This window comes from Chondrus crispus, genomic scaffold, assembly GCF_000350225.1.
Source record: "Chondrus crispus Stackhouse genomic scaffold, scaffold_1, whole genome shotgun sequence".
In the NCBI taxonomy this organism is placed as follows: Eukaryota; Rhodophyta; class Florideophyceae; order Gigartinales; family Gigartinaceae; genus Chondrus; species Chondrus crispus.
The window spans coordinates 499,774-569,723 of record NW_005178809.1 but is presented as its reverse complement, the minus strand read 5'-3'; the positions used below and the strand labels follow the sequence as shown (position 1 = coordinate 569,723).

Sequence of the window (69,950 nt, the reverse complement as noted above, 5' to 3'; positions counted from 1 at the left end):
GCTTTTACGTACAATGATAATTCGCCTGCGGGCGGATATATAATCTTAAATTTCGCTCCCATAGCGTCTGTAGTGCAATACGCACCTGAAAAGGGGGGTGAAAAGAAAGAAAAATATTGGGATATGAAAAGTAGTCCGGGTTGGGGGGGACACACGTGTGAATAATTGCACAGTTTTAATTTTTAATTATTTTATTTTATTTAGTTAATTAGTTGGCATTAATTTTGCGTGACACTAGATTAGATCTAGGATCTAGCACCGCGAGCTACTGTAATGGCTCCGGCGGGGCGATATATACCTTAGCCCTCTGACCACCAAGTCAGTAAAGGTAACCCGAGTTGCCGGAGTTAGATATCGCCTTCGTCGAAGACCGCTTCCGTTCACGCGACGCGCTTCACTTCTATGCTGCGAACGACATCCTCTATTGCTCGGGGTCCCATTTTTTTTCCTTATTATTTTACCTTTTCTATCTCTACGTCTATTTTTCCCTTAATTGTGTTGGTTCCATTGGAGTCGGTTGCGACCGATCCGGTGTAGGTGTTTTAGCCATCGGGCGACACGTTGTGTAGCGCTGCTACTGTTTCAAGTTCCGTAGGAAGGCTGTTGTAAGGACGCCTCCGTCGAAGGTCTTACTGTATAAGACAGAGTTGGTACCACCTACCGCGATCGCGATCGCGCTGGTGAGGGTGTTTTTAGCCATCGGGCAACACGTCGGTAGTAGCGTTGCTACACGGTTACGATCCCGTCGGGTAGTGCTGAACAAGTCCCCGTCGAAGACCTTGAATTACACACAAGGTGCTGAAGACGCTCGTCGAGCATTGGCCTTACAACCCAGCGAACCGCGGTTACATTCTCGTAGACAAGCCCAACCCGCACTCGTCGAGCGCTCAAGTCTTCACAAGTCTCTACCACCATTACACTCCCGGGCCGGGTATCTTTCCTTAACCCCCCGTCGGAGTCGAGCTACCGTGGGACGCAAGCCCACACAAGGGGAAAGGGAGTCTCAAACGCTCCGTAGCGCGTGCCATCGGCAGTGGTTGTTGCTGTTGTTGCTTTTCTTCTTTTTGTTTGACCGTCGGACTGTGTCCGCGGCCTGCCAGGCACATTGCACTACAAAAGTGGTCTCCCGACCTAGAATTGTCCACAGGAAACCCGACCTGGAATTGTGTCGACGACAGTCTCGGTCTGGAGTTGCACTACAAAAGTGGTCTCCCGACCAAGAATTTGTTCTGTCTAGGACAAGGAAGTGGTCTGGGTAACGGAGTCTCTTTTTATTTTTTGTTTGTAACTTTTTTTGTTTAGGTTCGCTCGTACGAGCAATGTTGACAAGCGCACCCGGGGACGCCGGTCCCGGGGCCAGTAGGAGCGGATCGGCAAGGGCGTCGAGGATCCCGCGAGGTCCTCGCACCCGAAGCCAGGCCAATACGGCCACGGATCCCGAAGGTCAAGAATCCCCGACGGGGATTGAAGCCGACAAGGATAACCTATTCTACAGGTTCAAGAAGATGGGCGAGGAAATTCGCCAAGAGATGACGAAAAATCTCGAGGCTGAATTAGCCCTCGTCCGGAAGCAACTGGAGTTGCAAGCATCCGAGTTCCACATCGTTTTAGGAGAGCTATCGGCTCGAGTGGATCTCGTCGAGAGGGAGCGAGGTGATGCAACCGACGGTCTGGAGCCGGAGGTCCTAGCTTCGTTGAAAATTTCAGTTAAGGACGCAAGGCACGACGCGAATCAAGCTTTGGAGTCCTTAGGTAAATTTAGAAGCAGTATCGACGACAGGTTTGGCCGCGCCGCTCATCGTCTCAAGGACCTTGAACAGGTCGCCGGGCAAGAGCCGCTCCCAACGGGTCGAGAAGGCGACCGTCGATCGAAGAAGGACAAGGCCGCTGTACAGCGCAGTTCCAAGTCGAAGACTTCGAAGAAGAATCTGCGACGCCGGAGCAAGAGTCACGGTAGTGACGAGCCGGAGGACCAAGACTCAATGACCGAGTCGAATGGCCTTTCCGAAGATAGTGACGACGGTTCGTCGAACCATGCCAGCAATTCCGAACATCGTTCAGAGGAAGGAAAAGGAATTTCGCAGGGCAAGAAAATTACCTCCAGACGGGGCGGGATCACTTCGTACGCCTCGCGGAGAGACAAGGACGCTGAGCCAGAGGACGTCGCAACGCGACGCGGGCCGCGATGGGAGGAGTTAGAGGAGCTGAATCCGACCAACTACCTCTTCAAGAAATTACTTTCGTACCGAACGTACCGCTTGCGGAACCCGCAGACGTATTTTTCAAGGTCCCGGAGGACCGCCGTGCGAAAAATCAGGAGAGATATTCCGCTTAAGGTGAAGAAGGACAACACGTTCACAGGTGAGGACGGGGTCCTTGTGTTGGATTTTTTGGGAAAATTAGTTCAAGAGTTTGATACTCAAGAAATGAACGAGGGGCAAGCGATCCGCTTGTTGCCCGAATTTCTAAGCGGCATCGCCTTGAGACAGTACACTTCGGTGTCTCAGACGGCCGGGTCCCATCACGGAAAGGTGTCCGTTTGGCCAGAGGCCGTACAGTGGCTGTTGAGGAGTTTTGCAACCGACGAGGCGATCCGTCAAGCCGTGCTCGCATTGCGAGAAGTTCAGCAAAAACCGTCTGAAGACGAGATGGAATTTTACATTCGCCTAACAGACGCGAGTAATCGCTGTGGGAATGTTTATTCTATGGAGGAGCAGATGACCATGTTCATCGAGGGGCTAGATGCCAGTATTAAGCCCATGGTCTCGCAGTATCGACAAGATAACCGAGATGTCTCATTTTTGAGATTGGTAAATTACGCAAAGGTGCATGGCTCGGCGAGCCGCGCCAAGGACAAGAAGACCAAGAAGGTCACGATTCAGACGCCGTCGACGTTCAGGGCGGGGAAGAAGCCGAGGGCTTCTTATCCCGGTCGTAAAGGTCACGCCGCCGTCCACTTAGCCGAGTCAATCTCCGCGCCAGATGAATGCGGTGTGCAGGGAAGCAGCGAAAATCATTATGAAGGAGCATTGGTAGCCGAAGGCAATTTTATTGAGCCATCGGAGTGCTACGGACACGACGACTACGAGGCAAGCGGGTCGTCAACTTTACCGACTCCCACATACACGACGGAGTCGTTTTCAGAGCCCACGGATCCCGTGATGATGTTCCGGGGGCGCGGCCACACGCCGGCGCCGCGCATTCCGAGGGAATACAAGGGTACAACGTTTCGAAGACCAGGCTGGATGGGAAGGCCGCAACATCAAGGAAGACCGCCGGCCTGCGGAGGACCTAGGCCGCAATATCCTGTCAAGACGCACGGACTGGTGTGCTATCATTGTTACGAAAAGGGGCACGCCGCGCCAACGTGCATTCTTTCCCTCCGGGAAATGCACCGAGTTTTGGAAAATTATGAGGCGTTGTCTCCGATGGAGAGGTTAGGGATACCATCGACGAGTTACCTGAAGGTCAAGAATTGGTTCGACTCGCAGACGGCGAGCACGCCGAGTGCTTCAACGCCGAGGTCGAACCAACCCTTCAGAGGGCCCGCCGCGAGGCCCGCGCCGTCGGATGTGAGAAGGAACCCGCAGCGGCAGGAAAACTAGAGAGGGGAATCTCGCATGAGTCGCGAGAGGCACAGGGTCGACGTACTGTGCCCGGGGCTCGGCCCCGTTCCCCGTCTCTAAGGGAAAAATCAGGCCCCGATGAGGAGGTTGTTGGATTGGTGGATAAGCCAAAGGGCCAGCCCAAATCAAGAAAATTTTGAGCCGAGCCCGAGATCATCCGCTGGAAGAAGTTCGAAGACCCTGGTACAGGGTTAAGCGAAGGGAGTGTCCCGAGAAGCTTTTGGTTCTTGCGCGAAAAAACTACAAAGTTTACGCGGACATTGGACCAAAAGTCGGATTGATGAGCCGGGTGTTGTCTGTATTAGACACCGGCGCGGGACCGAACCTTGTGCGAAAATCGGAACTCCCGGCTGGAATGGAATCTCTAGTGTCTTACGGACCGACCCAAGACATTGGCGACGCGAACAACAGGCCACTCCAGACTCTCGGAACCATCAAGATGCCCGGGAGACCTGGACGATTTGTGGCTGCTGCCGAATTTATTGTGTGCGAAAAGCTTGCAGTACCGCCGATTCTAGGAGCGGACTATTGCGATAGGTTCGTGGAGGCTATCTACCCACGGAAGAGGACAGTTGAGTTGGCGGATTTCTCGCACGTTCCGATCGTAAGGCGGTTCTCGGCGAGAAGATCGAAGAAGCATCTGGTCCCCGGAGAGGGCGAAACTGATGCAAAAGGGGAGCGAGTTTCCCCCAGGGTGAAGGTGGCAAGAGCCACGACCATTAAGCCAGAGACGCAACACGTAGTCGAATGCACCTCGAAGAGGACGGGCTTGGTCGTAGTTCAACCCTACGCACCCCTATACGACAAGCACGAATTGCAATCCGTGATGAACTACACCGTTGGTGCTTACCATGGTAAGCACCTTACCATGGTAAGCACCAACGGTGTAGTTCATGTTGAGCCTGACAAACCTTTTTAGATTGCTTGTAGCGAATTTTAGAAATTACTATGTCAGGGTTCAAAAAAGGCCAAGTGGTAGCGGAACTACTACCGCACCCGAGGGCCGTATTCAAGAGCAATTCCACCATTGGTGAGGTACTTGGAATTCAAGAAAGGGACGAGGAAAAATTTACTAATTCCACCCCGCCGCCTACGGGCGAGAGAAGGTGCGAACCGTCGGAACAAGATCGCGAGGACCAGCAAGGAGAACGGGAGGAAGGGCTCTCCGCGACGGCAACTACGAAGCCGGAGCGGCAGATTGAGTCCCCCGCCGGACGTGGAGGAGCTCGACCTGAGCCACGTGCCGGACCGGCTGCGCGAAAGATTCCGTCGGATGTTAAAAAAATATTCCCGCATGTGGGATGGGACCCTTGGTGAGATCAACACCACGGTCCACCGGATTGAACTGGTCCCGGATACAAGGCCAATTGCGCAAGCCCCGTATCTGGCCGGGCCTAAAGCCCGCGAAGTAGAAGATGCAGAAGTACAGAAGATGTTAGAAGCAGGAGTAATCGAGCCGGCGCAGTCAGAATGGGCGTCGCCCGTTTTATTAGTGCCGAAGCCGGACGGATCGATGCGCTTTTGCGTAGACTATCGCAGGTTAAACGCGGTAACGGTAAAGGACACGTACCCTTTACCGCGCATGGATGAGTGACTGGACTCGCTTGGTGACACCAAGGTTTTCTCAGCGTTGGACGCGATCTCGGGATATTGGCAGATGCCTATCCCTGAGTGCGACCGCGACAAGACAGCTTTTTCGTGTCACTCAGGTCTGTATCGCTTCTCAAGAATGCCCTTCGGGCTAACCAGCGCGCCAGCGACGTTCCAGAGAGCAATGGATATCCTGCTCTCTCCCTTCCATTGGAAATGCTGTTTGGTGTATCTGGATGACATAATAATTTTTAGCAAGTCGTGGGAGGAGCACATCGTGCACGTGGATGAAATACTTTCTGTATTGGAGAAGGTATGTGTGAAGCTCAAGTTTCGCAAGTGCGAATTTTTCGTCGAAAATATCAAGTACCTGGGCCATGTCGTTCGGCCAGGCACATTGGAAGTTGATGTCGCGCGAACCGCCGCGTTGGAACAAGTGCGGTACCCTCAAATACAGACCCAGCTCACCCAGCTCAGAAGCTTCTTGGGACTCTGCAATGTCTACCGCAGGTTTGTCCCACATTACGCGAAAATCGCGCATCCGCTCAATCAACTATTGAAGAAGGGACAACCGGTCCAGTTGGAAGCATTCGACGAACCGTGCGAAAAAGCTTTTCATAAGCTCAAGAACGCCATCTTGGCACCGCCGGTTTTGGCGCTGCTGAAGAAGGACCTATCCTACTCGGTAGATACCAATTCAAGCGACTATCAAATCGGCGCTGCATTATTTCAGACACATCCGGATGCGCAACGTAAACCCATCGGGTTCTTTTCAAGAACGTTAGCCGCAGCCGAGAGAAACTATTCTGTATCAGAAAAAGAATGTCTAGCGGTAATTTGGGCTGTACAGACTTTAAGACCATATGTATATAGCGAGCATTTCATTGTGCATACCGACCATGCCCCATTGAGGTGGTTGATGAACGTAACCGACCCCAGCGGGAGATTAATCCGATGGAGGCTCCGCCTCTCGGAATTTGATTTCGAAATCAAGTACAAGAAGGGCAAGGCGAATAGTCAAGCTGATGCCCTGTCAAGATTACGGACCGCAGGAGAAACCGTCGACGAAATCGACGACGAAATCCCATCCTTTATGGCCGAACCGGCCGAGGGTACAGTGGAGGACGAGGACAGTTTTGACGCGTTAGACGACATCCTCGCTCTTGAGGGGGGGCCGCCCCTGATCGCCTCGATTAATTCCAAGCTGTCACTCCGGAGGAGCTCATTCGCGAGCAAGCCGTCGACCCCTTCTGCAACCGCATCAAGGAAGAAATGGACGCCGGAAAGGTGAAACGTTCAGCATGGAGACCGAGAAACTCGAAGGAACTCTATGCCGTACCTCGGCGGAGTTTGTACAAGTGGTGATACCACAATCGTTAAGGGACCGCGTCCTAGGGTTAAGCCATTACGCAAAATTTGCAGGACACCCGGGAGGCAGGAAACTTTACAAGACATTGAGAAGATATTTTTACTGGCCTACGATGGCCCTAGACTGCTATGCAGTCGCGAAGAATTGCGCCGCATGTGCGCGGGAAAGGGTGAAGTTAAGAAGAAACACGAAGGAAATGAAGCTGTTCACGCCCAAAGCTCCGCTGGAGTTTGTCGCCATCGACATCCTCGGCGGGCTAATTACAACTAAACGAGGAAATCGGTATATTCTCGTGATCAGCGATCGATAGTCGAAACTGGTACGAACCGTACCGTTGAAGAAGATATCAGCTGCGCACATCGCACAAGCCTTCGTTCACCATTGGGTATTCGTGTACGAACCGCCGGTCAAGCTGCTGTCCGACAATGGAACACAGTTCACGGCCCGGTTCTTTCAGAATGTCTGCCGAATTGTCGGCATTCGCAATGTGTTCACGACTACGTACCACCCGCAAACCAACGGCCAAGTTGAGAGATTTAACGGCATGATGACTTCCGCGTTGCGAAAATACGTTGGAGAGCATCCCAAGGACTGGGACCTATTTAGCAACGCTGCGACGTTTGCATACAACACGCAAGTTTATCGAACTACGAACATCGCACCCTTCGAGCTGGTGTTAGCTCGGGCGCCGAGAAGCATTGCGTTACAAGCACAGCCAAGTTTGGAAGGATTTAGCTCGAATCGAGCGTACTACCTCAAATGGCAGTCGTGGTTGGAAAGCCCGATGAAAGGCGCTGGTAAGAGCTTGCGGAAAGAACAAGCGCGCTACAAGCGAAATTTCGACGCAAGGCTCCGCAAGCCGAAGTATGACATCCCTTCAGGATCATACGTATTCCTTCGAAAGGAGCAAGGCACGGCCACCGAGCCGAAACATAAGTTGGCACAAGTGGCTACGGGTCCGTATCAAGTGAAGTACTCAACTGAGAATACGGTCGTCATTGACATCGGCGACCAAGAAGAGCGCGTGTCGCGAGATAGAGTCGAATTAGCCCCTAGTCCCATGGACTACACGCCGATAATCGGGCTACGACAAGCGCTACAGTTCCTCAATCGAGAAGGAGAACGAGAAGAACCCGCCGCGCAAGCGAAAGATAGGACGGATGACGGATCTGTGATAAATCAGGAAGCTGCGGGCATCCCGCCCGATCTACAAGAGATGGGAGGTTTGGGAGAGCCGGATGAGGATGAGTCGCGGGCTCTTCGGAAGGGGGACGGACAGTTGGACACGCAGGAAGAAGGAGCCGAGAGTCAGGAGTATGTGATCGACAAGATCGTGCACCACGGCTACGACGAGGAGAAATTAATTCTCAAAGTGAGATGGTATGGGTATACCACTGAGGACGCAACGTGGGAGCCCATTGAGCAGTTACCCTGCAGCACAACAGTCAATTACTTCCGACGGAAGCGGCTGTCCTTACCTGCGCAAATCGCGCGCGCGCTGCCTGGATAATGACTGTCAAGAAGAGGCCGGACGAGAGGTCTGTGAGTAGAGTATGAGAGGAGGAAAGAAGCAGGCGACCCGCATAAACCCGTACGTTAACGGACGGACGTGAGGGACGGTTTCTAGAAATAGGAAAGTGATATAGTCAGTCTGGATGATGGAGTACAGTATGCATCCGCATTACTGCAAAGGGGACATGAGCTAACGTTCGGACGTACGAGTCGAATGCACGAAGTGTAATTTAATCGGAAGAATGGGAAGTGTCCACGAGGAGATACCAATCTGGAAAAATGGGTCAAAAGGAGCCGTAGCCGTCCCTTGCAATTATAAGCAAGATTTGGAAAATTACTGGGTAAGCGAAGGGCACGCGAGGGGTGCCAACAACAACGATACAAGTGCCCAAGGCCGCCCCACGGTTGTCTTTCTACATTCAGTGTAGAATGTGACAGCCGCACCCCCCGACGGCTTTGGCAAACGTTTTCTTCCGAGGTGCTGATGAGGCTCAAGAAACAGTGAGACGGACGCTCGCCGAGCAGGAGGATCAACCTCCCTAGTTTATAACACCGCCTGGGAAAGGATCGAGGGCACGCGAAACAACGCGAAATTATACTGAGGACGCCCTCTGCCTTCCCGACGTGCCGCGCTAACGAGGGTGATGACATAATGTCATGCTGACCAGGACGAGCGCGACACCGAAGCAGGACAAGGACGAAAGCGGAGAAATGAGGGGCCCGAGATAGTCGATCAGCCCTCCGCGACGGACACGTTACTTATGGGCTCATGACGGTATCCTCCCCCACTAATTGTTTCTCTTTTATCTCTCTCTTGTTGTTTTTCTTTTTGTTTTGTCTCCTTTGCTTATTTTTTTGTTTTGTGTTGCAGAGATCCTCGTTGAGTGTGCGCGGAATACACGAGCATGAGAAGAGAAAGTAAAGGCGAAGCCGCCCAAATCGCAAGGCCGGCAGCAGGGCGAGCCCTCGGTGGCTTTGAGGAACGCGACGACAAGTGGAGGAGAAGAGCGACCCACGCACCTACGCGCGTGTGGCACCCCGAGTTAGGCGATCCCGAAGCAACCCTTTTGACGGAGGGACCAGCTGGTTGTCGCGATGACGGGCCCGGTGTGATGAACAAGCGCGAGAGAAGATCGACAAGGTCGATCATTGACGAGCAACGACAAAAAAATTATATACACATTCATGTATGTCAATTCTCGTGATAGCCTGACTGTACTGTAGCCCATGTTCGAAAGACAGGCAAATAGGAGAGGCGGATGAGGATGACGCACGCCGAAGGTCGAGAGGGCCTGCGACGCAAACCCAAGAGAAAAGGGAATGCGGATGGAAGACAGGGGACTCGTCACGATCGAGAGTCGACTGAGTGTCAAGGTTTTGACGCAGATCATCACACTGAACCGCTGAGAAAGGAGGGAGAAATCGTGCACGATTGAGGAAACTGGCATACGAAAGCCATTGAGGAAGTCGCCGCACGAACCCCTTTGCGAAAGAGACAGTTGTCCCTAACGTGGACGGAAGGGCAGACGAGTTGGAAAAGAGGAGGAACTGAAAAACGTACAGTTCAGAAAAAAAAGGAAAGGCGGACACGACGAGCTGTCAACCCAATTGACGGCGTCAAGTGACGACAACGTGCATTTGTTGGGGTATTGACGTTCCCAATTTAATTCCTCGAGCCAGGAAGAGAAGAGCTAGGGGAACTCGCAAGCTAAGCGACGTCGATTACACCGGGGCAACCTGGGACCCCGGCATTGATCGTCGATCGTCCGCGGACGATCGACGGCGCGACTGACTACAGTATGCGATCCGTAGGTCACTTGTGTCAAGCGTCTCACATTCGGCGAACGAAGGGGGAGTTAGAGGCAAATGAGGGGATACGCTGAGCCCCGAGTGAGGGTAGGATGCAAGAAAAAGAGAAGGAAAATTGGCATAGACCAGAGGTGGATATCAGGGACGTGGGAACGCGTTGCGGGAAGTTGCAATTTTTGCTACGCGGAACGCAGGCTGACGACTTCGCGCACACACGCACAGTACGGTTCGGCAGGAAGTGAGGGAGGTTGTACGAAGGGAGCACGAATGAAGAGGAGGTATCTCAGGATTCAAAGAGGAGCATAGATGGGAACAGAAGACGACCAGGGGGTCGGAAGTACGCTGGAAGTGACGACACGACATGCCGGCGGCAGAGGTAGTCCCACGAGGACGTTGTGTGCAGCCAACACAACGAGGGACGAGTCATTCTATTGACTTAGAAACGAAAACCACCGGCAGACAAGTGCACGGAGACACACGTGTGAAGCGGCCGTGAGAATATTTTAAAAAGAAAAACTTAAGGAAAGCAGCAGCCGTCGCTGGGAAATGCACACGTATCACGTTTGTTGTCAACAGACCCCAGGCGCCGATCTTGCGACCACGGAAATGACAGGAGGAGGAAGCTTGAGAACCTACCCCCCCTTCACTTTCCCAAATGCCCCAAATTACGACTGAGGATGGTTGTTCGTGAACACCCCGAACGCTGACGGACACCCCCACAGGAGACTCCGGTTTGCTATGCCAAGGACGTCGCCCGCGTAGAGATCGAACTAAGACCGAGGAGATGACAAGCAGGAGAGGAAGACAGATTGAGGTCTTGATACCCTTTCCCCCCCTGCTCGAGGCCAGCAAACTCTGCTAACCGGTAAGCGCAAAATGAATACAGTTGACGCCATAACCTCGTTCCCCCCCTCCCTTCTCCATCATCATTATTATTTTTTTTGTGTAGACGCAGAGGACGGGACCCCACAATGGGATGTTGACAAGCCGCCCCAGAAGATAACAGTAAGCGGATCAGGACCCCGCGGCGCGCACACCATCGCCGAAGGTGACGCGCGAGCAAACGCCGTCCAGTTCGACAAAGAAAGAAATGGGGTACCAGGAGAGAAAGGTTTTTTGGGGGCACGTGGAGAATGGATGTGGCTGTTCGACAGCTACGAGAGACCACACAAAGGGGGTTCGGAAGGTGAATCTCAAAAAGCGACGACGAGGACGTCGTGAGCATTACGTTAAAAAAAGGGCACGAGAAGACAAGCCTGCCAAACGGAGACGTACAATAACTCTGTGCGTGCAAAGCTGACGAGCAGGAAAAGGAGAGATGGATCTCGAGGGGGACTTCGCCAAGGCGATCAAGGCAGGCGGTACCACCATGGATGAGGATATGTCGATGTTCAAACATCGAGGAACACACACCGGGAAAAGGCAACTGTCTTTGTGATTCGATCCCACGCTACCAGAACACATCACCCGGATGGTCCGCATATTGGGATCGCGTTTAGAGACTACAGGGGAGTCAGTACTCCCCCAGTGAGGGAAGAAAGCGAGAAACGGACCTACTGAACTCGCGAGAAAAAAAAGAGAGGAGGAAAAGGAAAATGAGGAGAAGGATGACGTACGTGTTGGACAAAGAGAAGAAAAATGCAACAAGAGGAGGAAGTTGATAGGATAAGGAAATGCAATTAATTTTCGGTGGAACGAAGGGAAATGTCGACGATGAGACGACACTCTCAGAGGACAATGATCCGAACATCTGATCCGAACATGGATCGGCAGGACGCTACCATCGGCAATGGGTCAATGGGACAATTCACCCAAGCAATTTTTCCTTCGGAAGTGAGGCGACAAGCTGCGCCAGTAAGCGCAGGTCAACGAGGGATGCTCCTCGAAGAGCCCCTCGTTTATTCCGTGAGCACTGAGCAATGTGCGATAGACGCTGGCGGCGCCGTCGTTCTTTTTGATAACATCTGGAGAGGACGGGGACGTCGAACCTCCCCTGGTCGATTGGACTGCGTCGACGATTGGTGACAAGGGGCGGCAACGGGAACAGCCGCAGGAGAAGGGGGACGAGCTGGGACGTGCACAGACGAAGACGGTGCAGGAGGAGCCAAGGGGGTAAGGGACAAAGAATTTCCCTTCCTTTCTGGGGCTGCGCGCACGGACAGACTGTCAGTCCGGCTAACTGACGAGGGGACCTCTCTCGTCTCTGATAGAGGTTGATAGCTGGCCACTGGAGGTGAATGGGACCGCGAAGGGGATTTGACCTCCTCACACTCAGGGCCTCTCGTCGCCCTCATCGAAGCATTCACGGGAAGAGTGGGGTCGGCCGGGTCGACAGGAAGTGAAGTCGGTGAGACCGGTAACACTGGGCGGGAACGCAAAGGCTCTCTGGGACAGAGATAGCGCTCGCGGGGATCCGCAAGGAAGATGGGCAATTCAACCGGAACGGGCGTCTGACTCCCATACTGCCGACTCAGACGCGCCTCGTCGCAAGAACATTGCGATCCCGTCCAGGGGTTAAACCAAGCGTAGTCCCCCGCACCACGATGAGCACGACCAGGAGAGAAGGAGGGGCGTTGCCGGACGAAGGAACGAGAGGAATTTTGACGCGGTATCAAGTCCCAATCGACCTCCTCTATTTTATCGAGGAGAGAATGCAGTTCGGTGTCTGCATCAGCACCGCCCAGGGGAAACGTATAATCGAGGCGTGGCATGAGGCTGATGAGCTGGGGAGGCAAGTACTATAACCTCCAGCAGTCGTAGGTCTCCCACAGGAGGGTCACTGCCACTTTGGTACACCACTCTGTGAGGAAGACTAGCCAAAGGCCATGTCGAGGATCACGTAAATACCTTCCGAAATACGTGTACACAGGGCCGAGCTCAGCCCAGAAGCCTTGCCAGAAATTGGCTCCACCACGACGGAATACGTTGATAACGATTCGCGTAATGGCACCTCGCCATTTCGCGGGCCTCCAACATCTGGTAGGCAACAAAATAACGCGTGTCAGACCGAATACGGCGTTCGAAGCGCACTGTGTGCTGGAAGAAGGGGATGGTACCCCGCTTGATAAGTCGGAAATTAGCCGGAATTATGGCGTTGGTCCACATCATAGCGTCGCCTGAGACGGTCCGTTGGTTGAACCAAAGGCGGTCAGCTTCACGAGGAGGGTTATCGGAGGTCCAGGCCAGCATGTTATCGAGGTAAGACCGCTCGCCCTCGATGCGAAACTGCCATGTGTCACAACCGAATTCCTCAGAGATGAGATCCTACGTCAATGGCAGCTCAAGCCTGTCGCACACAGCGGTCATGAAGCGGGTCGATAACACCGCACGACCACGGGGCAGAGTGTGACACAGGATGGAGGGAGGAATGGCGATGGGAGCCAACCAATCGTAAGACCGAATAGATTGAAGGTGGATTTGTCCTGGAAGCATACCGGCGCCGTCGGCGAACGAGTAAGCAATGTCATCAAAGGCGCATACACCGATCACTGAGAACCATTTAGAGGAAGCAAAAAGCTCAGGATTAAGGCGCATGGCCTTATCGTGGAGCTCCGACGCAGCCGGGTATCGACGCCAGGACGAAGTGTTAGGACAGGAATCGATGTGGGCAACAGGGCCGGCATGTTGGGAATCAGGGGGTAATCGAGGGATGGAATGAAGACTTAGAGGGTCGTGGGAAGTGGAAGAAAAGCCCACGCCGTAGCGCTTGCGTTTGGTACCACCACTCGAGTGGCTCGGGGATGAAGGAAACATGAGCCATGTCTTGCTCTTGCACTTACACCGATTACCGGATACGGCGGTGTAGGGTTATGAGAGAAACGGCGAGGAGAATATATGATGGCGGAGCGGCGTACAAGAGCGCTCGGAAGGGGGATATGTAGTGCAATACGCACCTGAAAGGGGGGTGAAAAGAAAGAAAAATATTGGGATATGAAAAGTAGTCCGGGTTGGGGGACACACGTGTGAATTATTGCACAGTTTTAATTTTTAAATATTTTATTTTATTTAGTTAATTAGTTGTCATTAATTTTGCTGACACTAGATTAGATCTAGGATCTAGCGCCGCGAGCTACTGTAGTGGCTCCGGCGGGGCGATATATACCTTAGCCCTCTGACCACCAAGTCAGTAAAGGTAACCCGAGTTGCCGGATTTAGATCTCGCCTTCGTCGAAGACCGCTTCCGTTCACGCGACGCGCTTCACTTCTACGCCGCCAACGACATCCTCTATTGCTCGGGGTCCTATTCCTTTTCCTTATCCTTTTACCATTTCTATCTCTACATCTATTTTTCCCTTAATTGTGTTGGTTCCATTGGAGTCGGTTGCGACCGATCCAGTGTAGGTGTTTTAGCCATCGGGCAACACGTTGTGTAGCGCTGCTACTGTTTCAAGTTCCGTAGGAAGGCTGTTGTAACGACGCCTCCGTCGAAGGTCTTACTGTATAAGACAGAGTTGGTACCACCTACCGCGATCGCGATCGCGCTGGTGAGGGTGTTTTTAGCCATCGGGCAACACGTCGGTAGTAGCGTTGCTACACGGTTACGATCCCGTCGGGTAGTGCTGAACAAGTCCCCGTCGAAGACCTTGAATTACACACAAGGTGCTGAAGACGCTCGTCGAGCACTGGCCTTACAACCCAGCGAACCGCGGTTACATTCTCGTAGACAAGCCCAATCCGCACTCGTCGAGCGCTCAAGTCTTCACAAGTCTCTACCACCATTATACTCCCGGGCAAGGTATCTTTCCTTAACCCCCCCGTCGGAGTCGAGCTACCGTGGGCCGCAAGCCCACACAAGGGAAAAGGGGGTCTCGAACGCTCCGTAGCGCGTGCTGTAGTAGTATGACAATTCCGTTTCGGAAGCTCTACAGTAGCTAGAGTGGCCTAGTTTACAGGTACCATACGTTGCGTAGTGAACACGTGCAAACTGCAGTGACAGCACACGTGTACTAGTTTACAGGTCCGTGTACACGTGGTGCCAGGGGCACAGTGACACACGTGTACACGGGAGGTGTCTCTTACAGTAATTATGATAGCTACTGTACAGTAGTCGTACAGTAGCTTGAGACCCGAGGGAGGCAGACGTACTAGAGAGGAACTGCCTCCCTCCCGGAGAATAAACCAGCTACCCCATCTCCTCTGAGCTAGCCCCCAACTTCCTAATTAGGACTCACCTCCCGTCTTCAGGGGTAGCATCTCCCTTCGTCCGTTTCGGTCTCGCACAAGCCACCCTCCTAGTGAGGTTTCTGGCGTTGTAATTTACCGCTACCGTGGACACCCCCTCCGTGACGGATTAACACCGAACCGGAAGGATCCATATTATTACACGTGCCGTCGGCAGTGGTTGTTGCTGTTGTTGTTTTTCTTCTTTTCGTTTGACCGTCGGACTGTGTTCGCGGCCTGCCAAGCACATTGCACTACAGCGTCCCGTCTGGGCAGTGTATTGGACTACAAGATGCTGCCTGGTATGGCAGTACTGAGTAGTGCAATTGGGCCTACATCTGTGCCCACGGGCGAGAAATGGTATGGTCCCACGCTTCCCCTGGGCGGAATCTGGGTATCCATGTACAGTGCTCATAGGGTGGCATATCGCACGGAATATGGGCTTCGTCACTGCCGGTGCAGTGAGCTGCATTGCAGCCTACTGCACCTGCAGTGAGGTTGCCATTTATTTTGAGCTACTCGAAGGGGGCATTGTACATATCCTACTTCAGCTAAATGTACTTACTATAAACTACCTTCTTTCAGACTATCATCATCGCAAAGTCATTAGAACGAAGTGAGAGGACTTAGGAACACGGACGCCGCTTTGGTTAGTACTGGTTGTTGCAGATATCGCGCTCAGCGCTGTAGACAGACTCAGTGAGTAACTTATTTTCAGATGGCGTTCCAAAGGAGAGCACGACCATGATCCGTACGTTGAAAAGCTCAGTGATATGCGTGAGGAGATAGCGGTTGGGTTAGTACTTGTTGCTACAGAAGCACGCTCGTTGGGAGTCACTGTGAATGGCTTACCTGCACTCGACTACGTAACCGATGCGCGCGGTCTGATCATTGAAAATGCATGGAAACGAAAAGCAAACGGGTTAGTAATCTGGTAGTCTGAGAAGGGGAGCGAGGAACGCCCGTACTTACCTGGTGGAGGATCTGAGTGGGGACAGGCACAGACGGCGGAGGCCTTATGAGATGGGGCTGGACATGTGAAACTAGACATTTGGAACTCATTTGAGAGCGCAATCATGTCCTAATCTGATCCGAAGTGTTCGTATCCCTGGCTGCGCTAAACCCCGCCCACAAAGCCTCATATGTGAATTGACGTCATTTTTCCACGGCGCAATTTTGCCAGCATTCAGATCTTATTCGAAAGAGATCTCAAATTTGGGATCCCTTTCGTGCGTCAAATTCATCTGAAACGGTCGGGATGAAACGTGTACACATCCGTGTAACGTTATTTCCAGACGAATAGAAACAGACACCATGTCTTCGCCTTTATGGAACCTTTTGCTTCCTCTTATCGTTCTAGGTGCGTATTCTCCACCGGCTGTGTATGTTCTGGTCGACGAAAGCCTCAGAACAGACACATTCTTTTAAAGCAGCTGCTTTTTCAAGTAGCAAGAAAAGGGACTCAAATGAAGCGGAAGCGATGGATATTAACCTTGTTCAACGCAGGGATGCTCTTTCTTCTAGAAACGACGACCCAATTTTCCAGATGCCAACTCCTCGTTCGAGTGGGCAAAGGGATGAAGCCCTCATTTCAGAAACACATGAGGCTGTAACAAAGGGTCACTTGCACGAGCCTTATGCTTCCGGGCTACAGGATGGGGTTGAGAATTGTGCGAGAGTAATGTCTCCTGGCTCGCCAGGAGATAGAGCTCTGGTCAATTTCGAAGAGACAGGTGAAGAAATCATTAGTGCTGTGCAAGACGTCGAAGACACAGAGGCGGGGCACGGGCCCGAAAGTGCAGTGAAAGATACACGGCTGCTTCAGCTGAAATGGAGTGCGGTTACATCTCTACTAGCTATGACCGGAACGAAGCGGTTCTCGGAAGAAACCTACGACATGTTTTCTGTTTTCTTGAACTGGTTGTCTGAGGATGCCACTCTCCCCAGCACATCCACCATTAAGAAAAGCATTCGTCCTTCTGCTCGCACACATGCATTTGTTAAGACCGAGATTCGAACTTTTCCAGTAGACTTTCGCAAGAGTGGTGCTAAGTCGGGCATTGGAACGTTCCAGTTAGACGAGAGAGCTCCTGTGATGATAGTGAAACCAAGCGACTGGGCTAAGATGGATCTGGCTACTCATTCTGTGCAGAAGCTTCTCGGAATTCGAAGAGAGAACCAAGAAGATGCAATTGTCCAATCGGATGGCGGCCCCTTCCTATGTTTCCGAACTATAGAAGATGCACCGATTGTGAAGTGTAGGAGCGATATTCTCGAACGTTTTAGAATCCGCAACACATCGGGAGGTTCATCGGCGATCGCGGAAGGACTTTTGCTTGAAGTCAAAGCAAAGGATTCCCCATCGATACGTAGAAGTGTTCGCCAAAGTGGCCTTGCGGGTGAAACAGATGAAGACGAAGGCGTCATTTCGTTTTGTGGAAGAGTCCATTCTATGTTTGTTGAAACATTACTAGATAAAGACTTGGACTCTGAAGCAGACAGCGTTGAAGATGGGCCTGAAGAGATCTCAAGAGGTTTGGAGATGAAGAAGAAGAAACGAAGTAAGAATATGCTTCGTAATGTGTAGAGCGTCCCTTTTCGGGTGGGAGACCTCGTAGTTCGGGTTGAACCCGTTTCCGTGCATACAAGAGATAATGATTCATCGCAGATTGCATACGTGGTGTTCAGAGCATGGAACAGAACAAGCTTAGGAATGAACTGTGATTTCCGTATTAGTATAGTCTTCCTCCGTTCTGGGGAAAGAGCTGATAACTGGTCGGACGGAAAAGAATTCATTCGGGGGCTAGTACATGAAGAGGTTGCAGAAGCCGATCACTTGTTTGTTGGGATCGAGGAAGAACGGAATGGGAATCGAGCACCTCCGGAAGGTCGTCTGTCAGCTGGCCGGAAGTACTTCGTTTACAGGTTCTTCCTGTACTCAGACGGCTTCACTCCCAATGTTGGGAAGAATGGAAGTATGGAGGGTTGCTATATGATGCCTCTGGGTATATTCCCAGATGAAAGAACATCGATTGGGGCTATAAGAAGGTTAGGTTTGACTCCACCTGGTGTATCTACGAATGAAGTGCTGTCTTCATTTATTGGAGACATTTTGAAAGGCAGTGTGGAAGGTTTTGTAACTAAGGATTCAGATGGGAAAGAAATCGTTGTGTTCCTGGCTTGTGTTGGGTTCATTGCAGACTACCCTGCGATATCGGAGACAATTGACGTTCTCGGACGCACGTCGAATGTACCATGTCACTTATGCTACTTCGCAAGATACGACAAGTCCGGCAGAGGCCGTTCTGCCTACGGGTACACGACAGATGTTCTTAGTGATCATCTAGCTTTCTGTCGCAATGAAGAGAGACCTCAAGTTTTCCGTAACACGAGAATATCCAAGGAGGAACTAAGAGGTTTAGGTATGGAGAGTCCGGAAGATTTTGAAGCTAGCCTCAATGCTTTACATCAACTGAGCATATCTCTCAAAGAAGTACGCGATCTAGTTCCTCGTTCTTCGGAAGGCATACCTGTAGTTCCTGCTATATTTGATGCTTATCGGTCCTGCATCATTGCTCCGGATCATTTATTTCTTGGCTTGGCTCAGGATGTTATCAATTGTACATTGAGGCACGTACCGGTACAAGTGGGAAGAGATGCAGAGGAGTTTGCGAAGGAAAACCTGGCTTCAGGAGGCCTAGTTTACCAGAACCGTCTCATGAATATCGAGAGAATGGAAGTATACAGCATGAGCATCTCGGCGATGTACTCTTTCCTCCTTATCGCACCTCAAGCATTCAAGAGTGCCTGGAAGTTGTACTGTACTACTAATGGGACAGGACAGCCTGAAGACGAACTTGTGAGTCAATGTCTCGATTTGTCACAGGACTTCCAGGCACTTGTCTCTCGAACTCAGTTTCATCCGGCTGCATGCATCGACGGACCGAATGCTGTGCATGAGTACAATCGATCAGGCGGAATGCAACGCCTTCAATCGCTCAAGAAACGTTCAATTGGGTATGAGAAACTAGCAGCCCTTTGTCAGAGCTCCCAGAAGGCGAAGCAAGCGTTGGACAAGCCTAATGTACATCGGCTATTGGAGTTCTACACATTCACGTTACCGGCGTTTGGAAGTGCACAGTTTATACAAGAACTTGTGCTGGAAAAGGCTCATCAAGACATGAAGCGCGGAATAATGAAGTCCAACTACAAGAACTCACAGCTCCAAGCAATGAAGCATGCGATTGCAAACGATTGGGCTAATCGCTTGGGTATTGAGTTGCAAGACGTCGACAAGAGTAGCTCCGACTGGACGAATGAAACTTGCAGATCAGTGCTCCGCCTACTTGGTCGTCCGGAATGGTGCTCCCCAATACATGAAGGCCTAAGAAATCAGCTTCAAGCAGTATTCCCAGAACCCGTTTTACACGTTTTAAGGACTAGAAAGAAAGCGATGTCCTCTTTAATATCTTCAAGTAAGTCTTTGGAGCCGTCGAAGTGTATCGAGAAAGCCTTAAAAACGAACGAGTGTCACAAGGATGCTAGGGACTTTCTGCAAACATACGTAGATCTTGATACGAACATCACCTCGAATGTTGAAGGAAATGAGTGCCTGATTACGGAGTGCAGGGAGGCACGGTGGGTCGTAACATATGGAAAGACTGACATACTAAAGAGAACTATCGTAAGAGTGGTTTCTGGTGATGTTATACAAAGCATTACCTGCAATTCCGAAGAAGAGCTATTGAGATTGGATGATTTCACTGTAGACACTGCCCCTGTAGTGGGATCAAGTGATGCACGTCGAGCATTCTCGATGATATCTGCAATCTTCGTGGTTAAGACAAAAAATACCATGAACGGTTCCAGGTCGTCTCAGAAGCATCGTACGGGGTTATATGCCCTGGTTGTGCCTTGCAAGAGGATTTCACCGGGTTTGTTCACGGTTGAGACGGCAAGCCCAGGGAGAATTCTGATTGTGCTCCACATTAATGTCCGGAGGGCCATGGCTCTGCATGATTGTGCCCGTGAGGCCGCAGATGTAAGTTCCTGCTCTGCGGGGGATGAAACTCGCCTTGTTCGACGCAGATCGACCCTGCAGGAAGGTGGTTTTTATCAGATATATGGCCGATACGAGGGATATCCTCCGCGAAGTGCGTAGAGACTTGGTGTGTTTAAAAGAAACCGATTGTAGGCACCTTTAAACATTCAGTTGTGTATTGTATCTATGAGTAAAGGTTTATGCACAGCAACTCTGCTTCTAACTATTGCTGTAAGAAACAAAAAGCTCTTCTCCGGGAGCAATATCTCTAGTTGCCACCACCTCGATCACCATATGCGAGCTGAGGTCATTGACTGAAGTCACCCGAGTTGTAGCAAAGGCTACATCCGGTTCCCTTGGTGCGATTAATCCTGCTTCGGCCATCTCCTTTTCCTTGTCTTCCAATTCATACTTCGGGTCGTTGATCTTTGAGCAAGCGAAAAACTCCTTGGCAACGACGTATACCTCCTGAACCGTTACGCGTTCCACGGTAAGTCCACCATTATTCAACGGGATCTGCAAGCCGAATGTCGTGAAGTCCTTGACAGTTGCACCGAGGATACCATCTTCACCGCAAGTCTTAGTTCGCTGCGATCGAGAGCTTATTTCGTCGTATACGAGAGTTCCGTAGTAGTATCCGACCATTTCATTCTTAACAAAATTTCTCGAGGCGAATAAGCCATTTTCTGCAGCATAGTGCTGGATCGTGGACTTCTGAACAAACACACCCAAATGGGAGCAGTCTAGAGCCAGAAGAACATCGCTGGTAGTACTACAGAGAGATCCCTTCATAGATTTGGGCCAGGAAGAGACCGGTACTTTTCCATATCTCAGCTCGAAGTTCGGGACGCCCCGAAGAGCATATATGAATCGTGTAACGTAGACTGGCAATGTCTGAAAGCCTGGGAAACCAACTGGAGCCTCCCAACCAGGGTCCCTTTGTGTATAACGAGAATGGGAGACGACGAGTCTTGCATCGCTTAGAACTTGTTCTGATGTTGAAGTCACATCGCAGTCCTTGTCCAGTAGAGCAGCTGCAAATGATTCAACGAGAGCTTTCTCGGCCGTCCTGTGTACGTCTCCCTTAAGCTCGCAACCCAAAAACTTCCGGTGCTCCGGTAGAGTGATACAGGCCGAGCCACACGAGTAAGTCCCGCCGAACAGATCCAGTACTGGAGTTCCCGGAATGGAGAACCTGCAGATGATCTCCTTCAGCAATGAACGCTTTTTCTGCTCCGGACGAACTACTCGTGATCGAGTAGGATCACTTGCAGATTTTGCACGAAGCTGCTCACCTGGAAGAAGCCTTGTAACACCATCAATGACGTTTGTCAAGCCTGGATACCGAGAAGTATTATGCCCATGACTTGAGTAGTCGACCAGTTCAAAGGATTCTGTATTGCTCAAGCCGCGCTTTGTAGCATGAATAGCCCACATGGAAAGAGAGTGCAGGGCAGTAGTCTTCTTCCCAGCATTACCAAAGTAATGACCAGGCTCCTTAATCATGACCACAGGAGGTGGATCAACGTTTAAAACTACCTCATTCTCTTCTGTTACGCTCTGGAGCACTTTGAACCAGTCCTGAAACTGTACAGGAGAACAAAAAATGAAAGCGTGACCGCCATCACGGAGCCATGTGCTCGCGCACTGTGCAACTTGCTCCATCTGATTCTTGCTCAGGAAGTCATGCTCTGAGTTCGGCTGTTCGTTTTCTCGACGGTGATTGAAGGCAGGATCTGTTAACAGCAGCTGCACTTCTCCCTCATACCCTCCATATGGTGAGAGAGTCGTCCATTTCTTGGAGATCCTGGAAGGAACATTCACACACTCGTGCATACTTCATCATTTCACTTTGAAGTCTTTCGCAAGCCAGGAAACATTCGCAGTTCTCCGCTCCATTGCATTCCTTCACATCCAGTAGCACTTCTACAAGTTTAGAATGTGAAGTTCCTTGAGCAACGGGGTGAACTTCTGGGGGACCTCGACTTGAGTCATCGTTGGAGAGTAGTCCACGTCGCCTGGTCTTTATGATCCTTTGTTCAATTGTGGGTAGCGAAGAAGGAGCTGCAGCGCTGCCTGGAGAAGGTAGGGACCCCCTGATTGAGGACCCGTAAGCTTCTTCGACGTCTCTGAACCTCGGCGGAAGAGATTCGTTGACTGGATCGGACTGAAACTTGCGAAGCACATCCATCTGCTCACCCGCTTTCCCGCTGTACAGAGAATCAGAGAGCACCACTGATTTGACGTCTCCTAGAAACAGTTCAGCTATTTCGCGTAAGTTTGCGTCCAGACGTTCTTCCCTAGTGAAGGCTTCCGCGTCGACTTGATCAGAACTCAACGACGCTTGCATTGAAAGCTTCAGACAACGACTCTGCACAGAGGGCGCAAAACCTTCTGTCCTTCTCTTGATGACGTGAAACGTAAACGTTTGGCCGTTGAACAAGATATAGGGTGGCACCATAACCTCAGCTGATGGGAAGTGAACAGAATGCGCGAATACGTCCCAGGCTCGAATAACGCTTTGAATGACGAACTCGATGCGCTGGCCTACTTCCCTAGTGACAGTGAAAGAGGGCAAAACGGCTCTGCCTAAGCCTTCAACTGCTACTTTCTTGTGCTTCTTCTTGGGTGGAGGTCTGGTACTGGCACTTCCTCCCCTTTCTGTCTTCTTAGGGCCATACCTTGCCTAAACTGCAAGCACCGTAGATATGAGAAAGAAGATTCTCTCAAACTGAGTAGCAATAGCCGAACGAAACCCTTCTTTACCTGCTTTTGGTGCTCTCTTATGAGCAGTAAAGAAAGAGGAGACCAGCAACGAGTACTTGCGATACTGTTCAGGAACGAGCGTGTAGTAGTCCCACGCACGACTGTCAAAGGTGAACGCAAGCCTCAGCGAGCAGCATACGCGATAAGCCTGATCCATTTAGTTTGTTTTCAGCTTCTCGATACCGCTGGCATTACTTTCTTCAACTCCACATCCAGCCAACAAATCCATTACGGCCTGCATTTGGAGTGCCTCACTCGTCTTCATCCATTTCAAGACTTCCGAATAGGCCACGCTTCCTTCTTCGGGGACTCCCTTACTCCTAAAGTACGCGGAACGAATAGGAGGGAAGTACCTCAAAACGAGGTCTTTGGCCTTCACCATTTCTCAATGTCGATAGTGAGCTGACGATGTAGTGCGTTAGTAACTGTGACTTAGATCTGTTCGGGTATCCCCAACCAGCTCCCGATAGAAACCTTACTTCTGCGTCCTTCCCCTATAAGAAATGCCACCAGTGTACCACGCTGAAGCCAAGACAACAAGTAATATACACTGATTTTCGGTTGCCAACGAGCGGAGAGGACAAACCGCAGGTTCGCATCGCGATACAACAGCCTGAAGACCTCTCAAAGCAAGAAAATCAATCTGCGTGGTTGATAAAGGGGCAGTCCAGACGGACGTAAATGCAACAGGCCCCTCCTGGACGGTATAGTGTGCACAAGTACGAAAGTGCTGTAACAGAAGAGAGTGGAGCGGTCACAGTCATTGAGGTTAGTCCGCATTAGTGGCGCAGTCTAAACGGTTGTTCCAGGGGTCCTGGGGGTGCCTAGAGCATGGTTCACATTTTCTACATGTAAAAAATCAACCCTGATTCCAACGAAATTTCGCTGACTTTTCCACATGTAACTTACATGCGCAGATCTGCTCCTGGGCCCTAGGCCAGAAAAGTTAACGGGTGCTTGGAACCTCAAAAACTGTATGATTTTGAAATCATGGCAGGGTTCCACCAATGCTTGACCAGGGCGCAACCACTGACCAGTGTACCACCACTCGTGTAGATTCAAATCCAACTCACAGTTCCGGCCCTTTACCGCATCATCCGTCCTTCCTCATCGGTCTTTTGCCCAAACTGACGCTTTCTTTGTCACAACTGGCGCACTTCAAATCTCTCTCCTCTTCACATACACCATCGCTGCATAGCACAGCAGCGCTTCTCCCCTCTCGTCATCGCCGTGGTAATCTCTGTTTCCTGGAGGGCCTGTTCCGCCTTTCTGTTTCACGCGTCGCGTCTATCTCTCTATCATCGTTCAGGTTGCTGGTTCTCTGGCTGCTAGCGACAGCGCTTTGCGTTAGGCAAGCAAAATCTTAGTGACCCCTTCTTGCAGGGTTCTCTCTTCGGAAAGTGGATTGTTGGTTTTTGGTTTTTGGTCTGAGTCTAATTCTTATAGGGGAAGGACGCCGAAGTAAGGTTCCTATCGGGAGCTGGTTGGGGATACCCGAACAGAATTAGACAGGTTTCAAGTTGGTCAAGTTTAGAGACTCAAGAATGGCCCGAAGAGTCTTAAATATCCTCAGAGTCGTAAGACTTCTCAGGGGCGCAGGAGTACCCGTGTTACGAGACAAAGGGCTTCACCTGCGTCTCAAAGTACCACTGCTGGCCGACCATCTTCTGGTTCCGGTCCGCAGTCTGCAAGGGACCGTGGTTTTATTGGGGGGCAAATGTGGTTCTGTTTGCTCGTGTTATTGCTAACGATGCACGCGTGAGGGTTGGAACTGCGAGCTTGTTCGGAGAAGAGGGTGGAAGACTACTTTATAACGTGCATGGCCACGACATGAGGGAACTTATGAATCGGACCGAAATCGCGCCTATCTGGAACACAAGTTGGGACACGGGTCGTGAGAGAGTTACATACGCGTATAAAACTCCCTCAAACGAGGAAATGCCGCATCCCAAGACACTGGCTGACATTCAGGCCTCTCAACGCTATGCCCGGTCTCTGGATATGATGGAGCTTGAGGGAGATGCCCAAGTGGCCCTGATGGATAACGATCTCCCTGATGCACCCCGGCCTCCGCCTCAGCAGCCTCTTGAGCAGAGTGCCTCAGCTCCTCTTACCCCTGAAAACAACGGTACGCCTGTTCGTAAGAGGCTCCTGAGGTATGAGAATCAAGAAGAAGGCCCTCCAGTAAAGAGAATACTCCTGGATACCCCTGCGCGAGGTGATGAGGGAAGGCCTGCTTCCCCAGCTATCGAGTTGGTTAAGACACCCGAAGAGGATAATGTGACCCCTTATCCACCAGCTGATGAGGGTGATAGTCCAGGAGACCCCGCAGTCAGAGCCCAGATTGGGGCTGGAGCTCTTCGAATGTCTGATTATATGCCCATAAATGTGATGGTGAACATCAACAGCGTTGAGTTCCCCGACTATGATCATGCGGCGAGAGAAACGGAAGTAGGACAAGTCAGTGGTATGAGGGACAGCTTCTTGGGTAATGGTTATCTATCCAGCGCGGGAACCATTACAATCACTGTAACAGACAAGAGGTTCCTGGATCCCGAAAGCTTCTTGGAAAGTGGTAGACGTTTCCATCTCCCATCGAAGGGAGTCGACGGTGGGCAAAAGAAAGGAAGGTCTCGTGCAGGCGCAAGCGTTAGCAAAGACACCAAAAGAGCGTGAAAAGCTAACGTGGGTACCGGCGCAGGTATATCTACGTCCTGATGGGCTGCCTATGTCCGACTTTGAGATTATCGGCGTCGGTGCCAATCTCAACGTACCCAACAGCACCGTTCGCAAAACAGACTTTGTCGACAACATCCATAGCGCCATGTCATGCATTCGCCTTATGATGGAACAGACTGGTGTGCAGTTGTCCACTCTGAATCGACGGTCTGTTGTTATGGTTATGGACTCCATGCGGATTCTACCTCCTATATCAGCAAATCAGCGCGGACGATACGCAGCCATTGCTATGGGCCTTCTTCGAAACGGTATCCCATCTAGTGCTCTCAAACAAGGCTCTGGGCAGATTGGATTGACCCACGTGGACAACTCAACATTCCTTGGCTTCGACAGGCTTTGCATGTTGCTTGCTCTGCAGTGCTTAGATCTCTACCTAACCACTGCAGTACGAAAAGGTGCTTTTGAACAGTCAAGGGCACTTTTCTTTCAGCACATACAGGTGTTTTACATGCACATACGCGTATTAGGTACTGCAAGGAAGCTTTCTGCTGAGCAGTTGCTCGATTTGGAGGTACAGATCACCACATCACGTGTCCAGGTACGCAAAATCATCTGTAACAACATGTCCAAGTTTGTTTCCAAGGCTAAGCAGACAATGAATAGGTCTCTGGACACGAGGATTGCAAATCTCAGGCGCTACATACACAAGCATTTTGAAAGTGACCAGCAGAAGACACCGAAGCCCGCAGTCTCCGCCCCGTCACAGCCCCGCCGAACTGCGAGGGCGAATGCTGGTAAGCCGCCTGCAAAGGTGCCTGTGCCTGCTGCTCTCCCATCGGTGGGTAAGAGGACTCTTAAGGCGAAGGGGACAGGTAAGGTTTCTCGTTTGAAAAAGCCATCCAAGGTTCGGGAACCGGTTCCGGAACCGGAGATTATCCGAAGTAACATGAAAAATTCGCTGATGATCTCTCTGGCCTTCTACCGCCCGGCTTTAATGACCCCGAGCCTTGGAAGGGAGAGGATCAGCCAAGTTGGGCGCACTTTTCCGCACTTAGGCCTCATCTATGGGGAGGATGGGGAGAGGAGCACCAGAAAATAGAGCATCAGTATCCGTGGTTGCGTTCGCTGTTCGTTCCGGAGAACCATCGTGCGCATGCATTCGTCAACTGCAGGCAAATGATGGCAATCCATCATGCGGTGTACCTGCATGCCTCTCGTCTCCAACACAAGCACCTCGGGACAACTACGGCACCTATTTTACGGAGCAATTTACCGGCTCGCAAGAAGAGTCCAAACACCGCGATACGTTGGTCCCCGGATGATGCTGTTGAGTTGCTGCCACGGAGAGAGATGAGCTTGCGAATGAGTACTTCGCTCGGCAAGAAAATTCCCTCGAGCAGCAAGGTTTCTGCATCATGGAGGGCTTCATGTCTGATAAAGACGTCCCCAAGGAACTGACAGAGCTCCCTAGTTGTGGTGTGAACGGTGATGTGCTCGAGGAGATTTCTAACTTCCTATTAGAATCGTTCCTTGGAGAAGAGGCATTGAAGAATGAGGCGAACCGCTCGGTTTGGAATCCCATCGTTAATGCTGGCGAAAGGGATGAGGATGATCGTGAGAAGGGAATTGGACGCTTCCTACCCACCCTCGAGGCTGTCACAACTAAGATGGAGACAGAAAGCACCTGGGTAGCAGTCAGGCGGGCCCTGCTCGATGTCCGTCTAGGCCAGATGCTGGCGGCGATGAGGGTGGGCAATGGTAAGGATGGAAGGCCTGAAATGGCTATGCCGGTAACTGTGGGAAGGTTCTTATGCACCGGTGAAGGCTGTCCGAGGCAGGCGCTCCACACTGACTTCGAAGTTAACAAGTGAAGGGACCCGCATAAGGTACCTGGGTATTTTGCCGTCTGTACGGGGAAGTATGAAGCTCATATATGGGTTGTTCCTTACTCCCACAGGTACCTCCGTTACTCTTCAGATGCAATCAGAGTTCTTTCCAATGCCGTTAGGGCAAAGAAGATATGGATTCCGTCTTCTTCGGTCAAGGAGATCTCTGTCATGCTGGGGCGTTTCATGATGATTCTGATGGCATGGGTAAGAATGGATGTATCCGCTATCACATCTACTTTGTCTCAAGTCATATTAGACTGATCGACGGGGTTCATTTCATTAACGACCTGACTCCCGACTTCGATACCAGTTCAGTCCCGTACGACAGCTCAGACGAGGGGGACGATGAGGTCCCCCATGTGAAGAGCGCTGAGGAACAAAAGTCGGGACGTGACGACGGGCCTTCGTCGGACATTCCCAGTGGAAAATCGGATGAAAACAGTTCCGATGAAGAAGACAGTTCCGATGAATAGGATGAAGAAGGTTCTCTTGACAACGGATCTCCTTCGAACACTCCATAGCTCAATGCGTAGATGTAATGTTTATGCATACCACGGCGCTAGACTGCAATAGCATTAAACTTACTTGCTCGTATTGCTTTGTATTCTTCAATCATGCATCCGTTCCTCTAACATTGGGTGACTGCAGGTATAAGTGACCGTTACGAAAAGCTTCTTCCATATGAAACGTAAAACTGGTGAGATGAATGCGCTTCACAACTTGTCCTCTTACTTCATCGAGACATACTAATTCCGTCACGTGCCCTCACCCTCTTCCAGCTCCTTTCTTGCTTATGTCCCCGAGACCACATCCTTTCTAGCAGCCTTCCCCCCTACCTCATTTGATCAACCATGAAACATTCCGTACTACAAGGTCTCCATTACGGAGCAAATATCGAGCTCTACTTCTCTCTCGATCGCAAAGGTTCTGAAAGTGAATCTGTATGGTCGCCCGCCACAGTTGAGAAGCTTTCTTTTACACATGATAGCAGGGGCCCGATCCTATCAGCCTCTATAAGGTTTTCTCCCTTGCATGGCTTTCATTCTTCAGTACAGAACGTTGTGTTCGACAAAAAACAGCAGGTCAGAGACAAGCAAAATGTTCTTTACTCTTGGCGCTTCCCTCCTGACGCCGCTCTATCAGAATCAGACTCTCAGTCACAGCGAAATGAAGAACTTTCTGAGACCGAAGAGCAAAAGAAAGACGAAGACTACAGCCCAAATGTTCACAGTGTGAGTATGGGGAAACGGAAGAAGCCAGAAGTACCCGAGGATCCTTTTGATGAAGTACGGGATGCTGTTCAAGAAAGACGTCAGTATGAAGATTTAGAGCGAGCTGTTAAACAGGCTTGAAGCATCATTAAAGAGCACGCTACAGCGCTTTTTCGTCTACAATCTGAACGGATCATATCCAGTTTACAGCATGGGAATGGGAATCTTTTCCCACTGGACTTCTTACGGTCACGAGTGGCGCCATTCCTAGAGAAGCCTTCCTTAGCTCCCTCTCGATTTGCTGGTGGAGAACTACGTCAAGGCTTTCAGTTCTTCTCGCAAGAGCATTTCAAACGAAGCTCCGATTGCACCCTTTCTCAGTTTGATCATGTAGTTGACTATGTGCGCAGGACTGCAGGGGATAGAGCTATGATACGTCCTTCTTATGAGATTGTTAAGGCTAATCCGCAGGCAGAAGTTTGTATCTTGTTCTCATCCTTCGAGTCCCTCTCACGTACCTTTGCCCCAGTATCTTCGGCTTTGCTTAGAAGAGTCGTCCTCAAACAAAAAGTGGAACGTAGCACTGGATCACTCACCGGACTTCGCATTCTAGGATGTGTAGTGCAAAGTGAGAAGGACCCTTTGGTTCCCATGTACCTCACAGTGGGCAAGGGATTGCCGCAGGCAGAAGAAGATAGAGACTTGCCTGTCTTAACAAGGAAAAACACGTCGTGGAATGGCGTGGAGAATATGTTTAAGGAGTCTCTAGTCATGATGAACGCAAAACCGTACGAGCTCCTAAGCATGACAGAGTCCGTACTCACGACCGACGAATATGAAATAATGCAGGAACGGTTCTCGTTTTGTATCACATGGAAGCGCGAATCACACCTTGATCTAGAAAGGATACTGACTCCAGCCGGCAAGCGGGTCGAAGTGCTTGGGACACTGGAGGCGACAATTCCTTACGTCCTAGTCAGGGATGAGATACATTGCAAGGAAGTTGCTAGTCTCTGTTCCAAGCTCACATTCGAAGTTGATTCGTGATCACGCATTGAGACATTCTCTTCAAATCCCATTAAATATCACGTACTCCAGAGACATTGAATACAACTTCATGTACTTTAAAAGACATGCAATTTGTGACATATTGCATACAAGTGTAGTTCACTAATCTTTACCTTCACAGCGACATACTTACACCACAGAAATTCACAGTATGTCTCTGTACTTTACTCACTTAAACGATACCTTCCGCAGGGCAACTATCTCTTCATCCATTTCCTCGCTTTCTGCACCTTCTTCGGCTCCAATAAAGAGATCGCTCCCATACGCATCTTCTTCTTCCTCATCTGCCCTCTCATTCAAGTTCATTCTGTTGTAATCTTCTGTGGTCAAACGAAGCACTTTGAAGCACAGAAGGTTCAGACAACTCTTCGTGGTAGCAGGGACTAGATCTAGAGCGAGAGTTTCAATGCTCCTGTCAGCGAAGTCCGGCTGATGTTCATCAGGTAAGCTTCTTGAGTTGTTGCGATGCAAAGTTACCATCTCTCTGAACAAACAGGCTATTACATATACTACCTTCATAGAGCATGAATGTAAGGCCAAGAAGTCATCAGGCTTCAAACTGAAAACGAATCGTTGGCAGTACAAAAGTGCCACCAGCAGAAAGTTCACATTCCGACGTAGAGTCTTGTTCTCTCCGCTCCCAACGAATGGCGTTTCCTGAAATACTTCAACCTCATACTCCACATTTATCGACAAGTCTTCTCGGTGTGCATCGAGAAGCACCCGCAACTTCTTCAGGTTCTTGGAACATGTCGCTTCTTCCACTCCGGATTTCCAAACCTCGGCGAGGGGCACTTCAGCGAAATTGAAATGCATCGGACTGTTCACGAGGCTGGAGAGAAATGTGGGGGATACTTCGCCGTGCCAAAGGAACCCCATCTCGATGAAGAACTCGTTTCTCACAAACTGCCTTGACTTGTTCATATGCTGCACGTTTCGCTGGTTCACCATTTTCACAATCTCTTCCCCAAGTGTCTGTCTTTCCACTGCCTCCTCAGACATCGCTCCAGTCGCTCCCTCTAGCCCTCGACTCACTGGCGCGCCCCTACCCTTGGACGTTGACAAGTCATCCTTCGAAAGGACATCATTGATGAGGCTCTTCATCACGAAACCTTTTTGCAGCCACTTCGGACGAGGGATACCGGACGCTTCATCCCCGATAACAACCCGATCAACTCCAATCGTCGGGTTGTTTTGGGCCGTCGTGATCAGAGACAAGCACAACTTCCGACAAAAGCGACAAGCGATACTGTGGGCTTCGGGCTTGGACAGCGCTTCCATGGACCTCTCGCGGGGCAATGGACGGAAAACCAACCCATACATCACACTCTCTACTGCCAACACAACATCCTTCATATCCGGCTCCTCCTCATTCGTTCCGCACTCTGTCACTGCTTCCATCACAGTACTGATGAACTGCATCCCAAATATACGACTGTAGAACTTTAATGAGTATACTTGAGGCAAGGGGGCGAGTTGAGCAGCTATAAACTGTCGCGTATCCTTGCTCTTTGATAACCCTGCCATCACACGGCTAGCCAAGTTCGTGGCGTCCTCACACTTCTCCATCTTCTTCTCGAGCGACTTCTCAACGTCGATTACTTGCTGCGTCAGCTGTGAAAAGGCCTGCGAAATCAGATGCCTTATGGCTTCATCAGACTTCTGAATCGCCATTTGGGAAAGAAGAGTAGCATTTGGACTGGGCTGCTCCTGTCCGCTTTGCACCGTAAGACCAGGTGAAAGACTCTGCGAGCCACCTTGGGAGTCAATGATGCGAATGCGACGCGAAGCCTGGCGAACAGCTTGCGTCGTAGTCCTGAAGCGAGATTCGGCTTCTAGTACAGGAGCGTTCTCCGACAGTGTGAATCCTGTAAAATGCGGGGTTAGTTCTCGCACTCGTTTACGGGGAGGAGTCTCGGCGACAACCTCATCATCCTTTTCTTCAATCGCGGCTCTCTTACGCGGGGATGTTCTTCGGGTAACATCCGCGCCCTCTTGTCTACTCTTCTTACGCGACGGAACAATGTCGCGAGTTGCCGACAGAACGAGTGATGCAGTATCCTCCCCAATGCCTTCTTCGATTTCAGGGCGCCGACTGCCGGAACTCGTTGGGCAAATGACCTTTGCACCGGGGCTACGTTTGCCAAAGCCTTCTGGATCTCCCCGCGATGCATGCTCTGCGCCGGGTGTCTTCTTGCGCTTCGCCTTCGCGAGACCTCTGGAGGCGCTAGCCCGTCTATTCATCGCTACAGAAGGCAGGCGAAGATGTTTAAGTAAGAAGGGTTGAGAAATGGAGGAAGGAGTGAAAAGGAGGATGGAGTGAAAAGGAGGATGGAGTGAAAAGGAGGATGGAGTGAAAAGGAGGATGAAGTGAAAAGGAATGGAACGAAAAAGAACGTGCTCTTTCGAAGCTGGACTAAGCAACAGCGTGGAGAGTGTGCTAGCGCAGAGGTGCGGAGAACCAGTGAATGTATATCGACGCGCAAGCGAGACGTGGAGATGTGTACAAGTTTAGAAACAGCATGCAATGAGTATGCGAGTGATACCACCACCACGTACCATGATTACATATTCCAGTTTGTGTTTACCCTGGCCCGTGAACGTATGACCTGAGTGCCAGAAAATATAGCCGTTACAGCCGGGCAGAATTTCCGAGGTAAACTTACCGCCCACCAACAGAGACCCGGGCGGCGTGTAATAATGCCCAGAAACATTGGGGTGGGCAGCGCTCTTGAGCTCATAGTATCGCCCAAAGGCATATATCCATTGCCAATTTGGCACAATTGTGGGGCGGCACCGGACGCCCCTGGACCAATCACGTGGGAGGCAATTTCTGCCAAAAAATCTCACCCGGGCAGGCCATGGTGGCGCCACCTGTGCAACCAAATGGGGGACGGCAATTTTTGAGCTAAAAATCGCCCAGAAATTGATTTGACAAGATTTTGACCTTCCTGTGACACCAAGACAAGTGCACCGCTTCAGAGTTGACTTCATACCAAGCTCTCGCTGGAAGTCTCAATTTCCTTGGACATAGCATTCTCCCAGAAGCGGCTTTCGCGGCCAGCTACCTTCAGCAAGCCGTTGGGCGCTTGAAGGTGGCCGATCTTATAAAGGGAACAAGTTGCTTGGGGAGATCAAAGCGCTTTCCCCGACGCTCCTATTTCGAACGCCGTCGTCTCTCGTCAATCCTTCCTACCTCGCCTTTTCTGACGCCAGTCAAGGTAGCTCCTCATACGGGCAGACAGGGTATGTCTCCGGCCTATACCTGCCAGCAGGGGATGCGGGGATCTACCACGTCCTTGACTGGATCAGTTGCAAGCAGAACCGTGTTGCCTTTTCATCCATGGGGGCAGAGATTCTTGCCGCCGCAACGTCATCAGACAGAGGCTCGCTAATGGCAGAGAGCCTGCAAACTCTTCACAAAGCCCCAGTCAAGCTTCCCTTCGTGCTGACGGTGGACTCACACGGGTTGTACTCCACCGTGACCACCCTTCACGAAGGTGCAGACTACCGCTTGAGGCCGACGGTAGCAAGGATGAGGGACTCCTTCGAAAACGGAGAAATTTCAGTAATGCAATGGGTAAGCGGTACGCAAAACCCTGCCGATGCATTAACCAAGAGGAACGTAGAAATGTTCAAGATCTTCAATGGAATCATGCAGAAAGGTCTTGTAGAAGACGAGGTTCTTCAAGGCTCAAGGCGGATCAAAAGAGCATCGAGCACGCCAATGTAACTCTCGAACTTGTTTAATCGCTCTCGTCTTCCACTACCCTCATCCTCTTAGTCCTTCTACCAGCCGAATCATTGTTCATGTGATTCTTCTTTGTCTTCCTGCTTTCGCTGCGCTGTTTTCCAGACTTCCTGCGATTCTTCTTCCCCTTCCCGACTGGCTGCAATTCAAGCTTCCGAACTTCAGCAATTTAAAAGCCATCGCAACCAATTCCAAGGCATGTACCCAGCACTCCGGGGCGATTATCAAGCGCAAAGCGCTCAACCGGATCTAGAACGTGGCCTTTCTGGGCGTCAAGAACCACCACGTGGTCTAAACGTTCACCTAGGTCGTCCAGAGCGACGGTTTCTATTAAGAAAGTGCCGTCCACCTTGTTGACCATCCACTCCACAAGACTTTCCAGCACGGGGACGCTACATTTCTTGAGGCGATACCTCCCGAGATGCTTTTCATTCCAGGTCTGTAACTATGCAAGGCTTCGAGCTTTGATGGGTCCTTTGCGGAGCATTCCAAGTGCCGGATCTTCTCCTACAACGGAGTGTAGCGCATTAGCGAAGGAAGCACGCACGCAATCGCTGTGTGCTGGGCGGCAGAAGAGTGCCTGGTGCGTACGATAAGGCCTAGTGAGTCCGGTGGCCTCGCGATGCCCGGGACCCCCAATAACAACGAAATCGTCTTGATGACTGGTACATTACTCGTCCAGCCATTCCAAGGCTTGTGCTGTCTTCCGAGTACCACAGACAAGCTCAACTTCGGAGTTCCCGTGCCCACCTGGACAAGTCACTTTGATGTCGCTGGTAACTGGGCTTCCTGCCGAATCGAATACGGACAGCACGCTGGCCTGGAGGGTATGGAAGTCCACTTTCCAGAAGGTCTTGCGTCCGCCTACGCTCCGATGTGAAGCGTATTACTGACCCGGGCGGAAGCCGTGAGTCCTTCCGGAAGTCATCACCACCCTTCGAATCTCCCAGCGGCGCTGCTCGTGCTCCGACACGCCCATTGCGTTAAGCAAGCCCCATCTCTCCAACAACGCAACCTCAAACATCCTCCCTCTCCTATCCGACAGCCAACGTAGAAGAACCTTCGATGTTTCCGTCCCGATGCTCAGCCTCTGAGCAATCCTCTCCCGACTGAAGGTGAATTCGAGGCCCCGGGTCACGACGAGGACTTCGCTAGACCTCCACTTTCCTCCGAGCCACGCCATCATCTCAACCGCAAGCCTCCCCTTACCCTCAACGAGCCGCAGGCCTGCCATCACGCAAGGAAGCGCACGACCCCCGATCCCTGGCCTGCAGGCACTCTTTAGGTTCGAGGAGGTCGCGCGCTGACTCGCGGAGGAAACGGCCCGTCGTTGGTGGAAGCTCGGAGGTGGGGAAGCAACTGCGCGCGGGAGTGATGGCAGAGAAGCGGAGCGGCGATGTGGTGTGAGAAGCGGAGCGGTGATGCGATGCGCGAGGTCAACCAGCGGAGCGGTGAAACGGTGCGCGACGTCGAGCGGCGGAGCAGCGATGCGGTGCGCGAGATCGAGCGGACGCTGAAGTGAGCCAGTGTATAGCGCGGACTGGCGGTAGGCGTGCGCAGATGGTGACTACCGGAAGCTGTTGGTCCGCGGTGGATTTGGGGGTCCGAAAGAGCGCGGCGAGAGAACGGGGGAATAACTCAACAAGCAAGCGCCCTTACCCTACGCAAATCCAGAAGGCCGCGTTGTCAGGACAAGGGATCGAGTACCGAGCAGCGGCGGCGCGGCGTCAGATCCATATAGGGTTGGCGCCGACGGCGGATCGGCCGGCGCCGCGTGCTCCAATTTTAGGGCCAACAGGGGGTGTGTGGGAAGATAGAAATTGCAGTTTATTTGGTTAGCCCTAAATCTGGGAAAAAGGGAAATTATCTGTTCGGCGCGCCGGCGGGAAATCCGGATATATTAAAATCCGAGGGCGGTATCCCGACCGACCCTCGGGGGTAACTTGCTACCCTCCGACAGCGCCGGCGAAAAGTCTCGAGACTCGACATCCGAAGTATCCCCATCCCCCTCGCTCTCGCGACTCCTTTCCCCCGCCGCTGCGTGCGACGAGCGCGGCTACTACTAACCTCATCGTTCCCGTTCTCCCACAGTATATTCACGTCCACGTGGATGTTGTCGCTGACATCGAGCAATATTCGGACGGATGCGTATTGTTGATCTCACTCTGCAACTCTGCAACGCATGCTGTAACATATTACGGCCAACTGAAGTCAGGCTGACTTCAGTTGACCGTAATATGTTACAGAAGTTTCTCCCAGTGAAAAACTGCCTGAGGCAGTTTTCCACTGGGAGAATCTTCTTGCTTGTCATGTAGTAGCGGCATCGTCTGTTGGCACGGTTCAATCAAGCGTAGCGCTTTTACACGTCCGTGCTCATGCCCGTCTGATGTCAAGTCAAATTGTTTGGTACCAGGATTGCCGGGCGTCGACTGTCTAGTTAAGTCTGGGAAGACCGGGGTAAACAAATCATCACGATTACTCTCCAGGCGACGAGTTTCTGCTGGTCAATCATAGTCCTGGTGACCTGGCCTAGTGGTATTATTGCATCTATGCTTTTGACTTTTCTGCAGTAACATGGGCCAGTGTCCGATTGCTATGATACACAGCACTATTGTCATTCTTGAAGACCTCATCGTCGTGTTACACGACAAGCAAAATCTGAGAAGCAAAATCCGAAAAGCAAAATCGACGGTTTTGGTTTGTGGTGTAACATGTCTGGGGAAGAATAGGCGTTTCAGACTCTAAAATTGCAATAGAGTATTTACGCAATCAAAATATGGTGAATCAATTTCGTTTTTCTCTCAATACCTGTCCACGTGTGAAAGCCAATTTTGAAATCCACAAATGAAGCCTGGCGAACAATCGTGAAATATGGTGCGTTTGTGAAGTCGTTTCACAAACACAGCTGGCGGGAAACCAATTGCAAGCACATCAAAACCAGCACACGCCAAAAAACACATCAGCCTCTGCTCCCCTCGCGCCATGGCTACCGTTGTTTCCCCTGAGGACGCTCCAGGCACCCCCGAGAAGTCACCAGGAGGGACGCCTGTTTCCACCCCTACAGACATTCGTCGTCGAGAGTCCAAGCCGGGTCGCAAGTCCATATTTACGGGCACAGAACATCTAATTATCGCGCAAGAAGTCTTCGCCTCCGAGGCACATGTAGCCCCGCATGGAGAGACGCTGTCCCGCTTCGAGACCGCGGCTATGAATGCCAACGCAAACCCAAATTTTGCGCACAAAGTTACGGGAAAACACATTCAAGACAGATTCAAGAAGCTGCTCGACCAGTACGCCAAGCGCGATGGGCAAGACAGTGTTCGTTCTGGTGTTGGAGGTGAGATAGGGGAGCTCGATGAGCTATTGGGGGACATTCTAGAAGCAAAGAGGGACCTTGGGGCCCGAAAGGATGGACATATGAAGGAACGTGCTGATCAAGAGCGCCAGAACATCGCTGCAGGACAAGATTTAGTGCTCAATGCACTGCGTGGTAAAAAAGACGTGAACAGAAGATGAGTTCGGACGAGGACAGCCCTTCGAAAACACGACGCTTGGCTGTGGGTGATGGCATGCAATCCATAGGGCTCGCACTTCGCGAATCAGAAGCAGCCAGGTTCGACATGGAGCAAAAGAAGTTAGACATTGCGCGCGAGAAAGCTACAAATGAATTGGACCAGCGCGAGAAGTACCGCAAGGAAAGGGCTGAAGAGCGCGCGCAGCGCGCAACCGAGCTCGCAGATTATCGCGACTCCATGAGAGGCATGATGGAGCAAACAGGGAAGCAAATGCAAACCGTACTTTCTTTGGTAACGACGCTCCTCTCGCAGCAGCAAACAAAGAAAACGAACGAGTAACCAGAGTATTCAGGGAGTAAACGTTTCTCCAGTATCAAAACGCTCTACATACCACCTACTCCCGCGCTTGACCTCTTCGACCCGAATTACGTACCACAACCGCTGCTCCCACGTCTGGTTGATCACGAGCCCATCGCATGCCAACCTCATAGCCCTCCTCACGCCGTTACGTCCACGAGCACAGCCGCCACGCTCACCGCCTTTACCAGTGTCACGGACTCACCCTCGTGGTACGGCCAGTACACGAACGGTCCCAAGAACACCCTGGCTTCACCCCAGCCGTGCACGTCCACATCGCCCCGACACGCTCCATTATTCAGGAACGACAGTCGCCTCCCCTCCACGTCATACAGCACGCCCCTCACACCCCCTTCGCGCATCTGTCTCCATGGAGGCAGTAAGCGAGCCTCTCTCCCGCGAGCGACAATCTTCCAAATCAATCGAGGCTCCACGATGACCATTTTTCGGCCGTGGCGAAGCGAAAAGCGTACGGCATGGCGACGCCAACGTCAATCCGGTTGTCTTACATGCGGTCGATGTGCAAACGCCAGAACGCCGACGTCACGGACACGTATTGGTCCCCCATTCCATAGGGGCGGTGTCCCCCAAAGGGGGGGGGGAAGCCCTCTGGCGCTGCACTCTGTGGCTCAGGCATCATCCCGGTGGATCATGTACTCCTCAAGGGCAGGAGGCGCGCAGTGGAAATATTGCGAAATAGCATTCGGGTGAAGGCAGTTACGGGCGTTGGTGAGAAGAACAGCTGCTATATACAACATCCCCACCGCGTTTTCCTTCAATTTCACCATACGCTCGAAGTCCACAAACGTCCAGTACCTCTTAATTTCCCTAAAATACTACTCAACCGTCACGCGAGACTTCGACATGGCCGTGTTAAAGGCTATTTGTCCTGGTGTGAGATTCCATCCCAAAAAGGGCACGAGAAAAATACTCTTGAGCTGTAACCAGAGTCCCCATAGGCCACAAACTGCCGGTTAAGATGGAAAAAGGCTTCTTGTTGTGTAGAGTCAAGCCCGCTTCGCATATAAATAGTCCAATCGTGACGCCGGCTCTCTAAAGGACCAGACAGATGCATAGCGAGACCGCACGGTGTAGTTAAGGCCTGAAATTTGATAGCGTGTTTCCGTTTATGCCCACTACAAGCAACACGCTGATCGATATGCAGGCCACTTGGTCGAGCTACAGCCAAGTTCGTTCCATCGATGAATGCAACAAAATTCTCAAGCGCCTGACTTTTAGTACCCACAGCTTCTGCATACTCCTCGAAACGAGTTTTCCAAAAGGGCTTGTGTAGATTGCTCACGACTAGATCAACAAGCACCGACACGAATTGAGAAAGCCCCCCCAAAAATATTTCTGACAGATGTGGTGTGTGCAGAGCAAAAAGTCTTTCTAGGTCTCTCCATCTGTTCGGAGAAGCAAGACGGCGCAGAATGACGCAAGTTACTAACAATGGGCTTGTTCCGTAGCGGTTCCGGCGTGTCCGAAATTGTTCTGGTGGCCACGCCACGTATTGCACAGTTCGAATGATATCGGTTCGCTTGAACCGGAACAAGGCCAGCAACACATCGTCAGAGAAGTTGTCAAATCGATGATCAACAAAGGAGGTCTAGCTGATCTCGCGTGAATGACACAATTGCTTCTCGCGATCATTGCAGCTGCTGTGTAGTGTGAGCAGTAAACCGGCTAACATGAAGTTTGATGACACGGCGGAGCTTGGGTCTGAGTTCTTTTTCTTGAAGATCGAGGGTAGCAGGGAAGTCCACTCGGCGATGCGCGAGCAAACGGCCTGGGGGTTGTGGTCCTTTTGTCGTCCGAGGGACATGGCCGTTTGAGGAGCTGTGGGTTGGGCTGCAAAATTGGACTACGTGATAATACTCATGTGATGGTGCTTGATGCTTGGCGTAAACACTTCTCGGTATATCTTCAATTTGTGAAATTCAGAACTGCCAATGTTACTTATCATACCTCTATTTGTCACAATCATTTGTGAAATTCTTGCTGCGTAAACCTTAAAATGTCGATGCATTCATCTGAATGCTGCGGTAAAGTACTTTACTGTTGACTTCTGAAGCCGCTTTCCAATGATTCTGGTAGAGGCGAGTTGACTTGGCTTGCAAGTCGCTTCTTGTACTCATCTTGATTTAGTTGGTTTCGAAATTGACCCGTGCTGTGTTGCTGCGACCCATGTTTCTGCGAAATTTCAATGTGAGCTGTAGTTTCTCCAGACCCTCATACAGTATCTGTTTTCTAGGCACTACAGCATCCTTGGTACCTGTATGTACTAAATGATTTGCTTCCGTTTCATTTTGACTGTGTCAACTCCTGCACATTCCCGCCTCTCTTGCACAGGGAATAATTTTACCGTATGCATGGGGAATACCGTATGCACGAGGAATGCGGAATGCACGTGAAGGCCCTGTTCATCACATCTGAATGAGGGTGCTATAACGCCTGCCGCACGTAGGGGGGAACATGTGAGCATTGTACTACTGTACTGTACTGTACTATAACCAAGGGTACAGCTTGTTCACCGCGTGCTGTGCCCCTGAGCGGCTTCACCACGTCTTCTGATTTACGTCTAAAACAATCCGTGTGTCAGTCCTTAATGGGCAATACTTGTAAGGGTACAGCAATTTATTTGCTCGTGACCCCATCAGTTTGCGTATAAAGCCAAGTTGATTGGTCCGGCCTCTTGCACAAGGCGACCTTCTCCGCATGTCACGAATGTTGGGGCGTGTGTGATAAGGCACCCCCGGAAGAGCTGTACTAGGCTCCAGAGGTCAACTTCAGCAGTGGATCCTTTGCCTCCGCAAATCGCAAAGAGCCCAAATGGCATGACAGACAACAGCATCATGAACCCAGCCCCGATCCTGAAGAAACAAACGCGTACGCCTTTAACGCTCAAATTCATGCGAATTAGCTTACCAAATCTCAACAGGCCCATCCTACCGCTGTCATCGGAGGCAACGCAGATGTTTAGAAGGTTTGACATAGTCTGCGCCAGCAACGTACCGCTTCTAATAAAATAAATCAGCTTGCGAAGAGAGTTATTGTATGCTTGATGCGGAGGCGCGACGCGAAGGCCCTAGCTCGTGCTTCTAATTACTGAATTGTTAAAACGAAAGAGGCTCTCGATATCTAACGAACGTGCTTCGCATAGAAGATTACTGTCGCAATTGCCTCTACCTGTGGTGAGTTGAGTTGAGTGGAATCTCCCTGTGTTGTGACGGTGCGAGGACTTCAACGGCTACGGGACGTTGCGCTCTCTACACATGGCGTTGAGGACGGAGGCGACGACAATGGAAGTTGGCCGGGGCAGGGCGGGGAGGGCGGCTTTGACGACGGCGACGGCGGCGGCGGTGGCGGGAGGGACTTCAACAGCGGATAGAATGATGGTTTCGTTCAAAACTTTGGGGCGCAGGGAGTGCGACTGCTTGCAGAAACGGCGTAGGCCGCGCCCGAAGTCATTGCGGCGAACGTTCCAGATCAAGAAGGATTAGCTCCGAATATCTTTTTATGGGGAGCGTGCTTGGAATCGGCGATGGTGAGTCAGTCACAAAAGGAATCATGAAGGCAGGACTGGATATAGGGCGACTCTATCGGGTATTGCATGGGTCGCCTTATAATACCCACACCTTCCCCCTCCTTCCCATGCTCGTCAAACTACTTGTTTGTCACGGGGTTGCTCTCTGCAGGGGGCGGCACGGTACTCACCGTTTTGTGCGGTTGCTCCCTCTCACCAAACAAGCATTCATGCGATGCTACAGTATGGAAAGTCGCCCCAAACCAGCCTTGAGCACTCGAACGTTTTCTCGGCATCTGCGGGATGTCCCCCTGCTTGACAAGGCTCCGTCCATCTCTCTCCAGTGCAGAGAAGTGCAAAGGAGTGGGATAAAAACGCGAAGGTCTTCAGGAAAGTCTTAAATTACCGGATTGCGAGCTCATGGTTTTGATTGAGACAGGTACAGTACGTGTAGGCGAGATGCGCACTGGTGCGGAAAAAAACATCCCATCACGACAAAAACTCTCTTCATCACGCCAGTGACATGGATACTTCTCCTGCGTGACAGCGCTTTGAGAGGTCAAAATGGGTTTATCGAGTACAGCACGTTACGGCCCTCTGAGCCCCTCTGAGCCGGAATTTGGGAATGTCCATACTGCGAATATCTTGTCCCTCTTGCGAGTCAGTTGAGGTCTCTTATGCACCATAAAAGCAACAAGGCAAACAACGGTCTCTTGCACTGATAGGGCTGACAACGGTGGCGGATCGCACGACAAGCACGCTATCAGTCCTGCGGCCTGCTATGAAACGACAGAAAAGGATCAGCCCAGGTGAGCGTTCCTAATACCCTTTAAGGGTACCAAGGGTACTGTACAAGAACAGAAAGCAGCGCATTGCCAGGTAATCTAACCATAAGACTAGGGCATATCTGATTGTAGAACTGCCGACAGACCAGCATCTGTCCTGCGCCATCGGCAAACAATTCAGAAGAATCCCTCATGGCACGAGGACCACGATCATGCTCAAGCATCAACGGGCATGCAAGGTATACCAGGTTTGAGTTGGCTCATTCTGATCGCCAGAGGTCTAGGGGTCAGGATTCAGTATACTCATTGCTGCAGACGCAATGATCACAGGTATAGCTAGATCTATGGGAAACGGTAGTAGCTGTTGCACACACAGTGCTGGGCAAAGCCGCAGATTGACTTTAGATGCAGACGCTAATGTAGAGACGGCACAAGAGGCAATTCAAGAATTTCGGTAACTTGCGGTGCAGGCGGTTTATTTTCATGGTGTTTGTCTCTCAATGCCGCGGACGTCTATTGAAACACGGAAGCACATCGTTGGCGCATTCCGCCGTGTTTCCAAGACGTGTATTTTTGCTAGTCTACTCACTGTTCGTTGCACCTTGGAGGTTTGGAGCGCGTATCCGACGCACCGCACGGATTTGTGATCAACGGCATGATGTGAGCATCTTGAATCCCTATAATGCGATTGACAGTTGCCAAGTAAACCAAATCCTTGCCCCACAAATTGCTGTTGTCACCAGCTGGCAAATTATCGAGGCCACTCATAAGCTGTGACAGCAGTTTGTTACTTACGAACCTTTATGTGCGTATGCGTTGAGAACTTTCGATGTGGCTACGGTCACAATGTACTACACTGCATTGCGTTGAAAACTCCAATTGAGCTGTGCCCAGAGCATCTGCAGCACTACAAGTGAGGCGGGAACTCAAGGTGCAAATTTTTGAATGATAAAAGTCTCTGATTTCGTATAATGTTGTACACCATGAACAGGATTTAGTCTGGTGGTTAAATTAGGGTCGCCCGGGAATTAGTATAGGCTATCGTAAATATTGTGCGGCGACTTTCACGGCCTTGAAGCCTGATAATTTGCCGTTAGGAAACCCCCAACGTTCTTAAAGAATTTTTCCAAAACAGCAGTAATGTAGGCTGTACTGTACTATATCCGCACGCCCCATAATAGCATGGGTACGGAATTAGTATAGGCTATACTAATTCCTGTTTCATCCTCATTTTAAGGCTCCTGTAAAATAGTCTGGGCTATACTAAATCCTGTTCACGGGTGTAGTCTAGCACTGAGAAAACGAGATGCAGAGCTTGATGAACGAGTGGATGTAACAGCGACGCTTATCAGAGTGCAAGTCGCGTGTTCCAAGGACACAAGGAGCGCACTTTGGTTGAAGTGCTTCTGAATATCATTTTTAGATGGCACTCACTGCGAGTACATACTGTAGTAGTATGTACTCGCAGTGAGTGTACTACATACCGTACAGTGCAGTGCGTGCTCTATTGCCAGCAGCATGGGGAACGGCATCGAGATTGCGCAGCCATTTTGCAAGTATTTGGCGGGAAACTAAGTGAAATGAGTTTGCTATCCGAATAGGGAGGAGGAGGTACAGACTTTTCGCATGACAGAAATGCTCTTTACGTTTGAAATGAGAAAGGGTCATAACCAGTGCGACAGTTTCCTCCCCCGTTTAATCTGAGGTTTATGGTCTGTTCTGATTGCGCACAGTACAGAGTCAAGAAATTCAAAAATATTTAAACATTTTGCTGCCGTTACTGATTTACCGAAAAATAGAGACGATGAGACTCCAAACTGTTGAGTGCTCTGGAGCACCTGAGACAAGGGCGTTTTTATTCACATTGCACCCTGGATGCTCTAATCCTGCGACCGGTCGATTGACTATGTATTAAAGCACGCCAAGGTGCAAGCATCGTGATGTACCTAGACACATATAGTCTTTCTGAGGGCATTTTCATGTTGCCTGATTTACAACTGAATGGTGGCGACGCCTCTCAACTGACAATTTTTGGACATGAATTACACGGAGGGACAGCGTTGGAAAAAAGAAACATTCCCTGCTGCGATAGTGGCGGAAAGCTCATCCACAATCAAATATCGCGCTGGAATTGAGGAGTCAAAACCGTCGAGTGGATTTGTGAGACAGCCCTACTGTATCGAGGAGATGCACGTTGGAGTTTTTTTATTTTTTTTTCACAAGGCCGGCAACTGCCTCCGGCATAGTGCACTTCTGCGATGGAGAGTGTACGCCCTTATTAGTTGTCCAGACGGATGTTCCAGGGTCTGTAGCAAACACTGCACGTACCGTCGTCGCACTAGCTTCGTGAATAGAGAAAGAGGACGTCAGCACGGTGTACAGTACCCTGATCTTGCACTCTACCTCCGCCACAGTGGCCAACTCGTGCGGACGTGATGGCAGCGAGCACGGTGGTCAGGGCTATGACGGCGGGTATCAACAGGGGTATCTACGACATAGTCTACCCCTGGTCTGTATAGCGAGTGGAATACTAAAAAGGTTCAAGTTTGCATCTCGGAGCCTTACGTAGCGGTCGCCCATCGCTCCGATGCTCCCCGTGTCACACGCTCCCCATATTCCTTTACTCGTTGCACCAACCATGTTGCGATGCTGTCGCCCGGCAGCCACGGGGCGCCACCAGATTGCACTTGCCGGCTTTGTATGATACCCGTGATCAGTGACGTGTGCGCTAAATTCAAACTGCATTCCCATGCTGACACGGCAAAAATGTTGTCGTATCAATACTACATGCCATCCGATGCTTGCTCCCGTTGATCTGCGTAGGAACCGATGAGAGGCAATGGGATGCCTGGATCGGAGATCTGTGATAGGTCGAGCGGAGGTGGTAGGCCTGGAGAATGCGTGACACGGAGCGGTCGAAGAGTCAAGCCGTACATTTTTAAAAGCACGCCCCTTGCATACCTGTAGGGCGTTGCGTATCTGAGACGGGAAGCCGTTGTGCGTGTCTGGAAAAATACAGGATGGATCTAGTGCGTGGCTCGTGTGACTCACACTCCCCCTCCCATACCCCCATCTCACACGGTGTGGGAGAGGGCGAGCGCGGCGCGGGAGCGCGGCTCTTCTGTTGCTTGTTTGTTGAAGGGGGTGTCTTTTTGTTGTTGTTGTTTCGGGTCACCGTGAAGCTCGTCCCACCAATTCGCCTTGCATTTGCCAGCTGGATCTTGTCATCCGTCGGCATCATGCAGCGTTCCGGCCTTCGCGCGCCGTGCGCGTTGCACGGGGCGGATGTTTTTCGGTGTGCGATATGCCCCCGTGACTTTTGGTACAGCACCCCAATTCCACGGCCGCTGCCTCTCGTCGGTATCCAACGAGATAATAAGCGGTCGGTTCCGCCGTGGGCACGCTGGCGGGGCCTAAACGCCTTACCTCCGTACAGTGCACAGCAATTATGGTTTGAGAAGTAAAAATAACGCTTCCGCCAGTGTGTGCAATACCTTACACGCCCCCTCTCTCAACACACTTTGATCCTCGTTCTTCGGGCCCGCTCCCTACCGTCACTTCATGCTTGTCACCTCTCATACGGTTTGCATCTTCTGCTTCTCGCATCGTCGTTGCCCCCCGCCCCTTTTGCACTCTACTTTCTAGTCCCGTCGCCCATCACCCTTTCCTCGCTCTATACGCGGGCTTTAGACGCACCCCAATCTTTAGGTACAATCCCATTTTGCATTCCCTCACATTCCCTCCGACTCCACTCCCACCTCCACTCCCACCTCCACTCCCACCTCCACTCCCACCTCCACTCCCACCTTCACTCCCACCCCCACCCACCGTTTGCCCTCCCCCACTCGTATCCCCCCGTCTCCGCGACCCAATCCCCTCTGTTCTACAGCAAAAGTAACCCACCATGCGCTCCCTTCGTTCCTCGCTCTCTCTCCTCCTTTGCCTCCTCTCCCTCCACTTCCTCGCAGTCCGCACCCAAACCGAAGACGAATGGCCTGTCGAGATCCTCCTCGCCCCCGAGAATTCGCGCCCCATCCAACGTCCTGTCGCCGCAGTAGCTGGCCTGGGCACCACAATCTACATCGCCACCACTGCGGGCCAGCTCCTCCTCGTCGATATCAAGTCCGGTGCAGTCACCATGCTCAATCAAGGCGGTGATGACCAGCGCTTCGCGGGACTCTGCCTCGACTCGCGCGGTCTGGGCACCCTGTATGCCACGGGGAGGGAGTCTGGTCTGGTCTATGCCTTTAACCGTCGTGGCGAGTTGCTCCAGTCTTATCGCGTCGCGGAGCCCTCATCCTCCGACCAACCCTTGTATCTTTCAGGATGCATACAGACACAGTATCAGCTTCTAATCATGGACTCTACTTCGCCGCGCTTATTTTACTTGCGCCTCGCGGACACCGGGCCGCTACGAGGGCACCCGCCACCGCTGGATCCCAGCTTTACGTATCAGGGCATCGCAGTCCCGTTCACAGGAGAATGGAACCAGACCGGCTCAGGGTTTAACGGATACGGCGTCGAATGGACTCAGAAGTTTAAGCGGATTGCCTATTTTTTGAATTCCGCCACTGGCCAGTTGTACGTGTGTACCATTTCGGAAACCCAGGTTTCCGGCGAGATGCGTACCGTCAATGTTCTAGGGAAGATGACCCTCTTCCCAGGCGCGTTGCAGATATTGTTTGATTCGTCAAATGAAAACGTCCTGTATCTTTCCATGCCACATACCAATTCTGTCGCAGTCCTGGAGGTCAGCGGCACGAACCCGCGTCGCGCAAAGTACATTCGGACGCTGACTAGCGCTCTACTGAGTGGGCCTGTCGCCGTGTCAGAATATGGAAACTTCATCTATCCCGTCAATGCACGCCTCAGCTCTGGAGCAGACGCTGACGATTTCACTGTGGTTAAGATTTCCCGGCACCGCCAATTACTCGATAGCGGGGACCCAGATCAGGACTTTACTACGGCTCTCGACGATGTGGAGGAGGAACCCTTGCCAGTTGCCATCGAACCTGCGCAAGTTGAGGATGTTTTGCGATCAACACCCGTCCCTGTCGGAACGTCCGCGCCAGCGCCAATTGGGACTCCTCCTCCTTCGGCAGCGACGCAGACCGATGCCGTGGATCCTGTGCAACCCCCTCCCATCGAGTCGGCGACCCCAGTATCTACCGGTGCACCAACACAAGCCGTGCCCACGACTACGCCGACTCCCGCTAGCGCCGAAGAAGGCACACAATCGGACTCGGCCGACAGCGACGGAGAAAACGATGAGTCCGGCCCTGTATTTGCCGTCAATAGCAGCGACGAGGAAGGTGCAGATGGGGCATGCTTCCCAGCGTCTGCAACTGTCAGAACAGAGATCGGGAGACAGGTGCGTATGGACGAATTGCGGATAGGCGACAGCGTGTTTGTTGGATACACACGAGAAGGAAAGGAGCAGTTTTCAGACGTGTTTCTGTTCTCCCATCAAGACAGAGCTATCATCACCAGCTTTGTTCGAATTTCCACAAGCGATGGCCGAAGCATTGACTTGAGTGATGGGCATTATTTATATGTGAAAGATGTAGTGACTGAGGCGTCGGCCGTCGTGACTGGCGATGTTCTGACTAGTGATGACGGCGGTTCAGTGCGAGTCACAAGAATAGAGCGGATGCCACACAGAGGGTTGTACAACCCCCAAACTGTTCATGGCGACATATACGTGAACGGAATCAAAGCAAGCACTTACACCTCTTCAATAGAGCCTTCAGTGGCTTCCGCGCTGCTCGCCCCTCTCCGGGCGATGCATTTCTGTGGTACGAGTATTTCAAAACACATTACGGATCTTTTGAGTAGTGGAGGCAATGGACTCGAACGAATTTTCCCTCAAGGGGGCAAGTTGTATTCATGAGCCTTGGGCATGACTAAGATATGGTAATCTACCATATCATCAATTATTATGAAAAGAGACGGTAATCTCAATTGTATAGTGGCTTTGAAAATGAGAGTCTGAATGTTAGGAAACGCTTTTTCATCTGTCGAAAATCGAGAATCGCTTCGATCGTACAGAATCTATGGGAATGTCAAGCGCGTCCACGGCACCATGTGTGGCCTGGAAATTTTGTGAAAGAATAGTTCTTAGCGAAACAATGCCGCTACGAGAGGGGATGGTTTGATATGCGCCACGTGTCCGAATGTGCTAGACATGACTGCTGGTTTGCAAGAAGTGTCCTTGAACATTTATAGCGATAGGGGCTGCGTCAGCTTCGGAAAGACGAAGTGTGTAGAGCAAATGCAGTCCTACCTACGGGATACGTCTATCAGCAGTAAACAATTCCAATGTTTAACAAAATCGGTGCAGTACACTAATGACAGGGGATTATCTGTTTTAGGGTTGTGAGCGTGTGGACGAAGAGACCGAATAGAAGATACCCTTTCGTGTTGCAAAAAGATACTTTTTCCTCAAGCTGGTATACAGTATATTGTGGCAGTTATCAAGCATGTACCACGGATATTCGTCAAAAGGTGAGGGATAGGTAGGACGACGAATCATGCTTTACAGCAATGCGTCAACGAGAAATATGAACCTTAAGAAACAGCCAATTAAATAAACAAAACGGCGTGCACAAGCAGTATCATATTGGCAGTACAGTATCAAAGCAGGGCCGGGAAAATGCTCTCTCTCCAGCACACATCTACAGTAGTACCGCTGTATGATCAAGGCATGCACGTGCACGTGTGCCAGCGAAAGAACGTTAAGTACGCTGCTTCTTGGTTCACGACGGGAAGCGGTGTGTGAACGCCGAAGGGGGTAGGTTGCCGCGGTACGAAAGACAGGTGAAGGCCTGTTTATTGTGCAAAAGCGCTTCAGTCTGCTCAATCTGATTGTGCGCACCTGCTACCCCCACAACGAGGCCTTTGGGACACATCAGTTGAAGATACTCCGCCCAAACAGCCGTTCCGCAGTCCTTCAAAGCATCTGTTCCTGCAACTCCCGCATTCTCTAGTTTGTTGCCACATATAACGGAGAGTAACCTCATTCTCACCCCAATGACTACGCAAGAAGTGATCACCGTTGAGTGGCCGCAGCTGCCCCAGCGTTCAGTATGGCGCGACATAGCAGCATCGACGCTTCCTTCCAAGGAAACGAATCCTGATACCCTATCAACTAACGCTCCTCGTCTCTCAGAGACACCCGCTGGTGAGCAGAGAGGAGGCTGGGAATATTTAGACCACACAGCCGATGTTCAGATTCATTCATGGGGCGCAAATCTTGAGGAGGCCTTCGGCGCTGCCGTGGTTGGCATGTTTGGCTACATGGTGGAATTGCCCGAAATCAAAGACGATCTTCAGATGGATGTCGTTGTCAGCGGACACAACAAAGAAACGCTCTTGTTTAATTTCATGCAAGAATGTCTCTATATTTTTCTTACCGAAAGCTACGTCATGAAAGAGATCATTGTCAATGAAATTGAAGAAGCTAACGGCTCAGCCGTAAACTTCGACACCGACAAGTTCAAGCTTACTGCGGTGGCGAGAGGCGGATTATTCGATGCTACAAAGCATTCTCAAGGCACAGAGGTCAAAGCTGTCACTTACTCAAACCTCCAAGTCGTCGACAAAGAAGAAGGTCGTGTGGAGACTTATGTCATAGTTGATATTTAGTAACGGGTTAGCCAGGGTGTGAGTATTATGAAGAGAAGTTACATGAAGCCAAAACAAGAACAACAAGATTGTCGCGGGTTATGCGTTCAAAGACTATGGTCTATGTATTTCTGCTGGAAAACACCATCCTTCCTCGACTTGCAATAATCTGCCGATAGATATTCCAAACAAAGCCGTACGCAAGTGTCTGCACGTGGAACAGAAGTACCTGGAATCAAGTTGAGTGCGCTAGTCTCCATTGATTACTGTACCCGTTGCATGAAAGTCTTCTGTTCCTACTTTTCCACCCTGTGGAAATCGATACCCAGTGCATTTCCTGTGCGACTGATCACAAATTGCTCTCCAGGCGTTACCAATACAACAGAACTTCCCGGGCGACCTTGTCGGCCCGTTCGTCCCGAGCGATGGAGGTACGAGTCTGGATCTGTGGGTAAGTCTAGGTGAAATACATGCGAGACATCCGGAATATCTAAACCCCTAGCCGCGACATCCGTTGCGATGAGCACTTTTGCGTCTCCATCCCTGAACCGCTTCATTGCTTGCCTGCGATGAATAATGGCCAAGTTGTTGCTAAGTCCAACGACAAGCTTCCCTTCTTCTACCCCGAAGTATTTGTCGAAACTATGATTCAATGCGTCCACGATATCATCGATCTCTCTGGAAGGCATAACGAAGACCATGGCCCTGATACTTAGGCCTCCTGTAGCACCGTTTGACAGCTCCTTATTGAATCGAATAAGCAATGTACGAAGCGCTGCAAGCTTTTTGCTGCCGTCACACAACGCGTACCAATGCTTTAGTGACGCCGGGACTCGTTCGTTGCTTTTCTCCTCAACCCAAATATGTTTTATGTCCGGTCTCGTCCAACGTTGTCTGACGCACTGCCTAAGGAAATGGCGATGTTGCGGGACGGTGGCACTCGCAAGGATTGTCTGTCTTGGTCGCTCGCGTCCCCTTACTGACAAGATAGTCTGAAGTGCATTCGTGGTCGTGGTATCAAGCAGGCATGCGTCAAACTCGTCGACAACTAGAACCTTCAAAAGATCCAGGCGTAACCGTCCGCTGTCGACAAGCTGAGCAACACGAAGTGGATTCCCAACTATAACGCGCGGAGCGACTTGTCGCAACTGCAGCTTCTGGCGACGGAAGTCTGCCTGGTCCAACATTGCGAGGACCGGAAATGATACATTGTGCTTTTTGCTCTCGACTTCCGTTCCTGAATCTGCTTCATTCTCAGGATCAGTTCCGTCGTCATCGTTTGTGCTAAGTTGTGGATACAGAGATACAAGGCTTCTCAAGAGCCTGTAAACCTGCATCCCCAATTCCTGAGTAGGGACAATGACCAATATCTGGACGGATGAACGCTTCGGTTCAATGGATGTTAGAGCCGGAAGGAGATAAGCAAGCGTCTTCCCTGATCCCGTTTGGGCATGGATAACCACGTCCTGTCCGGCAGCCATAGCAATGGAAGGCAAAGCATGCTCCAGAACTGATTTTTGCACCGGAGTTGGAATGGAGAATCCAAGACACGTCATACGGGATAAAAGCCATTGTGGTATTTGCTCTGTATATGCGGAAGAGAATGTGAAGTCTTCGCCTGTCTGCGGTATTGTTGCGGGTGTCGCTTTTCGAGAAGACGAACCATGATCAGATCCATGGATACCTGTACTACTCACTGTCGTCGTCGAGGGCCTTTTCTGAGACAAAGCCTGTTCCTCTCGCGCCCAATTGCAAGAACGAGAGTTGTTTCTAGAACGGGAATAGTTTGCGGAATAAGAGGATCTCGACGAAAGAGAGGTGGGACGCTTTCTCGCTGCGGCACATCGGCGGTGCACAGTCTTCGAGTGCTGTAAACACAGTTGGTTCACAAAAGCTGACATCAAAAACAAATCAGGGAGAGGGGTCCGGCCGCTGCATTCAACCAAAACAAGCATGTGTCGATTCTGCAAAACGATGTTCAGGTCATTTCTTCAAGGGAGCGCACGTTGAGCTCAAGATTCTTAAAAGAACGGATACCCGGTAGCATTGTTTCGTCACGATTCAGGACAAATTATGCGTCGACCAATTGACGAATTGGCGTGAAGGACAGCTGTTGAGGCCTACAAGAGCTCCTTTTTTATGCATGTCCAATTACCAATGGTACAGTGCCAATGGTACCCTTCGGTATGACAAGGGCCGAATGGCAGTTGGATCCGGCGGCATCTATTTCCCTAGTTGCTTCGGTACATCATGACAATCATACAGTACCCAAGGGTACCCAAGGGTACTGTACGGAAGGACCATACTCCAGAGGGCTGGTGGCAATGTCCTTCTCTTGTATCAGCTCCTGCCCTGAGGGTGTCTATTGACAAAGAGCTGTCCTGTTCTTGAGGAGAGCTGACAGCAGTAGTATCACCATCGTCAGCTCTTTCTCTCAGTCATCAGCTCTGTTTTTGGTTCCTCTTCGCACGGCCTGTCATCAGGATACGGCTGCATATCCAGAATCGACGCACTGCCGACTCAGGCTTTCAAAAGCAGGCATTCTCCTTTAAGTACAAGTGCCACTAAAAACAACGTCAAAGAATTCATTAAACATTCAAATATCTATTCATATATCACAGTAACGAAGACTTTGTAACTCACTCAAGTACACATCAATTGTGGTTACATCGGAAGACCGGGAACTTGAGCTCCATTTCGGTACAAAATCATATACTACGATGTCTATCTGAAAGTCATAGATTGCTACTCTTTGTGACTATGTGCAAAGGTACTGTCAATCAAGAGCTTTCTGACATATGAGACGGTCTGTAACTTAAGCAAGAGGTCAGTTTATAATAATGACAAGTGTAATCCCGGGACAACCCTACACAAAATTGGTGTCGAGGCCAACCTCATGTGGAGGAAACTCATGTTGTGGAAGAAAAATACCAATGAAACTCCACCGCATGTTCGCAAACCCTGTGCCCGGGCGAAAATCTTTGCGCAGTCGATATAGTTTCTGTGAAAGCAGGAGCATTGACTGCAGCATTCTGCTAAATTATGTTACTTCTCCAGGTCGAAACGTACCTTTCCTTTCTCGATAAACTGTATCGACTTACACAATTCCGGACGATGTCCTAATTCTCAAATCCCTTTCTCAGTAGGCATCTTCTTCTTTAAGGAGCATCATGCCCTGTTTCACACCCCTGCTGTTGTGTGATGTGTTATCAGTTAAACGAGAGCTGCGAAGTAGGAGATTTTGAACCCTAGAGTCTTCAGCTTTGTCATGGAACCAAAGATATTGATTCGCCTCAAGTTGAGCCTCGGAAATAGTCATATTATCCCGCAGATGTACGTTCTCACCAGAGTCCCCATCAACTGTCATGATCGTTCCTTCAATCTTACAAGAATCAACACCGTTTTGAGCTCGTCGCCCCATTTCAGCTGTAGCCTTTTTCCGGATGTCAAAAACCCTTTCTGTGGGAGAAACATTGAAGCTAAATGGTGGAGATCCTGGAAAGGCGAGCGTGATCAAGAATGGTTCCCTTGGAGTCTTTGGTTGAGGTTTATAGCCACCACCGCCCCCAGAGGAGCTGAAGCAGGCTCCCATACTAGACGGTGTCTTTCAGCAATGCTGAAAATGGCAGTGGTGCTTCGGTATAGAATGCACAAAGCGTTTCAGTTGAAGAAGTGCGACAGCGAAAGTGCTGCACGGCGAAGATAGGTAATAGTTGTTGCAAGCTTAGCAAAAAAAAACATCGTGACGGAGCGGCCAAACTGCAAGGAAAAACTACTCTAGGTGACAATACTACAAACGGACGAGCAGTAGCGTGTAAACTTTTTTTCTACAGAAGGGCCAGCATGAGTGCACACAGAGAACCTGAAGGGGCTACAGTGTAGCCCCTTCAGGTTCGCTATGTGTGTAGCCGCTACACAAATTTTATTTGTCGTTTTCCGCGCATCGGCAGGGCCAGATGATATTCTTAGGCTCGGCAGTTTCGTGGCCGCTGCAATGACTTGTAAAGAGTGGCATTCGAACAAGCCCTCCTGAGAAAGCCAGAAGGAAACGTTGGCCGTTATCAATTCTGCAACAATCAGGATAAATGCTGGAATTTTATTACTGCCTGGGGCAAGAAGAGCACTTTTCATATAAAGTGGCTATCGCAAACAACCATGTATCTGGAAAAGTGCCTTTGAACGCAAAAGCGCTATTGGTTCTCACTTCAGCTGGCCCTAGCAAGGCACTGGAGTTGGCGTTTCGGATGTATTCTGGACACCCTTTTTGCTCTGCACCTATCGTCTAGCCTCAAGCAAAGGTATGCTGCGTCATAGGCTCCAGAAGACAACTGTGTTCCAGCTTGATGGTCCTACAGACAAAATGATTCAAATTGGTGTCATGAAACATGGCACAACTCACTTGTTGCCTGGTTTCTCTAGCCACGTTCTACTCCTGACAGTTTGTCTCGGGGAAGTCAAAAATCGGAAGCATTAGTCACCTTCTTCCCCGTGGTATTATACTCAGATCTGCACAAATTGCTCTTTTGAAGACGAATTAGGAATCATTGCCCTTTCCGCGTTGTTCTACTAAGAACTCATCATTGTGAGTACCAGGGGACAAGTGGTTTCCATTTCTGATGACGTCTCGTCTCAGAAAACTCTGCCTGATCGACTACTATAAGGTGACATTCGATCACAACGGCTCACTTTCTTCACATTTTACATGTCACGTTTCACGCTTTACGTTTCACGCTTTACGTTTCACGCTTTACGTTTCACGCTTCACGTTTCACAACTGTTGTTAACGCCCCCAGCACAGGTGATGTTTGAGCGGTATTTCGGACAAGAGCCATGTTCCGTAAACGTAGTGTCATGGGAACACTAGCTAGAGTGTCTTATCGCTTCTTTCTCCTAGAAAATTCTAGAAGCGTTTTACTTCTTGGTTGGTTCAAATTTATAGATATTAAAGTACAGAAATAGTGGAAAGTGTGACATCGTAATCAGAATCAGAGCAAGGGAATGCATTGTGACCAAAAGCCGGGTGTGTAATTGCAAGACTGTCAACGTCTTGTGGAAGCTGACCAGCCTTCTACACTACCCAGCAAGCAGGTCTGTATCACGTCAACGTCTTGTGAAATCAAGCGTAGGGATGCCAGGGCAGAATATGAATACATACGAATGGACTGCGCCGTTCGCCTGAGTCGTAAGCCAACAATAATTAACTTGTGTCTTTACGTCTTCTGTGAGACATTATCTTGACAACAAACCGAATGATCGAGTCATTTCAAATGCTTCGATGGCCTTTTTCTCTTAAGAGCGTCCGCAGCGGTAGCAAAAATCAGTATACTGTACTTGTACATAAAATTATATTCATCAGGAATAGAACTGCAAAGCCTGCAATTCCCATTACAGTATTGGGTTAGGCCAAATCCAACGCGCACGCTGTTCTATTGAAATCGTACAATCAATGACTGCCACTTGTAAAATATTTATCGGTTGGTCTATTGGTGAACCAGTACACCAGCCTGGTCTAATGAAGAGCTGAAACAAACCCCACCGCTAAACTCTGTTCACATCAGATGTCTTCAAGAAAAAACAGTATGGATATCTTCAAGGACGGTGACACAAATGGCGAAAGTGATGATGACATGGCTGTCGCTGCACTCATCTGTGGGGGTCTCCTACCGCACGAAAAACAAAAGGAAAAGCCAGTCTTCGGCGGTTCTTGCCCTGGTAGATCTGGCAACGTCAATCAGGACTTCGAAAGGGCTTATTCCAATCTCCAGCAAGATTATTTCTCGGCCTTTCCGCGATACGACGAGGCTTCATTCGAGCGACGATTTCGCATGCCTCGGACTGTATTTAACCGTATACATACACATGGCCCTTAAAAGGAAAGGACATATTTATTCAGCGGTTCGATGTACTGCAACAGCCCAGAATCCATCCCTTGCAACGTACTGTGGCAGCGCTTCGTATGCTATGGTACCGCGGCAGATTCAATGGACGAGTATCTCCGACTCAGTGAGACGACTTGTCTATTATCTCTCAAGGCGTTCTGTAAGATCGTATTGGACATTTTTGGGAAAGAGTACCTTTGTCAACCAAATGAGGTTGACTTGAAACGCATTTTGTCCATAAATGCTGCACGGGGATTCCCAGGCTGCATTGGCAGTATCGATTGTCTACATTGGGCATGGAAGAACTGTCCCATGGCATGGGAGGGACAGTTTCAAGGGAAGGAAAAAAACCAACAATTGTATTAGAAGCGATTGCCGATGTGGAACTGTGGATATGGCATGCATACTTCGGAGCACCGGGCTCTCTCAATGACATCAATTTAATGGACTCCTCGCCTACAACAGCCTCCATTCTTGCAGGAACGTTCTCACCTCGATTCTCATACCTCGCTCACGACACATCTCGTTCACTTCCGTACTATCTAGCAGATGGCATATATCCCAACTGGTCTATTTTTGTGAAAACCACCAAAACTCCTGCCAACAATGAAGAAAAGAGATTTTCAAAGGCACAAGAGGCGGTTAGAAAAGATGTTGAGAGAGCATTTGGTGTGCTGACGGCTGGCTGACAAATTTTGGATTGCCCTTCAAGGTTGTGGTACCGTGAAGATATGGCCAATATCGTGATGACATGCATAACAATTCACAATATGATTGTAGAGTCACGCAGAGATGCCTATGAGAGCGGCATGGGGGAGCTCAGCGAGTCAATTGAGGGGAAAGACCTGGTGAACGGAGGGGTGTTTCCATGGACTGACAGCAGTGCGCCAACGCTGCAGCCAGATGATGCACCCCTAGGAAGCTGGGCTGCAAGGATTTCTCAACATGAAAGGTCTGTACAGGATGCCGTTGACCATGCTTTACTTCAAAGGTATCTTCTCGAGCACATCTGGAGAAGAGAAGGAGATTTGTAACTCCGGAGCACTCAATTTCCACATAGCCCAGGCGACGAAGCTCCGTTGGACGGAGGGAGTAACACTTGAAGCCGCAAGAGAAAGACCAGCTATCCTCAATCCGCAGCACCATCACAACCACATACGTCAACAACTTGGATGCATTCATGTCAACTGCCCCATCCACCTGCCTCCGAGCCATCAACCTAACATGCTCAGGAGTATCCGTATTCGTTAACAGCCTCGTCGCGCAAGGAGCGTCAAGAAAAAAGTAGTAGCCGTACCTCAGTGTAGTATAACGACGGACGCGCGCGCGGGGAGATTATTAACCGTGCGGCCGTGCACGGTGGACACGTGGGCGGGTGTGCCCACGTGTAGGGAGCGCGCGCGTGGCGAGCGGTCGTAATCTGGCGTACGTGTACAGTAGTGCACGTGTCGGCCAAGCGGTAGTCTGCTAGTATTACGCGTGTACGCTAGGACACGTGGCACCCGTGCGGTAGTCTGTAAGCAGCGCGTGTGTACAAGTTCCATACCCCAAAAGTTGAACACGTTCCCAAAAGTTGAACAAAGCAAAAATTTGTAATTTTTATCGACTAGAGTACCATTTCAAGTGCGGATAGCTCTCGGTTGCAACAACATTCAATTCAGCGATGAAACTGTCAGCTAAATATAAATACAAATCTCAGAATCAAGTCTGCCGCCCTCCGTTTTCATGGAATACATCCTTCAACAGGTGTGTTCCAATGCTGGGAACAGCCCAACTCAACTTCAAACCGCACCGATCTGTCTCCCCAGTGCACTGTAGTGTCGAGGCATGAAGTCTCGCAAGACTTCCAAACCTGAGCGTCTCTTTCTCAAAGCCGTTGAGACTGTAGAGAACAGACAGGCGACTCGCCGTGAGGCCGCCATTATTGCAAGATTGCCTCTCTCAACATTCCAATACCGACTGCAAAAAAAATCCCAACCTCAAGCAAGGCTCAAATTTTTGTCAGCAGCGGAGGAAAACACTGTAGTCGAACTCATTGCTCGCTATGCTCACCGTGGATTTAATCTTCGACGTAATGATGTTGCCCTCGCCATCCAGGATCTCGTGACTTCTATGCCTTTAGAACGACAGAGACGTTTACCATTCAAAGATGGTAAACCTGGGCAAAAATATTTAAAAGCTTTTGCCCAACGACATGCAAGCCGAATCAAGTTCGGAAGGGCCTCCCTACAGGAACAGGCAAGGTGGCGTGCGACGAATGCTGACAATCTTACCAAACATTTTGCTCGATTAGAGGCAATTATCCAAGAGCACAACATTGACGCGCCGCGAATAGCCAACCTCGACGAAACTGGAACCACTCCTGATAACGACTGTACTAAGTCGCTTCGAACTAAGAGCTACTGCCTTCGTGGAAGCTACGCGCAACAGCAGGCACCTAAATTTTCTAACGTCAAGCGCATCACAATGATGCCAGTTGTTTTTGCAGACGGTCATGTCGGGAGACCTTTATTCGTAATCCGGGGTACACAACTTAAGTTTCGGTTTGTTAGAAAAAACGGAATCAGGGTTATGGAGACTGTAGCCGACTGCCTTCCTCGTGACAGCTTGATTACAACAAGACAAGAAGTGGCAAGTGTCGACTCACACAATTTCTACAACTGGGCTGCTGTCTTTGCCGAAGACATGAAGGGACTGACGGATAACGGTAGAAAAGTTTTGCTCATTCTTGACGGGTATCGCTGCCACATGGCCTACCCAATTCTAAAATTGCTTGAAACTCATGGTATCATTGTGTATGCCCTCCCCGCGCATACCAATGGGAGCACCCAGCCGCTCGACGTCAGCGTATTTGGTCCATTTAAAGAACATTTACGAAACTGCATTGAGGAGCTCGCCACTCCCTTTTCTACCAACTTTTATGATGTTTTTGATTACTTGAAGGTAATGAGAGAGGCGTACGGATTAGCATTCACTAGGAAGAATGTGCTCTCTGGATTTGAGAAGTCTGGAATTTGGCCGCTCAACTACAAAGCTTTGCTGAACACTCCCCGACCTGCATCTACAATCAACACGTACAAAATTTTATCGGTTTGCCAATTGGAAGAACTGATGAAGGGGCGTCGAGCGAGGAGGAGAGAAATTATGGGCATCCAACCTGTTGTCACCAAGTCTGGTTTTGTAGACACAACTAGTGGCCTCCTGTTAACGAGCCCTCAGGCCATGGTATTGGCGAACCAAAAGCACAAGAACGATACGCTAAGGCTGGCCGCAAAAGAAAAGAAACTAGCAGAGTCTGCTCGGAAAGAAGCTGAAACTAGCGATCGTGTGCGTGCGGAGCGTTTGCGACATGATGCAAAAGCATTGGCGTTTAGAATTAAGCGTTATGGTGTCTGCGATAGAGCTCCAAAGCCGTTAGCGGTTCGTCGTCAAATTGCCAAGGAGCGAACTGCTGCGATGAAGGAACGCTCTGCCAAGTTGGCAAACATGCAAAGCACCCGAGATTCAATCTCAGACAGTTAATTTGGGAATATTTTTGGATGCTTTATTTGCATCAGCCAATAAATTTTGTGTTCAAGTTTTGGGTTCTATTGGAGACCAATTTGGATGGCAGGGAATGAGGAACCAATGGACGGACCCTGTCGCACCTGTTTTGATTGAGATGAGAGGGAATCTGTAAACAGATTCCCTCCACTCTAACCTTTCTATTGCATCTGAGACGGCCATAATCGAGTATTTTTAAGATTATATTCCAAAGGTGACTGTTGATCTGTTCAACTTTTGGGGTATGGAACTTGTACAGCAGTACACACGTGTAGCTGCAGCGTCCGCGCGGTAATTAGGAATTGAGGCGCTAGTTTTTTAATAGCGTACAGTACCTGGTACGCACTAGGCGGCAGGTACTGTATACTGGGACAGGTGTCCGAGGCGTCCCTCTGAGGGGTTAAGACCTGACACCCGTCCCCACCAATAAACTGGGGCAAGCTCGCCCCCGTCCCTTTCGCGCATACATACGTCCGTTTCGGTTGTCTATCGCGCGCGCTGGCTTCTAACCCGTTACCGGTCGCTCCCGTTTACGCACCACGGAGCGACTGCGCGTAACCGGCCAGTGAGCCACTCCTTTTCGCGAGCTCGTCCGATCGGTTCAATTGGCGCGTCGCGTCCGCGCTGCGTGCTCCCTCGCTATAGCCTCCGCCCCTCACCCAACCCAGGGCGGAGAGGAGTTATCCATTTGGTACTTTTGTGGAGAAGATAACTCTAGAGGTTGAGCTGCACGCGTAGTCGCCAAATCGCGTGCAGAACCGTACGGACAGAAAAGGTTGAGAAATCACCGCGTCGATCGCGAAGCGTATTCGACAATGAGCCGACCAGAAGAAAGGGGAGACTGCGCCTCCGGGCATCTGAGCACCCGCAGTGGCAGTGGCGCACCTCGCCCCCGGATGGAGAACCCAGAAGCCCTGCTGCGACCGCCACCGCTTTTGGACGAACTTCTACCCGCTCAAGTCCAATGCGAGGTGGTGATCGCGCTCACCACTGTGGATGAAGAATCCCTGTCCGGAACGGCTCTAAAGGGAGCGATCAGCTCCGCCGTGGCCAATCGTCTGGCCACAACCATCGCCGGAGCAGGAGTCGACGCACGCGCGCAGCGCCACTCAACCGCTCCGGATTCTACGCTAACGCACGCTGAACCGATCGGCGCCGCACCCGGGATCGGTACAATGGCCCCTCACCCGGAGGGTAAGACCATTCACCTCCCACCAATTTATGGTGCTACAGGAGGGCCCGCAGAAAATGGCCCTCCCGTACTCTCCGATACGGCTGGCCTCGCGGGACAGAAAATCGCCTGGGGCGCTTCGCGACAGAAAAACGACAGCCGTATCGGTCGAGCAGAAGAAGCACACCCGGCGCTCACGGATATAACTCGGAGGGTACAGAAACTCCCTCCGAGGAAGAAGACACAAGACGTCGCTGTGGGATAACTCCTCTCCGCCCTGGGTTGGGTGAGAGGCGGAGGCTTTGGCGAGGGAGCACGCCGCGCGGACGCCACGCGCCAATTGAACCGATCGGACGAGCTCGCGAAAAGGGAGTGGCTCACTGGCCGGTTACGCGCAGTCGCCCCGTGGTGCGTGAACGGGAGCGACCGGTAACGGGTTAGAAGCCAGCGCGCGCGGCGGACAACCGAAAACCGACGTACGTAGGCGCAAAAGGGACGGGGGCGAGCTTGCCCCCGTTTACTGGTGGGGACGGGTGCCAGGTCTTAACCCCGCAGGGGGACGCCTCCGACACCTGTCCCAGTAGAGTAGTACAGTACCTGCCGCCTAGTGCGTGCCGGGTACTGTACACAATTAAAAAACTAGCGCCATAATTGCTACTACCGCACGGACGCTGCTACTACACGTGTGCACTACTGTACACGCGTGTTGCTTACAGACTACCGCACGGACGACACGTGTGCTAACGCGCACGCGTAACATGCGTAGACTACCGCTCGGACGACACGTGCACTACTGTACACGTACGCCAGATTACGACCGCTCGGCATGCGCGCGCGCTCGCTACACGTGGACATAGCCGCCCACGTGTATACCGTATACGGCCGTCCGATGACCTCCGCGCGCTCCCGCCGGTCGTTATACTACAGACCTTCCCCCTTAGCTTTCGCTACGTCCCCGTAGCGACCCTCTACTCGAGCGCGCGGGTCCGTTCCGGACGTTTCCTTCTTTCGCGCACGATGCGGGAACAGAAGCCCCTCCGTGTGGACGATCATGCCCCCTGGCTCGTCAGCGAGCTGGCGGTATATAACGCCGCGAGTTCGACCGATTCGGAGAGCGCGTCTTCCGATTCTCCCCACGCGATCCCCACTGACCCCCCAACTCTTCCCCAGCACTCCCCTGCGAACTCCGAAACCTCCTCCGACAGCGACGACGACATTCCCCTACAGCAGCTCTTCAACCAACCGATGGACGGTCATCGCGACACGCCGGCTGTGCGCGCGTACAGGCAGCCGTTGAGCCCGCCTCGGGCTCCGGCAGCGACGCCGGTCGGTCCCACCTTCCAACCGCGGCGACGCCTTCGCGACGGCCTGCACCCGCCCCCTGGAGTGGCGGGGCCCGCGCAAGCGCCAATTGATTCGCCCGTACCGGTCGCTCCGCCACCGCCGGGCGCCCAAGCAACACAGTCCCCGCCGCTGCCCCTCGTGGGCGTGGCTCCAAGAATGGTCGAGGCGGACCCGGAGCTCCCCGTGGGGCTGCCGCGGCCTCCCATGTCGCCGCTGCCCGCTGCGGGTACGGCGCTCACAAGGGCCGCTTCCGAGGCGCCGTACGCGGCGCCGGCGCCGTCGAGTACCGTAGCGCTTGCGCCGGCCGGACGGGGAGCGACAACGTCGCTGGGGCGGGTATTCACCGCCCCGAGTACCCCGGGCTGGCTGCGCAGCGGCGTTGGTTCCGTACGGTCGCTGTGGCCCGGGTCCTCGATGGACCACCGCCGCCGGCGCGCACGCCGACGCGCTGCGGGCCGCAAGCCTCTGCTTACGGTCGAGGAGTACGTTCAGCGGAACTTGCTGGACGCGGCGAGGTTCGCGGCCATTCCGATGGTGCGCGCGATCAAGACTCCGTCCGGACGCGGTGCCGTGGCGCAAGAGAACCGCGCCGGCGCGTGGAAGGCGCGGTGGCGTCACGCTCCGTGTCGGACGCCGGCCGCGGCGGGCAGTGACTTGCTCTACGTCCGCTGCGAGGGCGAGGAAAAGTACCACATCTCGCTGCTGAACCTCTTCGGTCGGTATCGCCGCTACGAGGGCCTCGCGCCCGACGTCCGCTTGGTGGCCTTTCCGCGGCCTTTCGACAGCTGGTACAGCGTTGCGAACCGAGCGCGGTGGGGTGAGGACGCAGCGCGCGAGAGTCGGCTGCGCTGGCGCCGGGTGGACGATTTCTTCCACATGTGGCACAGCACCGAGTTTTTCTCGGTGCCCAGCGCCGCGCGGCGTGGCCTGTACCCCGCGCTCCCGCCGAAATGGTCGACGTTCGAGGCGCCGGAGTACCTGTGCGTACCGACGCCGAGCGTCATGGCGTACGTGGCGGCGCATTGGTTGCCGCTCGGCCGATCGGAATCCGCGGAAACGGAGCGAACGCGCGTCTTGGTGCACGCGATCATGCTTTCCGAATGGGCGGTCTTGGCCTTCCTGTGCTTCTTGCACGCCGCTCGCGAGGGACTGCCGTTCTTCACGAAGTGTCCCGACCCGCGGCTGATCGCGCGGCGCGAGGAACCGTTCGGTGAGCGCGGCCTGCTCTTCCGCCTCTCGGCGGGGCTCATCGATTTAATCCGCTCGGTCGGTATCGCGGAGATCCTCGAGGGTACGGCGTTTGACGCGGCGTACGCGACGCAGCTGTTGGCCTTCACCGAGGGTATGGATTGGAGCGGCCGGCCGGACTTCGCGTGGTTCAGCTGGAACCAGCGGTGTACCCTACCGATGCCCACCGGAGCCGAGGCAGAGACCGGTGCCGATGGTGGCAGCGCGGCCCCCGGTCCAGCGGACGCGACCGTCGCGGTCGACGTGGACGGCGCAGTCGACACGGTCGAAGCGGGTGACACGGGCGGCTTGCTTGCCAATGCCGATATCGCGCCGCCGCGCGATGCGGGAACCGGTGCGGTGAGGAGCGTCGTCGAGACCGCGGTACCGGCCCGCGGCGGGTCCGCTCGCGTGGCCTCGATCCAGAGCGACTCGCCGAAGGGGATAAGAGAACCCCCCGGTGTCGTGGGAATTTCGGCCCCCACCTCAAGCTCCCCACACATCAGCGTGGTGACCGGTACCGAAGGCGATCATCGTCCCGTTCCGATGCCGCCTCCTCCAGTTTCACAACCGTCCGGCCGGTCTTCCCCGGAGCGCCTCCGTGAGGAGGCCGCGTTCACTGCCCTGCAGTACGCTTGCTCCTTCGAGGGGGCAACAGTTCCTTCGTCGGTTGAGCAGGCGCTGCTGCAGGCGCGCGAGTGGATGCACCAAGCCAAGCAGCTGGAGACGACCGTCGCCGCGCTCCGAGAGGCCTCCACGGCGGCGGAGCGTGAGCGCGTCGAGCATCACGAGAAGCTCCGCGGCGTGCAGGACATCCTGGCAGTCGTCAGCCAACGTCTCGCGGCGCCGCCGATGCCTGCCGCTACGGTCGGGGCCTCGCGCCCCGCGCCCGAAGATGCCGCGGCGGCTCCGCCGGCTAAGCGCACGCGTTGTTCTTGAGCCCCGACCCGTTGGTAGCCCCCTTTCGCGTAGCCCATTAGGGGCTTCGCCCACAGTAAACAGAGCCGACTAGCGGTGTTCCTTGCCTTCTCCTTTTGGCGCGTGCGGGCGGTAGTGCACGACGCGCGCGAGCGAGGTCGTCCTGGCGGTTCGGCCATGCGAGGCCGGAAGAAGCGCTACGCGAGCGCGCTTGTCCGTCCTTGGCGCGGACGCCAATATCGGTCGATGAAAGGTTGCGGGAGCCCCTCGGAGGGCTCGTAGGTATCGTCGGAAGCGGCGTACCCGTACCAGCGAACCTTGTACTCGATGCCGCCGCGGGTCATACGGTGTCCGACGATGCGGTAAACGACGTATTCCGCGCGGGGCGTTGTAGTTTGCGCGTCCGATGCGGATGGAATGGCCGAGGCGACAGTGTCCCCCGGCCCGCGTGGCATTTTTGTGACGCGGTCGATGCTCACGCGGTTCTCCACACCGTCCTGCTCGATGAGGACCGTGGTGTCCGTAGCGGAGCGCACGCGAAACGGCCCCTCTGTCTTTGGTAGAAGTTTGACAGAGAGCTCGTCCGTTCCGGTCGTACCTTGCGCACGCGTGCGTCGCTCGACGCTTGTCAACGGGCGGGGCGGGCGATCAACGTAGACAAAATCGCCCGCCACAACGACCGGACGGAAGCGGACCTTCTTGTCAAAATCGTCCTTGTACCGCTTTTGCGATGCGGAAAATTTCGTCCGAGCGCGGTCGAGAGCGTCGCGAAGCTTGCGCAGCGTGGCGCGCTTGTACTGCACCGGGGTCCGCGGGTCCTCTCGATGGGTCCCCGCGTCCTGCGGCACAGTACCGGGGAGAATCAAACCGGACGGTGGCCGCGTTAACACCAGGTCGAACGGAGTCGTCTCCGTCGACCCGTGCACCTGCGTATTGTACGCGAAGGTCAGCGGCTGCACGTAGTCGTCCCAATCGCGCTGGTGCTCCTCCACGTAGTGCCGGAGGCGTTGCACCAGCGTGCGATTGAACCGTTCGGTCTGCCCATTCGACTGGGGGTGGTAGGCTGTCGTGAGATAATGCCGCACCCCCAGGAGGGCGCATACCGCGTCGAAGAATTTCGCAGCGAACTGGGGGCCATTGTCGGTTAGTACGTAGCGCGGCGCTCCGTAAACGTAGACCCAGTTGTCTAAAAACGCGTTTGCGACGACCGAAGCGGTTGTGGTCCGGAGCGGGATACTTCGCGTTAGCTTGGAGAACCGGTCGGTAATTACCAACACGTGTTGGTTTCCGTGCGCGGTCTTGGGTCGGGGCCCCAGGAGGTCCATCGCGACAAACTCCAAGGGGCCCGCCGCGGGGAACAGCTTGAGATCCTTTTGGTTCTTGACAAGCGTCCCGCGGGTCGCAGCACACGAGGTGCAATTCCGTACGGTCGAAAACGCGTCGCTGGCCATGTGTGGCCAGTAGTACTCCCTGCGAAGGGTGTAGTACATACGCGTCGCTCCCGGGTGACCTGCCAACCTCGGATGGTGTGCCAGGTACAGTACCCGGGGGCGCAACCGAGTCGGTACCACGCGCTGCAGGGTCCCGTCCAGCGGGGACGTCCTCACGAGAAATCCGTAACGGTCGATGTCGAACTTCGAGTTCGGCGTCCCGACGGTTTCCGCGGCGAAGCGACAGAAGGCGTCCTCAGCTTGTTCGCGTAAAAATTCCTCAACCGAGATGGACGCAGCGTCGCGTTCCTCGGGAGTTATCGCGAGCGTGTGACAACCGTCCGGACGGTCTTGCGGCGGGTCCCAGTGCACATTGTCCAGGAGGGCCTCGCTGCCCTCTTCGTACTGGACCGCGAAGCACGGGACCCCATCATCGACCGGTTCGGTGTCTCCTCCATCGGTACGTAAGCGCGATACGCCGTCCGCGAGTTGGTGCTTGACGCCTGGGCGGTACTGTACCTCGTAGTCGTACTCCGCCAAGCGCAGGCGCCAGCGAGCGAGCCGACCGGAACTGTCCGCTAAATTGAGGACCCAGCGTAGGGCCTGGTGATCCGTGCGAAGGTTGAACGCGCTTCCGTATAGGTACGGCCGTAGGGTGAGGATGCTCCACACTACGGCCAAGCATTCCTTTTTGGGTAGTCGTATAATTGCGCTCCGCGTCGGTCAACGCACGACTCCAATATCCGATCGGTCGAGTACCTCCATCGGGTTGCTCCTGTAGAAGGGCGCAACCCACTTGGTGTCCTCACGCGTCGGTGTCCAGCGTATATTTCCGTCCGTAGCGGGGCAGCGCGAGGATTGGCGGCGACACGAGGCGCCGCTTCAATTCCTCAAACGCCGCGTATTCCGCATCGGTTAAGATCTCGAACTCGTAGGGCTGATTCTTGCCGGTCTTCTTATTCAGCGGCGCGGCGATCTTCGCGAATCCTTGCACAAACCGCCGGTACACGTTGCACATCCCGAGAAAGGATCGCAGTTCCGTTTGGTTCGTAGGCGCGCGCGCGCGCTCGATCGCGATGACGTTGCGTCGCTCCACCTCCAACCGTCCCGGACGAATGACGTGCCCGAGATAGGTTACGGAGGTGTCGAAAAACGCGCACTTCGCCAATTTTAGCGACACGCCCGCGGTATGTACAAGCCGTAGTACCTCGCGCACGTGTGCCATATGTTCCGTAACGGTTCGCGAGTAGACAATGACGTCAAAGAGGTAGACCAACGCGGTCTCCCATTTCACGCGGGACAGGATGATGTCGACCGCTCGTTGAAATGTCGCGGGCGCGTTTTTGAGACCGAACGGCATGCGTAGAAAGCGGTAGAGGCCCGAATGCGACGCGAACGTCGTTTTATCGCGGTCCTCCTCGGCGATCTCCACCTGCCAATACCCGCTATTACAGTCTAGCGTGGTAAAGACAGTGGCATCGCCGAGCGAGTCGATACATTCGTCTATGCGCGGTAGTGGGTAGGAGTCGCGAACCGTAACGGCGTTTAGCTTGCGATAGTCCACGCAGAACCGCATGGTCCCGTCCTTTTTAGGGACGAAGACCACGGGGCTCGCCCACTCGGCCGATGTCGGTTCGATGACTCCCGCGCGCAGCATGCGGTCGATTTCCTTCTTCTCCTTCTCGCGCGCTATGGGTCCGGCTCGGTAGGGTGCTTGGTAGATCGGCTTCGCACCGGGCTTCAGCTCGATGCGATGCTTTGTAGCATCGATCTTACCCAAGTGGCCGGACCACATGTCCTTGAACTCGGACAGCATGTCCATAATTTCCGACCGGACGGTACTGTCTTCTGCACCAATATGGACGTCTTCTTCCCACGAGCGGGTCTTTTCCGCGTCCGTATCGGTCCGCTCATCCGCGTTAGCGGGATTGCCACTGCGGGCTTCGTCCGTTTCCGGTTCTTCGCGTCGCGCGCCTCCTCCCGTAGCGGTGGTGGATTTAATTCTGCCATCGTCCGTAACGGGTCCTTCTCGTCGCGCACATTCCCCCGCGGGTGAGGAATTAATCCTGCATTCGTCCGTAACTGGTTGTTCGCGTCGCGCCTGTTCCTCCGTAGCGGTCGAGGAATTATTTTTGTTCCCTCCCCCTTCCTTAGCGTCGGCCTCTCCGGGGACCGGCACGCCAAGTGTCAGGATGTGTGTGGGGGATGGCAACGCGAGGCCAACAACGGTATGCTTGGGGACGTGGGCCGCGCGGCTTCCGAAGTTGCTGACAAGCATCGTAAACGGCTCGCCCGGGAAGAGGTCCATGACCCCCTGGGCCATCAGGCATAAATTCTTATGCGCCGTTTTGGGGTGGTTTTGCAGGAAGCAAAGCCCCCCAACCGGTGTTGCAACTCGTACCATCGCTTGGGTCATTGGGGGTATCGTGACCTCCTTGACCACGCGAATTTTCCGTGACGGTACGTTCGTCGGGAACTGCGCGCGCTTCCGGTCGGCCGAATTTTCCTCCTGCGGGAGCTGCTGCGACGGTCCCCTCGAGGCCATCTTGCGGTCGTGCCTCGAGGGTGTGACTCCCGTCAGCGCTACGGACGGCGCATGATGGAACAGCACCTTCCTCTGCGGTGGCAGGATCGCCTTCACGTGGCGATCCAGGAACGTGGTCCCGAGGATACAGTCCACTGCGAGGTTGGTGACGACCAAGAACGGCACGCGCGCGACGAACTTACCAATCCGGACGTACAGTTTGAGCTCGCCGAGGGCCTTCATCGACCTATTCGAAGCTTCGATGAGCGGCGGGCTCCGCGCGGACTGGATGGCAGCGCGCCACGGTTCTGCCACACAGCGTAGGTGGATTAGATTCGGGCCGGCGCCCGAATCTAAAACCGGCGTGATGGCGCGCATCATCGCGCGTCGTTGTCCGACCGTTGCGGTGACCTTATAATTTTGCTTCTTGAAGAAGCAAATTGCCGCTTCGTCCGTTCGGCTCTGCGATGGCGCGCGTACCGAAGCGGTCGACAGGGTGCTTTGTTTATTGAGGCTTGGCACGGGGAGGATCGTCGACGCCTCTACGCGTCCTCCCCGGCTTCCCCCGTCAACCCAAGGTCCTCGGGCCCCTCGTCCGTCAGCGGTAGCGCTGGTTCTTCCGATTGGATGGCCTCGCGCGGCTCGACTGCGTTGATGCCCGTGGGAGCCTGCGCACGCGAATTTCGCCAAGCGGTCGGCGCTTGACGCTCGAACGGCGAACACGGGCGGAGACCTTGAAGGATCCGAAGCTTTTGATAATTGGCCTCGCGGGCCTGCAAAAGCTTCGACCGCAGCGCGCTATCCGCCACCACAGGACATTGCTCCTTGCAGTGGGTCAGGTCCAGACAGAACCGACACGGCGGGGGTCCAAGTAATCCTTGGATGAAGAACCGGACCCGCTGGTTCTGTACTGGCCTTCCGTACGGATATGCGTGCGCGTCACCTTGTTGGGCGGGCGCCATCGGTGCGCCCGCCGGGGACGAGGCAGGTGACGGATGGTAGCTAGTCGGCGGCGAGCTAAGCGAGCTCGGCGTCGCCGACTGGTCCGTCACCGCCAGTATCTCCTCCGTTTCGGTTCCGCGTGCTGTCGGGAGTTCAGACAGGGACTCGACCGACAGCACGGGCCTTGTCCGCGCGTTGCGCGTGAATCTTCTCACCGAATCGGACGGTGCTTGAGGCGACGCGAACGAAGTCGCCTGTCTTCGGGCCGAGCGGTGCGTCTCGCCTCTCGCTTGCACGTAGCGTGCCACCGCTTGGTAGTCCACGCCCGGATGCGTCGCGAGGTAATTCCGCACCTGCGTGCACGTCGCTGGCAGAAGTCCCTCAACAAAAAGGGACTTCAGGCGCCTGTCCGAAAATACGGTTCCGCAGCGCAACGCCTTGTCCCACAACTGGTTACTGTACACCTTCTCCGTCATATTAGAGCTCTGACGGAAGGAGGTGACATCACCGACCGCTTCGGAAATAACTTCGTCAGTCGCGTACGTGCGCAATAAAAAGTTAACAACTTCCGCGTAGGTTTCGAGCATCTCGCGCTGCTCCGCATCGACCATGGTGTTTCTGTGTAGCCTGGACTGGAGCAAGGCGTGAGCCTGCCCCGTCGAATAGAACTGGAAACACCATACGGCCGCGCCTTCGTTGACCCCATTGTGGTCGCAGGCCATCTTGAAGCGCGCGAGAAATCCTAGCACCGCGATTGGATCTTGACCACCGAATGTGTGGGTTTTCAGCTGGACGTCCAACTTCTTCCGATATCGGTTAACTCGCCGCGCGGTACTCGCGTCATAGCCCGCGCTGCGATTTTCCAGCCTATACGTGCGGTAGTCGACGGCCTTGGTGAACAGGTCGTTCAGGGGCCTGATCACCGGCAGCCGTTTCGGATCCCGCCTCGGGGCAGACCGGCGGTCTCTGCCCCTGCGGTGGCGGTCTCCTTCTCCGCCGGGGCTACTGTAGCCCTCCGGATCGGAGTCTTCTCGCCGGAACCGACGTCGGTCGCGCGCATTGCGACCTCTGCGGTCGCCTCTGCGCGATCCGTCCGACTCGGTGTCCTCGTCATCGGAGGGTTATCCACCTCCTCCGGCATCGCGGTATCGCGTATAGCGTCCTTCGCGGTTATCATCGGAGGGGTAACCGACCCCTCCGGCATCGCGGTATCGCGTGTAGCGTCCGTCGCGGTTCTTGCGCGTCGCCCTGTGGCGACGTCTTGTGTCTTCTTCCTCGGAGGGGTTTTCTGTACCCTCCGAGGTGTAGCCTTGAGCGCCGGGTGCGCTTCTTCTGCTCGACCGATACGGCTGTCGCTTTTCTGTCGCGAAGCGCCCCAGGCGGTTTTCTGTCCCGCGGGGGCCAGCCGTATCGGCGAGTACGGGAGGGCCATTTTCTGTGGGCCCTCCTGTAGCACCATAAATTGGTGGGAGGTAAATGGTCTTACCCTCCGGGTGAGGGGCCGTTGTACCGATCCCGGGTGCGGCGCCGATCGGTTCAGCGTGCGTTAGCGTAGGATCCGGAGCGGTCGAGTCGCGCTGCTCGCGTGCGTCGACTCCTGCTCCGGCGAAGGTCGTGGCCAGACGATTGGCCACGGCGGAGCTGATCGCTCCCTTTAGAGCCGTACCGGACGGGGATTCTTCATCCACAGTGGTG

General features: G+C 52.5%; 7 protein-coding genes; 5 read left to right on the top strand and 2 right to left on the bottom strand.

The window, feature by feature from the left end:
- Positions 1-45,558: 45,558 nt before the first annotated feature.
- On the top strand, positions 45,559-47,544 carry CHC_T00001399001 (hypothetical protein). The gene has a single exon (XM_005711780.1). The coding sequence runs from the start codon at positions 45,559-45,561 to the stop codon at positions 47,542-47,544; it is 1,986 nt and encodes a 661-aa protein (XP_005711837.1).
- An 865-nt stretch (positions 47,545-48,409) lies between these two features.
- Positions 48,410-48,673, bottom strand: CHC_T00001398001 (hypothetical protein). Its single transcript, XM_005711779.1, has one exon. It carries the CDS (start codon positions 48,671-48,673, stop codon positions 48,410-48,412), a length of 264 nt encoding a protein of 87 aa, XP_005711836.1.
- Positions 48,674-48,683: 10 nt separating this feature from the next.
- CHC_T00001397001 (hypothetical protein) lies at positions 48,684-49,533 on the top strand. XM_005711778.1 is given in 2 exon segments: positions 48,684-49,298; positions 49,299-49,533. 1 exon segment carries the CDS (start codon positions 48,684-48,686, stop codon positions 49,296-49,298), a length of 615 nt encoding a protein of 204 aa, XP_005711835.1. The 3' UTR covers positions 49,299-49,533.
- Positions 49,534-49,573: 40 nt separating this feature from the next.
- CHC_T00001396001 (hypothetical protein) lies at positions 49,574-50,758 on the bottom strand. Its single transcript, XM_005711777.1, has one exon. It carries the CDS (start codon positions 50,756-50,758, stop codon positions 49,574-49,576), a length of 1,185 nt encoding a protein of 394 aa, XP_005711834.1.
- A 4-nt stretch (positions 50,759-50,762) lies between these two features.
- CHC_T00001395001 (hypothetical protein) lies at positions 50,763-51,888 on the top strand. XM_005711776.1 is given in 2 exon segments: positions 50,763-50,945; positions 50,946-51,888. 1 exon segment carries the CDS (start codon positions 50,763-50,765, stop codon positions 50,943-50,945), a length of 183 nt encoding a protein of 60 aa, XP_005711833.1. The 3' UTR covers positions 50,946-51,888.
- Positions 51,889-54,884: 2,996 nt separating this feature from the next.
- CHC_T00001394001 (hypothetical protein) lies at positions 54,885-55,379 on the top strand. Its single transcript, XM_005711775.1, has one exon. It carries the CDS (start codon positions 54,885-54,887, stop codon positions 55,377-55,379), a length of 495 nt encoding a protein of 164 aa, XP_005711832.1.
- Positions 55,380-55,452: 73 nt separating this feature from the next.
- Positions 55,453-56,752, top strand: CHC_T00001393001 (hypothetical protein). Its single transcript, XM_005711774.1, has 3 exons — positions 55,453-55,825; positions 56,079-56,402; positions 56,628-56,752. Exons 1-3 carry the CDS (start codon positions 55,453-55,455, stop codon positions 56,750-56,752), a joined length of 822 nt encoding a protein of 273 aa, XP_005711831.1.
- Positions 56,753-69,950: the final 13,198 nt, after the last annotated feature.

What these genes read in the sequence shown, in the direction of transcription:
- CHC_T00001399001 (XM_005711780.1), top strand. Translation starts at nt 45,559, where the DNA reads ATGCGCTCCCTTCGTTCCTCGCTCTCTCTCCTCCTTTGCCTCCTCTCC.
- CHC_T00001398001 (XM_005711779.1), bottom strand. Translation starts at nt 48,673, where the DNA reads ATGAGGTTACTCTCCGTTATATGTGGCAACAAACTAGAGAATGCGGGA.
- CHC_T00001397001 (XM_005711778.1), top strand. Translation starts at nt 48,684, where the DNA reads ATGACTACGCAAGAAGTGATCACCGTTGAGTGGCCGCAGCTGCCCCAG.
- CHC_T00001396001 (XM_005711777.1), bottom strand. Translation starts at nt 50,758, where the DNA reads ATGGCTGCCGGACAGGACGTGGTTATCCATGCCCAAACGGGATCAGGG.
- CHC_T00001395001 (XM_005711776.1), top strand. Translation starts at nt 50,763, where the DNA reads ATGGAAGGCAAAGCATGCTCCAGAACTGATTTTTGCACCGGAGTTGGA.
- CHC_T00001394001 (XM_005711775.1), top strand. Translation starts at nt 54,885, where the DNA reads ATGGCGAAAGTGATGATGACATGGCTGTCGCTGCACTCATCTGTGGGG.
- CHC_T00001393001 (XM_005711774.1), top strand. Translation starts at nt 55,453, where the DNA reads ATGGAAGAACTGTCCCATGGCATGGGAGGGACAGTTTCAAGGGAAGGA. An exon ending in AGATGTTGAGAGAGCATTTG is followed by an intron (nt 55,826 to 56,078) that starts GTGTGCTGACGG and finishes ACCCCTAGGAAG; the next exon opens with CTGGGCTGCAAGGATTTCTC. An exon ending in GCTCAGGAGTATCCGTATTC is followed by an intron (nt 56,403 to 56,627) that starts GTTAACAGCCTC and finishes GTAGTCTGCTAG; the next exon opens with TATTACGCGTGTACGCTAGG.